The 71,842-nt window shown below is 47.1% G+C and overlaps 2 protein-coding genes across 2 annotated transcripts; both read right to left on the reverse strand.

The window, feature by feature from the left end:
• Positions 1-1,491: 1,491 nt before the first annotated feature.
• LOC136580806 (ankyrin repeat and SOCS box protein 12-like) lies at positions 1,492-27,256 on the reverse strand. Its single transcript, XM_066581663.1, has 4 exons — positions 26,443-27,256; positions 22,613-22,803; positions 8,743-8,816; positions 1,492-1,824 (listed from the first exon to the last, which is right to left on the reverse strand). The coding sequence occupies exons 1-3, from the start codon at positions 26,669-26,671 to the stop codon at positions 8,757-8,759; spliced, it is 480 nt and encodes a 159-aa protein (XP_066437760.1). The 5' UTR covers positions 26,672-27,256; the 3' UTR covers positions 1,492-1,824; positions 8,743-8,756.
• A 17,653-nt stretch (positions 27,257-44,909) lies between these two features.
• LOC136580807 (ankyrin repeat and SOCS box protein 12-like) lies at positions 44,910-54,509 on the reverse strand. The gene is made up of 3 exons (XM_066581664.1): positions 53,675-54,509; positions 48,608-48,801; positions 44,910-46,710 (listed from the first exon to the last, which is right to left on the reverse strand). The coding sequence occupies exons 1-3, from the start codon at positions 54,300-54,302 to the stop codon at positions 46,657-46,659; spliced, it is 876 nt and encodes a 291-aa protein (XP_066437761.1). The 5' UTR covers positions 54,303-54,509; the 3' UTR covers positions 44,910-46,656.
• Between the last annotated feature and the right edge of the window lie 17,333 nt (positions 54,510-71,842).

A 71,842-nucleotide genomic window follows, 5' to 3' on the forward strand; every position in this document is an offset into this window, starting at 1 on the left:
ACGTTTGCTACGAAATGTTACTGGGGTCTCCCTATACTTTTGCTACAGAAATGTTACTGGGGTACACCTATACTCTTGCTATAGAAATGTTACTGGGGTCCGCCGATACTTTTGCTACAGAAATGTTACTGGGGTCCACCTATACTCTTGCTAGAGAAATGTTACTGGGGTCCGCCTATACTCTTCCTACAGAAATGTTGCAGGGGTCTGCCTATAACTTTGCTACAGAAATGTTACTGGGGTCTGCCTATACTTTTGCTACAGAAATGTTACAGGGGTCTCCCTATACTTTTGCTACAGAAATCTTACTGGGGTCCGCCTATATCTTGCTAAAGAAATCTTACCGGGGTCCGCCTATACTCTTGCTACAGAAATGTTACAGGGGTCTGACTACACTTTGCTAGAGAAATGTTACTGGGGTCTGCCTATACTTTTGCTACAGAAATGTTACAGGGGTCTCCCTATACTTTTGCTACAGAAATGTTACAGGGGTCTGCCTATACTTTTGCTACAGAAATGTTACAGGGGTCTCCCTATACTTTTGCTACAGAAATCTTACTGGGGTCCGCCTATACTCTTGCTATAGAAATGTTACTGGGGTCCACCTATACTCCTGCTACAGAAATGTTACAGGGGTCTGCCTATACTTTTGCTACAGAAATGTTACTGGGGTCCGCCTATACTCTTGCTACAGAAATGTTTCTGGGGTCCACCTATGCAGTTTCTACTGAGGGTTTGAGGGGTTCGCCTATACTTTTGCTACAGAAATGTCACAGGGGTCCGCCGATACTCTTGCTACGGAAATGTTACAGGGGTTTGCCTATACTTTTGCTACAGAAATGCTACTGGGGTCCGCCTATACTTTTGCTACAGAAATGTTACTGGGGTCCGCCTATACTTTTGCTACAGAAGTGTTTCTGGCTTCCGCCTGTGCAGTTTCTACTGAATGGTTTGAGCAGTTCGCCTATACGTTTGCTACAAAAATGTTACCGGGGTCCGCCTATACTCTTGCTACAGAAATGTTACCGGGGTCCGCCTATACTCTTGCTACAGAAATGTTACAGGGGTCTGGCATGTTAAAACGCCCGTGTGACTGAGCCCTAAGATGTCCTAATTTTATTTCTAAACGTGCAAAAAATAATGCTTTAGATAGAAGAATGACTGCACACAAGAGAGCGACCAAAACACCAAAAATTTCCAGTGATTCCAACACTGTGCAATGTTTTTACTAGACCCATTGATAACAATGGGCAAGGCATTCCGTGGGAATGCCCAAAGATAGGACCTGCCGCAATTTTTTCCCGTGTCGCGATGCAGATACGACATCAGAAACAATTCTCACGAAGATGAACTGTCAGGTATCTGTTGCCCAGCAGATTGTCCCATGTAAATGCACCCTTAGATGTCCTAATTTAATTTCTAACCGTGCAAAAAATAATGCTTTAGATAGAAGAATGACTGCACACAAGAGAGCGACCAACACACCAGAAATTTCCAGTGATTCCAACCTTTATTGAGAGAGTAACATATTCTGCGTGTGTATATATGTACAGCAGTGAATATCATTGAAAAGCCCCATTATTCCTGTTGTGAGGTTATTGATGTGGTGGAACCAATTCCTTTATTGTATATATTTCCAGGATGTATGTTCTCCAGTCCTCCTGCACTCAGACTCCCTTCCATCTTTTCCCAACTTTATGCTAGTCATACATTTATTCAGTTAGAAGGATGTAGAGGGTCGGATTGCTGAGAGTATGATGGCAGAATCAGACAATAAAGGGTTTGTTGTCTGTTACCATGGAGACACACCGTTCTGCACTGGAGCTGTTCAAGTTAGACAATAGGAAATTTGTGATACATTTTGCAAAGCTGTTTCATTTTTCATTTTATATATATTGGGGCAATAAAAATAATCTCTTTGTGAAGGTAAACATAGACATCATTCCATTAGCTACATATGACAGAAATGTGTAACATAGGCCATACAGTAAGTATGGAGGAGACTCGGCAGTGAAACCGACTCCATACCCAGTTGACACTCACTCTCAACATAAATACAGTGGCTTTGACAACTGTGACATCCATGACATAATCAAGTGAGCTCTCGATTGCCCCATTGTCGTTCCCCTAACAAGCAATGGCAAGGTGCGGATGGGTTACCGTAGCAGTCCAGGGCCTAGTTCAGACAGACATACATGTTTTTCTTGTTTTCTTATGATTGTCATTGCTAACATAATTTCCATAGTCACCTAGCTCTGTCAGTCACTACCACCATAGGACATGAGAATTGACCTCCATGTGTCAACTTTATGTTCCAGTACTCTTCCTCCAACCAGCTCAAATATCTGCTATATGTTTAACTACTAGACATTAATTTTGATTTTTAGCTTTCCAAGTTCTCTATTGTAGGACATATACCCCATTCTGGCCAGGTCACTTGCTTTATGGACCTGATGGCCTGATGACCAGGCAAGAATGTTCCTAGAGATATTAGTGTCTCCGAGCTGTGGGAAGGACTTGGGAGGAGGGGGAAGAGTTCTGGTTCTTAGTAAGTAGACCCAGTTGTGTGTGCAGTTTTATTGGCAATGCTCCATAGGAAAAAAATGAAAATTAACTCCCTTTCAACAGGAAGGAATCTGTCTGGCTGCTGCCATCTCTTTGAAGTATTTTTTTGCCTGTTATTCAATGTCTGACCCTTTGTAGGGGTATTCCCTTCTGGGACTTTCATTGCATATTCTGTGGCTATATGCAAATCTGATAGATGTAGGTCCCAGGTGGTCAGGACTTAGAAGTACAGCCAAGCAGGCTTCACTATGCTGTTTCCTATAGAAGTCAACAGGAGTTATGCAAACTGCGCAATACAGAAAGATCAGCTGTTTCAGTAACTCTGTTTGTGCAACTTTGTAGCCATCAGACTTTCATGACATGTCCTGTGAATATGCCATGAAAGTGTTAACAAATAGAGATGAGCGAACGTACTCGTCCGAGCTTGATACTCGTTCGAGTATTAGCGTGTTCGAGATGCTCATTACTCGAGACGAGCACCACGCGATGTTCGAGTTACTTTCACTTTTATCTCTGAGATGTTAGCACGCTTTTCTGGCCAATAGAAAGACAGGGAAGGCATTACAACTTCCCCCTGCGACGTTCAAGCCCTATACCACCCCCCTGCAGTGAGTGGCTGGCGAGATCAGGTGTCACCCGAGTATATAAATTGGCCCCTCCCGCGGCTCGCCACAGATGCATTCTGACATAGTTCAGGGAAAGTGCTGTCTTGCTGGAGTTGCTATAGGGAGAGTGTTAGGAGTTATTTTAAGCTTCAAGAACCCCAACGGTCCTTCTTAGGGCCACATCTAACCGTGTGCAGTAGTGTGGAGGCTGCTTTTTGCAGTGTTGCACTTTTTTTTTTTTTGTATATCAACCGTGCAGAGCATTGCGCCCTGCAGTAATTATACATAGTCCAGGGCCAGTAGTGGTGAGGCAGGGACAGAAGACATATTTATTGAGTATAGGCAGTGGGCCTTTCCAAAAACATTTGGGGAAAAAAATCTATTTGGGCTGCCTGTGACTGTCCTCAGTGTACTGGGTCTATGCTGGGGGTAGTTGTCCTAATTCATACGCAGCCAGCTAAGTGTTACAGAAGGCTTGTGCAAAATTATTTCCTGGCTCTGTGTTGGCTGTTACATCACCGCTGTATTCCAGTCCACAGTGCAACAGTTTGCAGTTATTTTACATACTCCAGGGCCAGTAGTGGTGACGCAGAGAGAGAAGACATATAGAGTGTATATAGGCAGTGGGCCTTTCCAAAAACATTTGGGAAAAAAAATCTGTTTGGACTGCCTGTGACTGTCCTCAGTGTTCTGGGTCTGTGCTGGGGGTAGTTGTCCTAATTCATACGCAGCCAGCTAAGTGTTACAGCAGGCTTGCGCAAAATTATTTCCTGGCTCTGCTGTGCGTTCCGTAAGCGAAGTCAGCCTCCAACCACAGGCCAATAAGTGGCACATTTAATTACAGCGTTCTGTTTCTGCACTACTGGTAATACACCATGCTGAGGGGTAGGGGTAGGCCTAGAGGACGTGGACGCGGGCGAGGACGCGGAGGCCCAAGTCAGGGTGTGGGCACAGGCCGAGCCAGTGCGGTGGCCAGGGGTAGAGGCAGGGCCAGACCAAATAATCCTCCAACTGTTTCCCAAAGCGCCCCCTCGTGCCATGCCACCCTGCAGAGGTCATGGTGCTCTACGGTGTGGCAGTTTTTCACAGAGACGCCTGACGACCGACGAACAGTGGTGTGCAACCTTTGTCGCGCCAAGATCAGCTGGGGAGCCACCACCACCAGCATGCGCAGGCATATGATGGCCAAGCACCCCACAAGGTGGGACGAAGGCCATTCACCGCCTCCGGTTTGCACCACTGCCTCTCCCCCTGTGCCCCAACCTGCCACTGAGATCCAACCCCCCTCTGAGGACACAGACACTACCGTCTCCTGGCCTGCACCCACACCCTCACCTCCGCTGTCCTCGGCCCCATCCAGCAATGTCTCTCAGCGCAGCGTCCAGACGTCGCTAGCGCCACTGTTTGAGTGCAAGCGCAAGTATGCCGCCACGCACCCGCACGCTCAAGCGTTAAACGTGCACATTGCCAAATTGATCAGTCTGGAGATGCTGCCGTATTGGCTTGTGGAAACGGAGGCTTTCAAAAGCATGATGGCGGCGGCGGCCCCGCGCTACTCGGTTCCCAGTCGCCACTACTTTTCCCGATGTGCCGTCCCAGCCCTGCACGACCACGTCTCCCGCAACATTGTACGCGCCCTCACCAACGCGGTTACTGCCAAGGTCCACTTAACAACGGACACATGGACAAGCACAGGCAGGCAGGGCCACTATATCTCCCTGACGGCACATTGGGTGAATTTAGTGGAGGCTGGGACCGAGTCAGAGCCTGGGACCACTCACGTCCTACCCACCCCCAGAATTGCAGGCCCCAGCTTGGTGCTGGTATCTGCGGCGGTGTATGCTTCCTCCACTAAACCACCCTCCTCCTCCTCCAACGCAACCTCTGTCTCGCAATCAAGATGTGTCAGCAGCAGCAGCACGTCGCCAGCAGTCGCTGTCGCGCGGCGTGGCAGCACAGCAGTGGGCAAGCGTCAGCAGGCCGTGCTGAAACTACTCAGCTTAGGAGAGAAGAGGCACACGGCCCACGAACTGCTGCAGGGTCTGACAGAGCAGACCGACCGCAGACTTGCGCCGCTGAGCCTCCAATCGGGCATGGTCGTGTGTGACAACGGCCGTAACCTGGTGGCGGCTCTGCAGCTCGGCAGCCTCACGCACGTGCCATGCCTGGCCCATGTCTTTAATTTGGTGGTTCAGCGCTTTCTGAAAAGCTACCCACACTTGTCAGACCTGCTCGGAAAGGTGCGCCGGGTCAGCGCACATTTCTGCAACTCCAAGACGGACGCTGCTACCCTGCAGACCCTGCAACATCGGTTTAATCTGCCAGTGCACTGACTGCTGTGCGACATGCCCACACGGTGGAACTCTACGCTCCACATGTTGGCCAGACTCTATGAGCAGCGTAGAGCTATAGTGGAATACCAACTCCAACATGGGCGGCGTAGTGAGAGTCAGCCTCCTCAATTCTTTTCAGAAGAGTGGGCCTGGTTGGCAGCCATCTGCCAGGTCCTTGGAAACTTTGAGGAGTCTACCCAGATGGTGAGCGGGGATGCTGCAATCATTAGCGTCACCATTCCTCTGCTATGTCTCTTGAGAAGTTCCCTGCAAAGCATAAAGGCAGACGCTTTGCACTCGGAAACTGAGGCGGGGGAAGACAGTATGTCGCTGGATAGTCAGAGCACCCTCATGTCTATATCTCAGCACGTTGAGGAGGAGGGGGAGGAGCATGAGGAGGAGGGGGAAGAGACAGCTTGGCCCACTGCTGAGGGTACCCATGCTGCTTGCCTGTCATCCTTTCAGCGTGTATGGCCGGAGGAGGAGGAGAATCCTGAAAGTGATCTTCCTAGTGAGGACAGCCATGTGTTGCGTACAGGTACCCTGGCACACATGGCTGACTTCATGTTAGGATGCCTTTCTCGTGACCCTCGCCTTACACGCATTCTGGCCACTACAGATTACTGGGTGTACACACTGCTCGACCCACGGTATAAGGAGAACCTTTCCACTCTCATACCCGAAGAGGAAAGGGGTTCGAGAGTGATGCTATACCACAGGACCCTGGCGGACAAACTGATGGTAAAATTCCCATCCGACAGCGCTAGTGGCAGAAGGCGCAGTTCCGAGGGCCAGGTAGCAGGGGAGGCACAGAGATCAGGCAGCATGTACAGCGCAGGCAGGGGAACATTCTCCAAGGCCTTTGCCAGCTTTATGGCTCCCCAGTCAAGACTGTGTCACCGCTCCCCAGTCAAGGCTGAGTTGGCGGGAGCACTGTAAAAGGATGGTGAGGGAGTACGTAGCCGATCGCACGACCGTCCTCGGTGACACCTCTGCCCCCTATAACTACTGGGTGTCGAAGCTGGACACGTGGCCTGAACTCGCGATGTATGCCCTGGAGGTGCTTGCTTGTCCTGCGGCTAGCGTCTTGTCAGAGAGGGTGTTTAGTGCGGCTGGGGGAATCATCACGGATAAGCGTACCCGCCTGTCAACCGACAGTGCCGACAGGCTTACACTCATCAAGATGAACAAAGCCTGGATTTCCCCAGACTTCTCTTCTTCACCAGTGGACAGCAGCGATACCTAAGCAATACGTAGGCTGCACCCGCGGATGGAAGCATCGTTCTCTATCACCATCAAAAACGGGGACATTTTTGCTTTATCAATCTGTGTATAATATTCCTCCTCCTCCTGCTCCTCCTCCTGAAACCTCACGTAATCACGCCGAACGGGCAATTCTTCTTAGGCCCACAAGGCTCAGTCATATAATTTTTCTAAACAATTTTTATACGTTTCAATGCTCATTAAAGCGTTGAAACTTGCACCTGAACCAATTTTTATTTTAACTGGGCTGCCTCCAGGCCTAGTTACCAATTAAGCCACATTAACCAAAGCGATTAATGGGTTTCACCTGCCCTCTTGGTTGGGCATGGGCAATTTTTCTGAGGTACATTAGTACTGTTGGTACACCAATTTTTTTGGGCCCTCGCCTACAGTGTAATCAAATTAATTTTTAGCCCACCTGCATTACAGCTGACATTACCTCAGCTGTGATGGGCACTGCAATGGGATATATTTATGTACCGCCGGTGGGTTCCAGGGAGCCACCCATGCTGTCGGTCCACACGGAGTTGTAACTACATGTGTCCACTTCTAAAGAATCCCAGTTTGACTGGGGCATGCAGTGTGGGCCGATGCCCACCTGCATTAAACATGACATTACCTTAGCTGTGATGGGCAATGCTATGGGATATATTTATGTGCCGCCGGTGGCTTCCTGGCACCCACCCATGCTGTCGGTCCACAGGGACTTCACAATAGGGAGTTGTACCTGCCTGTGTCTATGAATTAAAAAGCCCGGTCAGGTTGGGGTATGCAGTGTGGGCCGAAGCCCACCTGCATTTAATCTGACGTTAGCTCTGCTGTCCAGGGCACTGCAATGGGATACATTTATGTACAGCCGGTGGGTTCCAGGGAGCCACCCATGCTGTGGGTGCAAACGGAATTCCCATTGCGGAGTTGTACCTACCTGTGACTATTTATAAAAAACCGCGGTCTGACTAGGGCATGCAGACACCTTGACAGAATGAATAGTGTGTGGCACATAGCTTCCCCATTGCTATGCCCACGTGTGCAGCTCCTGATGGCGGTGGCACAGGATTATATTTCTCATGGCTTCTGTACAGCATTGTGGGCTATCACCCTGCCCCTTTTAAAGAGGGTCGTTGCCTAGCCGTGCCAACCCTCTTCAGTGTGTGCCTGCAGTTCCTCCTCATGGCAGACGCACTTATAAATAGACATGAGTGTGGTGTGGCATGAGGGCAGCTGAAGGCTGCGCAGGGACAATTTGGTGTGCGCTGTGGACACTGGGTCGTGCGGGAAGGGGGGGGGGGTTGGGCAGCATGTAACTCAGGAGAAGTGGCAGCGGAGTGTCATGCAGGCAGTGATTGTGCTTTGTTGGAGGTAGTGTGGTGCTTAGCTAAGGTATGCATTGCTAATGAGGGCTTTTCAGAAGTAAAAGTTGTTGGGAGGGGGGGTCACTCTTGCCGCTATTGTGGCTTAATAGTGGGACCTGGGAACTTGAGCTGCAGCCCAACATGTAGCCCCTCGCCTGCCCTATCCGTTGCTGTGTCATTCCCATCACTTTCTTGAATTGCCCAGATTTTCACAAATGGAAACCTTAGCGAGCATCGGCGATATACAAAAATGCTTGAGTCGCCCATTGACTTCAATGGGATTCATTACTCGAAACGAACCCTCGAGCATCGCGATAATTTCGTCCCGAGTAACGAGCACCCGAGCATTTTGGTGCTCGCTCATCTCTATTAACAAACCTTGCAACATGTCTAGGCTGTCAACGACTCTAAATAATACACTTGTTCATGTTCCCTAGCTAGGAGTCTTGGTGCGCGCCTTTATTTAGGTGGTGATTGCTGACAAGCATTGTAGCTTTGTGTGATCTTATTGTCATCAGTCCACAATAAATGCAGGATTAGATAAGAAGGTAAAGGCAGTATTATAGGATGTGCACAGTAAGTTAGGGATTCTTTGGCTTGTCATCATCATCATCTTCCTCTTACCATGAGCAGTCACTCTAGGTCCACTCAGCTGCTCTTTGTAGTAGGGTTCTCCAACGTTCTCCTAGTAAACAAATCTAAGGAACAAAGCAGACATTTATTAAGTTGATACCAGCTGGTAGGGTGAATGCAGATGGGCGGAATTTTCTCCCATGCACGCTTCCATAGAATTGCATGTGTGCACGCAATCCTATGCAGGCAGCCGCTGTTTGATCGCGTAATAACTCGTACGGTAAACAAACCGCGGAGGCCCGCACAGAAATGTCACTGGTGATGCTCTGACACATAGCAGAGCAGAGACAAGATGCCAGGAGGAGGTGAGCTGCCCGTCAGTGCAGGGGCACAGGGAGAATCTCTCTGCGAGAATTCTCGCAGCGGGATCCAATCCGTCCCTCTGCATTGACCCGTAAGAGGGAAATGGTACAACTACCCCGTTTCCCTGAAAATAAGGCCTGCCCCAAAAAAGAAAACCCTAGCATGATTTTTAAATAGTGTCCAGGTAGCTATACATGTAAAAAAGAAATATTTTGGAGCAAAAATTAATATAAGATCCTGTCTTATTTTGGGGGAAATGGGGTAGTACTACTAGATATATTGACAGACAAAGATGTGAAGTGAGAAGAAACATGACATCTTATGTTAATGATAATCTCTTATTGTATCTCAGACTAGATTTACACCATGTTTGCATCATGCATGCAGACATTCTGGTATAAATATCTAACATACCTAGTAGCTATCCATAGCCAAACACATGTCATAAGAGTGACTTTTAGTGTACATTTGGCTGGTATTCTTCGGTGTCGCTTTCTCTAAACTGTATTTAAAATCTATGCTATGGAGTATAAGAGTATACGAAAAAAAATGTGTTCTATGTTTTTTTCAATGGGAATCAATGGCAAATGTATAGAACTATACAGCCGTAACATTGTATGCCTTAGGCTTCATTCACACAGGTGCGATGATTTTTGGCTGGCTGTGCCACAGAGCGCGGCCGAAAATCACGTGAACGAGAGGTAGCCGTGACCGAGTAATAGGTGCATCTCCCGTTTATGCATCTGTTCAGACGGTGCAGAAGGAGACGGGAAACGTACAGAGGCAGAAATACATGGACATCGGCTACATCTGATTCAGCAGATGATTCAGGTGCCTCATTGGCCTCTGATGTACGTCGTAATAACTCCTCTTTTTTAGGCTTTTGTCCTCCAGTGACAGGGAGGATTGTGTCACTACTAGGGATGAGCGAGCATACTCGGAAAAGCACTAATTGCTTGAGTAATGTGCTTTATCCGAGTATCGCAGTGCTCGTCCCTGAAGATTCGGGTGCCGGCACGGAGCGGGGAGCTGCAGGGGAGAGCGGGGAGGAACGGAGGGAAGATCTTTCTCTCCCTCTCTCCCGCCCGCTCTCCCCTGCTCCCCGCTGCGACTCACCTGTCAGCCGCAGCGGCACCCGAATCTTCAGGGACGAGCACTGCGATACTCGGATAAAGCACATTACTCGAGCGAGTAGTGCTTTTCTGAGTATGCTCACTCATCCCTAGTCACTACCCAAAGATACCAGAGGAGGCGGGGAGGCCTCAGGCATAACCGGAGCAAGAAGAAAGGAAGATCAGTGTCCCGAGGGAGAGGGAGGATGACTTATCAGTAATTAATATCTCCTCCAAGGAGTTATTGACACACGAGATTGAGGTACTGTCTAAGGGACTCTCGTACTGTTTGGTTCCCTCCATGGATTGGTTTCGTGTTGATTTGGACTGTAGAAAAGTATTTCTTTTTTTTTTTTTTTTTTTTTTAAATCAAATTTTATTTCCATTTTTTAAAGAGTTAACAATACAAACAGCATCAACATATCATATACCAAATATGTACAGGTCTGAATATCAATTGTGTCTAGAAGCGTTCAGCTTAGCTTTGGCCCGGAGGGGAAGGGGGGAAGTGCCCCACCAACTTCAAAAAATACGAAACAGGGTAGATGAATCAGTGCGAGTCCATCCGGGTCCCCACAGGCGAACGATAGGACAGACCGTGTACATATGCAAATATAACCTAAAAGAAGAACGGGTAACGGACAAAATAATAAAGACAATACGAGAAGAAACATGAAAAAGAAAGCAGACTAAGAAGGGAAGAAAGAGGGAAAAGAGGGAAGGGGGGGGGGGTATAGGGAGGAAGGGAAGGAAGGTGGGGCGGAAGTCCCGGCCATCCTCAAATAATGTCTAGCAACAGGGAAACTAATGCCCGTCGTCCGAGTCCATCCCTACCATCTGATTCCACTACGTAGGAGTCTCGCCCAGCTAGTACATCTGAGGCTTTCATGGTTATGATTATGACTATCCAACTGGTAGTTAAGCCTACAAGATAACCGCTCGCCACGGAGCCCACAATTCAACATATTTATCGTGGGTTCCCTTAGACCAAGCAGAGAGCTCCTCAAAGTTTGCTAGAGTATCCACTCTGTCCTTCCACTGGGTGACTGTCGGAGGCTCCTTCTGCTTCCACCTTAGTGGAATGAGGGCTTTTGCTGCATCTATTATTAGGGCAACCAGTTTGTTCCGCAATGGGTGGAATGTCCCGGACGGTTTCCACAGGAGGACCAACTCAGGGGAGAGGATCAATTCTGGGGAGATCTTCCTCAGCACCTCCCCCACTTTTTCCCAGAATATCGCTAGGACCGGACATTCCCACCAGATATGTAAAAAGGAGCCAGTTGCCCCCTCGCATCTCCAACACACACCCTGTTCTATTAATTTGTGGTCAAAAAGCCACTGGGGAGTCCTGTACCACCTCGCTAGAAGCTTGTAATGAGTCTCCTGCGAGGTGACACAAGGGGAGAGTCCGAAGGCGGTTTTCAGGATAAGTTTGGTCTCACTTGGAGACAGAGAGACGCGGAGCTCTCTCTCCCATGAGACCAGGAAGGCAGGGCGCGTATCCGCTGGTGGGGAGATGAAGTGCCGACGAATATAAGACACTTTTCTAGCAAGGGGGTTACCCCCCAATATTGCTGTCTCAAATGGAGTCAGTGGTCTTTCCAGTTTGTAAGTTTTAAGAAAGGTGTTGAGGACTTTAAGCAGATGAGCCGAGATAAGAAAAGTGGAGGTATGATCAGGAAGTAGGTCTTCCAGCGAGGTGAGAGGGTATTTATGTGAGATGTCGAAAACATCTTGCAATTTATTGTTAGCTAATGTCTGCCACACTCTGGCAGTACAAGGATCTAACTTGAGATCCATGAGCTTATGTAATGAGGAGAGGGGAGTTATAGGGGAGGGGTTCGGGGCCAGGGTCGGCCCGATAGCCCTCCAAGTCTCCAAAGCGCCCCTCGTCAGCGGGTTAGAACTCTGTTTCTTGTTATATCTCACCTCTGGGAACCAAAGTTCCTTGATGAGGTGTGGGCCGTGGGCTCCTTTAGCTAGAATCTGTAAAAGCGGGTCCTTAATGGGATGTGTCAGTTCCATCCAGTGATTCAGTTGTGCGGCTCTATAGAATTCTTTGGGGCATGGCAGGTCCACTCCTCCCTCCGAGCGCCTCCTGACTAGTAAACAATGGGCTAATCTCGGCCTCCTTCCCATCCAAAGGTATCTGAGGAAGATTGTGCGTAAACTCTTGAAAAAGTTGAGAGGTATAAAGACTGGGAGGAGCCTGATTTTGTATAATATGATAGGAATGATATAAGATTTTAGCACATTCTTCCTTCCCAACCAGGAAATAAAAGGTAGGTCATAGGATCGTAATAGTTTTTTAACTTTCGCTAGTAGGGGAAGGAAATTAATAGCATATAAATCCTCGACTTTTTTAGTAATTTTGACGCCTAGGAAATCAATAGCCGTGTCCGACCAGGTGAAAGGGGAGCTGTTTTTAATTTTTTGAAATCTGTTGGATGGTATGGAGATATTTAGGGCTATTGATTTAGATAGGTTAGTTTTAAAGTTTGAGAGAGTTCCGAACTCTTCCAACAGGGAGACAAGATGGGGGAGACCTCCCTCCGGATTTGTAATGAGAAATGTTATATCGTCAGCATACGCTGAAATCGAGAGGGTCTCTCTTCCCACCCTGAGGCCCTGTATCAGAGGGTCGAGTCTCACCTTTTGAAGAAATGGCTCCAGGGCGAGGATAAAAAGGGAGGGGGAGAGGGGGCAGCCCTGTCTAGTACCGTTGTTTATATTAAACGGTGGGGAGAGGGAGTTATTAATTTTCAGTCTCGCATGGGGCGTTGCGTATAAGGAGAAGATCGCCTTGACGAATTTGTTTGGGATATTGAAGTGCAGAAGAACCTGTTCCATATAGACCCAGTTGATGCGGTCAAACGCTTTTTCCGCGTCAGTGCTCACAAGAGCAAGTGGGATATTATGCGTCTGAACGTATCTTGTTGCGTGTAGCAACCTAAGACAACCGTCTCTACCTTCTCTCCCCCTGACAAACCCCGATTGTTCGAAGTTGATCAGTTTTGTTATATGGATTTCTAAACGTTTCGTGAGAATTTTAGCCCAGAGCTTCATGTCGAAGCTTATCAAGGAGATTGGGCGGTAGCTACCGCAAGATTCAGGGTCTTTATTCTCCTTTCGGACCAGAGTGATGTGCGCCTCTTGTGCCTGCCTTGGGAGGGGAACTCCCTGCAGCAAAGCGTTAAAGAGTTCTGTTAATTGAGGGATTAGGGTATCTTTGAAAGTTTTATAATAAATCAGGGGGAGACCATCTGGGCCGGGACTCTTCCCGGGAGGGGAAGAGTCTATGAGTTCTTCTATTTCCTGATCAGTAATAGTTTCTAGAAAATTATCAGTGTCTTCCCGGCTGAGTTTTGGCAAGTTTAAGTCGTTAAGAAAGTGATTTATCTGTTCTTTCATATTAGTAGAGGCTTCTGGAGTTAGGGGGTCCCTAAGATTGTAGAGAGAGGAGTAAAAGCTTAGGAATTCGGTGGTAATCTCCTGTGTGGTAGAGACTTTTTGACCTTTCGGGGTTTTAATCGACTGTATATGATTTCTAGTCCTGGCTTTCTTTATAAGGGCGGACATGTATTTGCTCCCTCTATTTCCTTGGGCGTAGGTGATGTGTTTTAAGTACAGGTGTTTTTTGTTATATTTATTCTCAAGTAGGAGTTTGAGTTCCCTCCTGAGAGAGGCTAATTCCTCTAGCGAGGCCTCGCACATCGACTGCTTCGATGCCCGCTCTAGCTTAGCAATTTGGCGGAGTTTGTTGTCTATTTCTTTTTGTTGTTTTTTTTTGGCTCTGGAGCCTGCTGCAATCAGGAGGCCTCTGACGAAGGCCTTATGGGCCTCCCAGGTTGTAGGGATCGAGACCTCTTCGGATTTGTTTAACTGGAAATATTCCTCTATCGCCTTCTTCAGTTTTAGTTTCTCCTCCTCAGGGTCCAACAAAGAGGGATTGAGTCTCCAACGCCATTCCCTAGGGGACGGGCTAGGAAGACGGAGATCTAAGTGGACTGGGGCGTGATCAGTGATTGCAATAGGGTCAATAGACGCTTTGGACACGTACTGCAACAGGGAGGGGGATACGAAGATATAATCAAGGCGCTGGAAAGAGGAGTGGACCCGCGAAAAAAATGTATAATCTCTGGAGTTTGTATTTAAACATCTCCAGCTGTCTACAACATTGGTTTCTGATAGTACCCGTATAAGATTTTTAAGTTTTCTTTGGGATATTTGAGATTTTCCTACAGAGGAGTCTAGGAGTGGGCAGATAGTGAGGTTCAAATCGCCCCCTAATATTATCTGGCCAGTGGCAAAATGTTTTAATTAGAGATGAGCGAACACCAAAATGTTCGGGTGTTCGTTATTCGGAACGAACTTTCCGTGATGCTCGAGGGTTCGTTTCGAACAACGAACCCCATTGAAGTCAATGGGCGACCAGAACATTTTTGTATTTCGCCGATGCTCGCTAAGGTTTTCATGTGTGAAAATCTGGGCAATTCAGGAAAGTGATGGGAATGACACAGTGACGGATAGGGCAGGCGAGGGGCTACATGGTGGGCTGCATCTCAAGTTCACAGGTCCCACTATTAAGCCACAATAGCGGCAAGAGTGCCCCCCCCCCCCCACTGTCAGCATAAAGATCGTTCTCCTCTGCCACAGCTGTAACAGCTGTAGCAGAGAAGAACGATGTTTGCCCATTGAATTCAATGGAGCGGCAATACAGCAGGTTCCACTGAATGCAATGGGCTGCCCGCAATCGCAGGATGAATGGTCGGAAAGGGGTTAAATATATAACCCCTTTCCTGCAATTCATCCAGAAATGTGTTACACTAAAAATATATACCGGCGTATAAGGCGACGGGGCGTATAAGACGACCCCCCAACTGTCACCTTATACGCCGGTAATACAGTGGAGCAAAGAATAAAAAGCATTACTTACGTTTTTAGATGATCTGCGGCGCTCCTGCAGGCTGTCACTCCCTCCTAATCCACGGCAGAGTATTGCTTTCTGGAGGCAGGGCTTGAAATCCCTGCCTCCAGAAAGACACGTGCCTTCAGCCAATCACAGCCAATGACAATGATGTCATTGAATGGCTGTGATTGGCTGTGTTTCTGGAGGCGGGGATTTCAAGCCTTGAAATCCCCGCCTCCAGAAACACAGCCAATCACAGCCATTCAATGACATCATTGTCATTGGCTGTGATTGGCTGAAGGCACGTGTGCTTCTGGAGGCAGGGATTTAAAGCCTTTCGTGGAGAAAGGAATACTTTGCCGTGGATTAGGAGGGAGTGACAGCCTGCAGGAGCGCCGCAGATCATCTAAAAACGTAAGTAATGCTTTTTATTCTTTGCTCCACTGTATTACCGGCGTATAAGGTGACAGTTGGGGGGTCGTCTTATACGCCCCGTCGCCTTATACGCCGGTATATATTTTTAGTGTAACACATTTCTGGATGAATTGCAGGAAAGGGGTTATATATTTAACCCCTTTCCGACCATTCATCCTGCGATCGCCGGCAGCCCATTGCATTCAGTGGAACATGCTGTATTGCCGCTCCATTGAATTCAATGGGCAAACATCGTTCTTCTCTGCTACAGCTGTTACAGCTGTGCCAGAGAAGAAGGATTTGTCTTCTATATGTTCTCAATGGGGTCAGCGCTGCTGCCGCTGGCCCCATTGAGCGCATATAGAATGCATCCATAGCGAACCGCGGGAGGGGCAGACTTTTATATCAGGCGGACACCTTATCTCCCCAGCCACTCACAGCAGGGGGGTGGTATAGGGCTTAAACGTTGCAGGGGGAAGTTGTAATGCCTTCCCTGTCTTTATATTGGCCAAAAAAAAGCGCTAACGTCTCAGGGAAGAAAGTTAAATTAACCAGAACACCGCATGGTGTTCGTTACGAATAACGAACATCCCGAACACCCTAATATTCGCACGAATATCAAGCTCGGACGAACGCGTTCGCTCATCTCTAGTTTTAATGCTTCTATCTGTTTGACCAGCCAGGGTATTTGGTTGGTATTAGGAGCATACAAGTTTGCCAGAGTAATTTTGTTATCGTTAAGAACCCCCTTAACAAATAGGGCCCTGCCCTCCTCGTCTGAGTACTGTCCCTCACAGGAAAAGGTAAGGGATTTATGTAAAAGGACAGAAACTCCCTTTGCGGCCGACGAGGGGTGTGTGTTATGAAATGCGAGAGGGAACTGCTTTCCCGGTAGGGACAGACACCGATCTCCCCTGTAGTGGGTCTCCTGTAGAAAAACAATTTTTGAGCCATACCTTTTAAGCAGTAATGCGATATGATGCCTCTTGACTGGGGAGTTCAGACCGTTTACATTCAGCGTAGTGACTCGAATCTGCTCATCCATGTTGTCGCAGAGGTAATTTTATACTGGTCTCTCTCTCTATACAATAGCGGGCGAATAGAATGGAAGAGAAAATCGTTAGTCACACGTGATAAACTTTGCTCCGCTGCTCAAGGACACAAGGGTCAGCCGGGACTAAGAGGGCCCCAAGGGGAGGGGGAGGCGGGGTAGAGGGGTTAAGGATAAAGTGGTAGGGTAAGAATAAGAAGGGTAAGCAAAAAGATGAACAATAAACTGCACGTATGAGTGCAAGACAGACAGTTAAGACAAAGAACACACTATAGATGTGTTGCGAATACAACCTTCGTGCCCCCGAGGCCGGCACACTCCAAGGAGCCCGCCGGGCCCAGGACAAGAAGGGGGGGGGGGCGAGTTGTCTACTCCTCCAGTTGTGAGGGGCAGACAACAGGATTCAGCCTGCTCATCCAGGCGCCCCCGGGTCACTGAAACAGATATGAATGCATACAAATTACATCGACCACAGCCTATGAAAAGATAGGGTTTTAACAGATATTCTATATAGCACGAGGATTACTTCACATAGACAAATTAAAACCACCCCAGAGATCATATCGCCATCCCGAATATCTCCACGTCCACGACTGTAGGAGGCAGTAGGGATCTCAATAAAAAGCAAAAAGTTCAAAAAAGGTAAAGAATGAACATTTGACAGTATAGGAAAAAGATAACCTTAAGAAATGTCCTTCCGAACTTCGGCGAAGGGCTCCCTGGAGACTCGCCGGCAGGCAAAATATGAACCACAAACAACGTCCGGAGGGCCCGTCAAGTGTTAAAGTTGTCCACTAGCTCTCTTGCTTTTTTCTTTTTGGGTTTTGGGGATTTGGGGTTGCTGGCTAGTTGCCACGGCTCGGGTGGTGTTAGCTTGGGGAGTTTAGGAAACTCCGGAAATGGCATCCAACAGGGCAGTTCAATGGGATCCATCCCCAGGTGTTCCCAGCAGGCGTGAAGATCTGCTGGAGAGCGGACAATCATCCTTCGGCTCTTGTAGGATATGCTGATTCCGAAGGGGAATAGCCAGGTGTAGCGAATTTCCCTTTCTCTAAGCGCCTCCAGCAGAGGGCGAAGTAAACGACGCTTCGCCAGGGTAGCAGGGGAAAGGTCCTGAAAGATCTGGATCAGAGCATCCTCATATTTAATTTCTTTGCGGGGTCTTGCTGTTTTTAGGATGATAGCAGTGTCCTGAAAGGATAACAGCCTACAGATAATGTCCCGAGGGGGTTCAGCAGGTCCAGGAGGGGGTCTAAGAGCTCTATGGATACGCTCTATGACTATCGAGGAAGCCCTCTCTGCACCCACCAGCTGCTGAAAAATCTCCATGGTTACCTTATGGAGGGACTCCGCTGCCCAGGATTCTGGAATACCTTTAAGCCTTAAGTTATTCCTCCTGCTGCGGTTTTCAAGATCCTCTTGAAGAATAAGGGCTCGGTTAAGATTTTCGTGCTGGTCCTTTAAAATTTTTTCAATTGCTATGGCATGAGAGGAAACAGCGGCTGAGGTAGCCTCCAGGTCCTCAACCCTGCGCCCCAGCTGTTTAATGTCCTCCTTTATCTCAGTAAGATTGGCGATGATGGGGGACAGTGCATTACTTATAAGTTCTCTCATAAATCCTCTAGAGACTCCTCCAGAGTCCTCCTCGTCTGAAGAGGACTCTCCCTCCCCAGCTTTACTGTGTAAAGCGCCGGCCTCGTGCGCCGGCGCCATTTTGGAAGGGGGGTGCGGGGAGCGGGAGCTGCGCTCCTTTAGGTAGCGCTGCATACCCGCTTGACTTTTAGCCGGTTTGGGAGTGCAGGGGAGTTCTCCAACCTTTTCCCTTGAAGCTTTCTTCATTTTGAAGGCTGCGGTCAGCGTAGCGGGACCTCCGTGGGCGCCGTTCAGAGGGAGCTCCGGGCTTAAGCGGCCATCTTGTTCCGCGGCAGGCTCCGCCCCGGTAGAAAAGTATTTCGCAATGTTCGTCTTAAGGCCTATTTTTCTGATAGTTCCCCCACAGGTGGTCAGGTTGCGCAGTCCAAGCCCCGTGAGGGTTTTACCTCGAGGGGAGTTGGACTGCGCAACAAGAGCACGTTTGTCCCTCCAGTGGTTGATCACTCGATTGATGTTTTTGAAAACATGATATGACAAGATATTGAGAGGCTAAGAAATTCTGAGAGATACAGAGTTCAGAGATACAATCTGAGTAAACAGGAGCGTAAGACATTGAAGTTGCTCAGTACCGACACCTCTATAACTGTAAGACCGGCGGATAAAGGGGGAGCGGTGGTTGTGCAGGATACGATCAAATATGTGGCTGAGCTGGAGAGACAGCTCTCGGATTCAGATACATATGAGTTACTTCCACGGGATCCAACAGATACGTATCGTAGGGATCTGTTGCTCCTCCTTGATGATGCTCAACTGAATGATACCATTGATAAGGGACGGTATGATTTTTTGGCGATTAGGTTTACAATCACTCCGGTCCTTTATTCTCTTCCTAAGGTCCATAAGAGCTTGGTCGATCCTCCTGGACGACCAATAGTTTCGGGAAGGGGGTCACTATTTAGTAACCCCTCACGTTTCTTGGATGTTGTCCTTAGGGATTTTGTGGTTAATTCGAGATCTTATTTAAGAGACACCTCTGATTTTCTGATGAAGATTAAGAAGTTGAAGGTGGCCCCATCCTCCATTCTTGGGTCCTTCAACGTGGTGTCTCTTTACACAAACATTGAGCAACAACTTGGTTTAGAGGCGGTCATGAAGAAGCTATTGAGCTCTGATATGCCCACTGATTGTATTAACTTCATTATAACGCTGTTGGATGATGTTTTATCAAAAAACTATTTCATCTTTGATAACAAATATTATCGTCAAAAGAGGGGTACCGCCATGGGGTCCCATGTGGCCCCCACATATGCGAACTTGTATATGGCGGATGTGGAAAAGTCGTCTATTTATACCTCCCCGGCCTGGACCTTTGTCTAGGTCTGGTGGAGGTATATAGACGACATTTTCTTTATTTGGACGGGCACAGAGCGTGAGCTAAAAACCTTTCAGGTTGAGTTGAATGGTATTCACCCATTGTTGAAATTTACCCTTACGTCCTCTATTCACCAACTTCAATTTTTGGATGTGCTAGTTCTAAAACAAGGGGAGGAACTCTGCACTGATCTTTTTATCAAGTCTACGGATCGCAATACGTTGTAACGATTTGACAGTTTTCATCCCTCAGGAATGCTCAGATCACTCCCCTGGAGTCAAGTCCTGAGGATTCGTCGTATTGTGGATGACAGGTACCTGGATGAGCGTTTAACACAAATGTGTTGTAAGTTTAGAGCTAGAGGCTATCCAGAGGATCTGGTCACAGATTTGAGTGTCAAAGCAAAACAGAAAGATCGTGCCTCTCTGTTCGAGAGGAGTACCAATACTGATCAAGCATGTAGGCTCCCATTTGTGAGTACGTATTATCCTGCCAGCGGTAAAATTGCACATATTATTCGAAAGCACTGGCCACTACTGAAATGTTGTCACCCTGGAGTAGCAGAATTTGATTCCCCCCCCCCCCCCCCTTATGGCCTATAGAAGGGGTTTGAATTTTAGAGATAAATTGGTTCATTCGAATATTAACTCCTCCGGTAAGGCCAAGATAGAGGGTAAGGCTGGTAATTTCCCGTGCCTCCCATGTGCGAGCTGCAACAACCTGCAGAAGGGCTCCTTTTTTGCACATCCATATACAGGTAAACGTTATTACATCAGACATCACTATACCTGTCTTCTATCATTTGTCGTGTATCTAATTACGTTCCCCTGTGGGTATTTATATGTTGGTGAGACCATTAATTCGTTAAGGATAGAATCAGCAAACACAAGAGCACGATTAGAACACGCAAATTGGATGCTCCTGTAGCTAAACACTTCTGCGACACTAACCATTCAATCAGTCAGTTGAGATATCGCATCATCGACCATTTACCACGAAACAACAGGGGTGGCGATAGAGAGGAACGGCTTAGATGGCTGGAGTTGAGGTGGATGTTCGAGTTAAATACGCTTTAACCCAATGGCCTCAATATAGAGTATAATGCGCTGCCTTTTGTATAATTGGTTTTCTGCGGGTAGTACATACAGTTTATTGTTGCTTTTCCCATTTCCTTGTCATGATTTATGTCTTGTTATATATATTTTTACATTGATTGTGTTTTTGTTTCTTTCCATGTGTCGTTTGGAGGTACACTTAGCCATGGTCCGGAGACTATTCGTTTTTTTGCGTTTTTGGCATGTCTCTTTTTTTATGTGTTTACATTTATTTTTGGTTTAAATAAAGTTTATTTGATTTGGTATATTTGATTATTGTTTTCTTTGGGGGTGTTCTCCTTTATTATGTTTCGGGTGGGACTGGTGATGCAATCCGGTTAATAATGGTTTTATCAGGCACCATCTCCACCATGGATTATGGACAAACTTTATTATGCTGTGTTGCCCATTCATTGTGGGACGAATATACACAGCAATGTGGGTCTGGATATATGCACAGCAATGCTTTCTGTGCGGTTTCACTATAATAAGGTATGCCCATATCTCATCATAGTATTATATGCAGCCCGTTCTGGTTGCTAGGTAGCGCTAGACGCTGGGGGCGGAATCTGGACGCGCTATATGACTGGGTTACACGTCTTTGGCACGCATGATGATGCCGGACGCACACCCATGACGCGCAAGATGACGCCGATCCGTGCCTCTCTCTGATTGGCCACGAGATAGCTGCGCATGCGCAGTACAGCTTGGAGATGGTTTGCCCACAGTTACTGTGTGGGCATTTTGCTTTGTGGACATGCGCGGTATATCGGGTAGGACGCTGATGTTACAGGCGGGAAGCATGGCTGAAGGTACCTCTGGATAGACACAGGTGAGTGCTGTTGTTTTTAATTTTTGAGTATATATATATGTATGTTCAGCTCCTGGTGTAATAGCTTGACATACTGACCTTGGCCGAAACGTCGCTGTTAAAAGATGCCAGTTTTTTATTTAATAAAATTGGGGAGGTTATTTTAACCCAACTTTCTCGTGCTTTGTGGATGAAGGATCCCATTTACTTGCTGCCTCTCCCTGTGGATGACTTTGCCTTGGATAAGTGGATCCCTGGTGTCCGGGTCCGGATTGGGGCTTGCAAGGCGAGTACTCATATAGAAGTGCACTATCAATTGCGTGGTGATGCTGTGATTTGTGTGTTATATCACACGGCGCAGGGGTGACGTGTATACGCTGCACCCGGAATGCTGTCAGGCAGAGGGAGAGAGTTTAGCTCTGCTAAACTCCCTCGCTTTCTACGCCCCTTACTCACTCCTAGCAATGGTGGGGGTGGGACTGGGCGGGAGATGCCCCATCTCTGCCCTTTGCCACCTGCCAGCAATGGGAGGGGGCAGGGTACTACTCACCTGCCCCGTCCCACCCCTCCCTTTGCCCACAGCTGGCAAGGGGCAAAGAGGAGGAGGGAGTTTAACAGAGCCACTGCTAAACTCCCTCTCACCTCCCTTTTTCCAGGCAGCTCCCATAGGCTCCCACAGGAGTCTATTGGACCGGTGTATTCCCGCCAGGAAAGATAGGTCCAGAACTATGCGCTATGTTGGCTGTTTTTATGCACCAGCAAAATGGCAATCTGAACTGAGGCAATGGAAGCCAATGCCTCAGATGGGTGACATATATCAGCCAGGCTGTGAAAACACAGCCAATATACGCCTGTGTGAATTTAGCCTTACTGTTATTAAATGTGCAGGGATCATTAGTGAATATATCAAAGCATACACTATACAACTGTATCAAAAGACACCAAAGATGTGCCATAAACGTCGGATAGGTGGGATTTCCACTTATGGGACCCTCACCTCATGAGAGTACAGAGCCCCCTGAAACCCATTCTGCGGGGTCAGACAGCCTCCATATTCAGACAGAGATAAAACTGGAGAGGGCTGCCTAATCCTGAACATACGGCATAAATGTATTTGCTGGTAAAACCCCCTCGATCCAGCGGTAACTGAGAGAACCTCTAGGAATATCCAGTGACTAAATTGCCTACAATTAATGCTTTACCTTGGTATCTATACAAGGTAGATCATAATATCTTGGCAGCTTCTTTATGTCATCAAACTCATTGTGGTACTGTAAGTATTCCATCAGCTCATTAGGGATTTCCAGCTGATGGATGAGACGAAGCTTCCCCACTTGTTTTAGCCATCTTCTTATAGCAATACGACACTGAGACTTCAGGGATCTCGGATGAGCTGTACAGAAGATAAGACCAGAGTACAGGATGAGAATGTAGTCTGACACTACTGTACAGTACAGCGATCTATACAGGAAGAAAGTATATTAGAATTAGTCCAAAGAAGGAAAGATGTGCTCAAAGTAAGTTAATTACAGCAGGGGCGTAAGCTAAAGACTCTGGGGCCCTGGTGCAAGAGCTCAGCTCACCAGCCAACTTCCCCCACCCCCCTCTGCCTTACACACACACCTGTACCCCTACTTGTACCCAGATCTAAATTGTGATGCATGCAGCTGCAAAACAAATTTACCTACATGATCTAACCCCTTGGCATTGGCTTTCCAAACACGACGCATTTCCTGGACTACTTGAAAATCAGTTTGCAGTCCCTTAGACTGCATTCATAATTTTTGTTGCATTTTCAAATCACAGTTAAAAAACACATCCAAAAACTGCATATCGGATTCAAAAACCCCATGTGCCTTTAATACACTGCATACACTATTAGAAACTGCATGTGGATTTAAACAACACATTTGACTTTTTAAAACCGCATGCAGGTTTCTGATGCATTTTTGAATTGTGTGTAAAGTATTCAGTCATATACAGTAAATAACCAGCTTATACCATCATGCTCCATATCACTATATACAGGACTAGCTGATATATCCGGCTTTGCCCCAATTAATTTGATACAGGTGTTTACGTAGTGTGCACATGGAAAATTTTATGAAGTAAAGGTTACCTTAGAAGAACAGAGGAATAAAGTATGTATACACAGAAAGGGAGCATTAGATTCTTCTCAGTCTGCATGTACTGATGTCCCTCTGCAGAATATGCCAGTCCCCCCCCCCAGTGTCCACTATTATGACCTAAAGAAGGCCCGCGCCAAATTTCACGCTTGTACGACACTGCAAAGTTAAATCATACAGGGGTGCACTTACTTTTGCATTTAGCATTGAATAATCGAGTTGTGACCCCTTTACTTTATCTATTTAGGACCTTACTTTTCCTATTTAGGACCTAAAGAATGCTTGTGCCAAATTTCACACTTGTACAACACCGGGAAGTTACATTACATGGAAGTGCACTCTCTTTTGCAATTAGCATTGAATTTTCAAGCTGTGACCCCTTTACTTTTCCAATTTAGGACCTGAAGAATGCTCGTGCCAAATTTCATGTTTGTATGGCATAGAGAAGTTAGAGACTTAGATTAGATACATTACACAGGGGTGCCAATACGTTTGCACTTAGCACTGAATAATTGAGTTGTGCCTCTTTAACTTTACCTATTTAGGATGTAAAGAATGCTTGTGCTAATTTCAAGCTTATACAACACCGGGAAGTTACATTACATAGGAGTGCCAATACTTTTGCACTTAGCATTAAATGATCAAGTTGTGACCCCTTTACTTTTCCTATTTAGGACATAAAGAATGTTCGTGCCAAAGTTCATGCTTGTACGACACGAGAAGTTAGAGAATTAACCCCGTCACCACCAATGATGTACTGGTACGTCATGGTGTGTCGGGGTATGTATGAAGAGAGGCTGCGTAGCAACCTCTCTTCATTCAGTGTGGGCGTCAGCTGTTTATAACAGCTGACACCTGCGGGCAATAGCCGCGAGCGGCCGATTGCGGCTATTAAGCATTTAAATGCCGCTGTCAATTGACAGCGGCATTTAAATCCTGCACAGCCCCCCCCCCCCCCCCCCCCGCGGTGAGATCAGGGAAGCCATGCAGGTGTCGTGGCAGCCGGGGGCCTAATGAAAGGCCCCAGGGCTGCCTTAACAGGCTGCCTATCAAGCCATCCCCGTGGGGTGGCTCGATAGACTGCCTGTCAAAAAGCAGTATGAAGTAATAATAATGCTATAGCATTACGTCATACTGCAGGAGTGATCAAAGTAATGTAAAAAAAAAATCAATAAAGTTTTTTTAAATTGAAAAAAAAAAAAGTTGCAAAAGTTTAAATCACCCCCCTTTTGCCATATCTATTATTAAAAAATCTAAATCATAAATTAAAAATATGTATTTTGTATCACCGCGTCCGTAAAAGTCCAAACTATCAAAGCAGCACATTATTTTTCCCGCAAGGTGAACAACGTCCGAAAAAAAAAAATAAAGAACGCCAGAAATACACTTTTTTAGTTACTCTGTCTCCCAGAAAAAACGCAATAAAAAGTGATCAAAAAGTCATATGTACTCCACATTCAGAACTATCAGAAACTACAGAACATCCCGCAAAAAATGAGCCCTTGCTAAACTATGTAGACGGAAAAATAAAAAAGTTATTGTGCGCACAAAATGACGGCAGAAAATAATTGAAAAAAATTAAATGTCTTTGAAAAAAAAAGAGGAGTATAGTAAAAACAAAACTATACATGTTTGGTATCGTAGTAATCGTACCGACCCATAGAATAAAGTTATCATGTTGTTTTTTTTTGCTGTTTGTGCGCCCTAGAAACAAGATGCACTAAAAGATGGCAAAATGTGTTTTTTTATTTATTTTACTCCACTAAGAATTTTTTAAAAGTTTTTCAGTACATTATATGGTACTTTAAATAGAACCATTGAAAAATACAACTCATCCCGCAAAAAACAAGCCCTCATACAGCGACGTTGATCGATAAATAAAGGAGTTACAATTTTTTGAAAGGGGGGAGGAAAAAACAAAAATGGAAAAAGAAAAAGGGCCGCGTCATTAAGGGATTAAATTAGGTACATTACATAGGGGTTCCAATACTTTTGCTATTACCATTGAATTTTTGAGCTGTCACTCTTATTTTTCCTATTTAGGATGTAAAGGATGCTTGTGCCTAATTTCACGCTTGTATGACACTGGGAAGTTTAGAATTAGATTAGGTACATTTTATAGGGGTGCCAATACTTTTGCAAGTAGCATTGCATTTTCGAGATGTGACCTGTTTACTTTTCCTATCTAAGACCTAAAGAATGCTTGTGCCAAATTTCATGTCTGTAGGACACCAGGAAGTTAGAGAATTAGATTGGGTACATTACATAGGGGTGCAAATAGTTTTGCACTTAGCATCGAATAATATAGTTGTGAGCCATTTACTTTTCCTATTTACGAGCCAAAGAATGCTCCTTTCAAATTTTATGTTTGTACGACATTGGGAAGTTAGATAATTAGTGCTAAGTCAGTCTATCAGTCAGTCAGAGAGGGCTTTCACCTTTATTTCTAAAGATGTATAACTTATACCAGCTGCACATGTATAGTTATATACAGAAGATGCCCAGGTTGTAAATAGATGTGAACTCTCTCCCCATGACAAAATTCTTACCCATTTGTGTTATTTAGTCTTCTTGTGGATTAAAAATAACCAAAGCAGTTGTCAGGGCAAGAACTCCAGACCCCACACAGAAGAGCAATTTGGGCAGCTCTCCATAGTATATTAAAGAATGCCCCGGCATTATCTATTACCTGAAGCTTATAGAATCATATTTGACTGCAGTCACTGAACTCATTGTGCATTTATCAACCTGGTAGATTGCTGTTAGCTATATAGTGCCATTAAGGGACCAAGTGTGCCTGTCTTCTCAGTGAAGAGAGAGGAATAAGCAGTCAGACAACTCTGGCAACGGTCTATCTCAGATTTCCTCTACAATATCCTCTATTGAGAAGAAACAGATGCCATTACCCTTTTCTCTGTCCAGAAGTCTTGTGGCATCATTATCAACTTCGAGAAGATCTTTCTGTATATTAGGTAAATACATATTAGCACCAAACTGGATGAGAAGTTCCACAAATGGGGCTTCATAGTTCTTTTCAAGACATATCCCTAGTACTGATGTATCATCTGGAGTACCGGCTACTAAATCATAGTGGAAACACTTATAATCAGGGTCAGCCCCATAAAGAAGTAACATTCTAAAGAATTCAAAATCTCCATGGTTTGCTGCAATGTACAAGGGTTTAGATGATTTCAGACCGTCCTAAGAATCTGCGTTTGCTCCATACTGCAACAGCAGCTGGAGGAGTCTGGCATTCCCTCGATCATAAATTATGTCTATCACACGGTACCTATCAAGCAAAATCCTTGGGTTGGCTCCAGCTTTTAACAATTCTTCAATACATCCAATATATTTGTTATCCATAGCAACTTGAAGACAACGCCTTAGCACGTTCCCACTGGTTTTCCGGATAAGTTTCTTGGCTTCATTCTTGGACAGTAACGCACTTAGTTCTTCTACCCTATAAGCCCGTATAGCTGTGCAGGCTTTACGATGCAGCGTTAACTCCTTTATAGGGCTAAGAAAGCCTGCCATGATGACACTTTGTATCGAGGCAGAATGTCCGTGACCGTATATGTACAATACAAAGTAACGGGTTACATATCTCTGCGCTCCTCAGATGAAAGCAAAGTCTCCTTCATTTCAGAGTCTGAACAGGTTAATACAGTCTCTTCCCAGCAATCCGCCGAGTCATTTCCCGAAGGTTGATCCTGCGCCGACTGATTCTTCATGCTGAAGGGACCTTGGATGACATCACAGCCACGTGATAGACAGGAGGCAATGGGTTGGGCAGAAGCGAGAGCGCAGCTGCTGTTTATGTAGATGACGCTTGTTTGTAATGAAATTCATAAAATATCTGGAATATTTCTTTTTGGTCTTGGTAGGTCAGACGTGCTAAGGAGGTAAAGTCATGTGAAGGGAACTGCAGCCATCCTACATCTCATTCAATAAAACACTTCATTGTTATCTTACAAGGTCATATTATATTTATCACATACATCAGTTCTGCTAATTTCATACACCATTATTAGAGATGAGCGAGCACCAAAATGCTCGAGTGCTCGTTACTCGAGTCGAACTTTTCACGATGCTCGAGAGTTCGTTTCGAGTAACGAACCCCATTGAAGTCAATGGGCGACCCGAGCATTTTTGTATATCGCCGATGCTCGCTAAGGTTTTCATTTGTGAAAATCTGGGAAATTCAAGAAAGTGATGGGAACGACACAGAAACGGAAAGGGCAGGCGAGGGGCTACATGTTGGGCTGCATCTCAAGTTCCCAGGTCCCACTATTAAGCCACAACAGCGGCAAGAGTGCCCCCCCCTCCCAACAATTTTTACTTCTGAAAAACCCTCATTAGCAAGGCATACCTTAGCTAAGCACCACACTACCTCCAACAAAGCACAATCACTGCCTGCATGACACTCCGCTGCCACTTCTCCTGGGTTACATGCTGCCCAACACCCCCCCCCGCGCGCGCGTACGACCCAGTGTCCACGTGTCCACAGCGCACACCAAAGTGTCCCTGCGCAGCCTTCAGCTGCCCTCATGCCACACGCTGGCCTCATAGCCACACCACCCTCATGTCTATTTGTAAGTGCGTCTGCCATGAGGAGGAACAGGAGGCGCACACTGCAGAGGTTGGCAGGGCCAGGCAGTGACCCTCTTTAAAAGGGGTGGGGCGATAGCCCACAATGCTGTACAGAAGCAATGAGAAATCCAATCCTGTGCCACCTCCATCAGGAGCTGCACACGTGGGCATAGCAATGGAGAACCCATGTGCCACACACTATTCATTCTGTCAAGGTGTCTGCATGCCCCAGTCAGACCGGGGTTTTTTATAAATAGTCACAGGCAGGTACAACTCCGCAATGGCAATTCCGTGTGCACCCACAGCATGGGTGGCTCCCTGGAACCCACCGGCTGTACATAAATGTATCCCATTGCAGTGCCCTGGACAGCAGAGCTAACGTCAGATGAAATGCAGGTGGGCTTCGGCCCACACTGCATGCCCCAGTCAGACTGGGGTTTTTTATAAGTAGACACAGGCAGGTACAACTCCCTATTGTGAAGTCCGTATGGACCAACAGCATGGGTGGCTCCCTGGAACCCACCGGCGGTACATAAACAAATCCCATTGCAGTGCCCAGCACAGCTGAGGTAATGTCAGGTTTAATGCAGGTGGGCTTCGGCCCACACTGCATGCCCCAGTCAGACTGGGGTTCCTTATAAGTAGACACATGCAGTTACAACTTCGTGTGGACCGACAGCATGGGTGGGTCCCAGGAAGCCACCGGCGGTACATAAATATATCCCATTGCAGTGCCCTGGACAGCAAAGCTAACGTCAGATTAAATGCAGGTGGGCTTCGGCCCACACTGCATGCCCCAACCTGACTGGGGTTTTTAATTCATAGACACAGGCAGGTACAAATCCCCAATATGAAGTCCCTGTAGACCCACAGCATGGGTGGCTCCCTGGAACCCACTGGCGGTACATAAATAAATCCTATTGCAGTGCCCAGCACAGCTGAGGTAACGTCAGGTTTAATACAGGTGGGCTTCGGCCCACACTGCATGCCCCAGTCAGACTGGGGTTCTTTATAAGTAGACACATGCAGTTACAACTCCGTGTGGACCGACAGCATAGGTGGGTCCCAGGAAGCCACAGGCGGTACATAAATATATCCTATTGCATTGCCCAGCACAGCTCAGGTAACGTCCAATTAAATGCAGGTGGTCTTCGGCCCACACTGCATGCCCCAGTCTGACCAGTGTTTTTAATACATAGACACTGGCAGGTACAAATCCCTAATGTGAAGTCCCTGTGGACCCACAGCATGGGTGGCTCCCTGGAACCCATCGGCGGTACATAAATGTATCCCATTGCAGTGCCCTGCTCAGCAGAGCTAACGTCACATACAATACAGGTGTGCTTCGGCCCACAGTGCATGCCCCAGTCAGAGTGGTAATATGTACGTTAACAGTAACCGCGTTGGTGGGAATGTGGTGGTGACTGCGGACCTAGTAGCGCGGTTTTATTTAGTTGGTTTTCCGAATGTGGCCAGGATTAAGTGGGCCGTGGCAGTGGGATGGTGGGGGGGGGCTCTCTTGTTGTGTCGGTAAAGGTGAAATTCTTGGACTGCGACCAGACGGACCAATGCAAAGGTATTTGCCAAGAATGTTTTCATTGTTGGAGGAGGAGGGGGATGTTTTTGAGGCACTACGTGTCCGTGGTTATATGCACCTTAACAGTAACCGCGTTGGTGGGAAATGGCCTCGCCACCATCATGTCTTTAGGAAGCCTCCATTTCCACACCCCAGTGACATAGCATTAGCAGCGGTATAGGCAGAGCCCAGAATTAGTAACATTTCAGCGGTAGCATTAGGGACAGGCCCCAGTAACATATCACTAGCAGCAGTATAGGGGGAGCACAGTCTTAGTTCTATTTCAGTAATAGTAGCACTGAAGACAGGCCCAGTAACAATTCCGAAGCAGCAGTATAGGGGGAGCACAGTATTAGTTCCATTTCAGTAGTAGTAGCAGTCAAGACAGGCCCCAGTAACAATTCCGAAGCAGCAGTATAGGGGGAGCACAGTATTAGTTCCATTTCAGTAGTAGTAGCAGTCAAGACAGGCCACAGTAACATTCCCGTTGCAGCAGTTTAGGGAGATAACAGTCTCTTTCACATTTCAGTAGTTGCAGTATAGACAAGGCCCCAGTTACATTTATGTAGCAAAAGTGTAGGCCAACCCCACACACCTTGCTGTAGCATGAGTGCAGGCGAAGCCCATAAAAATTACTAGGATTACACTGTAGGCGAGGGCCCAAAAAAATTGGTGTACCAACAGTACTAATGTACCTCAGAAAAATTGCCCATGCCCAACCAAGAGGGCAGGTGAAACCCATTAATCGCTTTTGTTAATGTGGCTTAATTTGTAACTAGGCCTGGAGGCAGCCCAGTTAAAATAAAAATTGGTTCAGGTGCAAGTTTCAACGCTTTAATGAGAATTGAAACGTATAAACATTGTTTACAAAAGTAATATGACTGAGCCTTGTGGGCCTAAGAAAAATTGCCCGTTCGGCGTGATTACGTGAGGTTTCAGGAGGAGGAGCAGGAGGAGGAGGATGAATATAATATACAGATTGATGAAGCTAAAAGGTCCCCGTTTTTGATGGTGATAGAGAACGATGCTTCCATCCGCGGGTGCAGCCTACATATTGCTTAGGTACCGCTGCTGTCCGCTGGTGGAGAAGAGAAGTCTGGGGAAATCCAGGCTTTGTTCATCTTTATGAGTGTAAGACTGTCGGCACTGTCAGTTGACAGGCGGGTACGCTTATCCGTGATGATTCCCCCAGCCGCACTAAACACCCTCTCTGACAAGACGCTAGCTGCAGGACAAGCAAGCACCTCCAGGGCATACAGCGCGAGTTCAGGCCACGTGTCCAGCTTCGACACCCAGTAGTTGTAGGGAGCAGAGGCGTCAAGGAGGATGGTCGTGCGATCGGCTACATACTCCCTCACCATCCTTTTACAGTTCTCCCGCCGACTCAGCCTTGACTGGGGAGCGGTGACACAGTCTTGCTGGGGAGCCATAAAGCGGGCAAAGGCCTTGGTGAGTGTTCCCCTGCCTGTGCTGTACATGCTGCCTGATCTCCGCGCCTCCCCTGCTACCTGGCCCTCGGAACTGCGCCTTCTGCCACTAGCGCTGTCGGATGGGAATTTTACCATCAGTTTGTCCGCCAGGGTCCTGTGGTATAGCATCACTCTCGAACCCCTTTCCTCTTCGGGTATGAGAGTGGAAAGGTTCTCCTTATACCGTGGGTCGAGCAGTGTGTACACCCAGCAATCCGTAGTGGCCAGAATGCGTGTAACGCGAGGGTCACGAAAAAAAGGCATCCTAACATGAAGTCAGCCATGTGTGCCAGGGTACCTGTACGCAACACATGGCTGTCCTCACTAGGAAGATCACTTTCAGGATCCTCCTCCTCCAGGCAAGCAGCATGGGTACCCTCAGCAGTGGGCCAAGCTGTCTCTTCCCCCTCCTCCTCATGCTCCTCCCCCTCCTCCTTCTCCTCTTCAACGCGCTGAGATATAGACATGAGGGTGCTCTGACTATCCAGTGACATACTGTCTTCCCCCGCCTCCGTTTCCGAGCGCAAAGCGTCTGCCTTTATGCTTTGCAGGGAACTTCTCAAGAGGCATAGCAGAGGAATGGTGACGCTAATGATTGCAGCATCCCCGCTCACCATCTGGGTAGACTCCTCAAAGTTTCCAAGGACCTGGCAGATATCTGCCAACCAGGCCCACTCTTCTGTAAAGAATTGAGGAGGCTGACTCCCACTACACCGCCCATGTTGGAGTTGGTATTCCACTATAGCTCTACGCTGCTCATAGAGCCTGGCCAACATGTGGAGCGTAGAGTTCCACCGTGTGGGCACGTCGCACAGCAGTCGGTGCACTGGCAGATTAAACCGATATTGCAGGGTCTACAGGGTGGCAGCGTCCGTGTTGGACTTGCGGAAATGTGCGCTGAGCCGGCGCACCTTTCCGAGCAGGTCTGACAAGCGTGGGTAGCTTTTCAGAAACCGCTGAACCACCAAATTAAAGACGTGGGCCAGGCATGGCACGTGCGTTAGGCTGCCGAGCTGCAGAGCCGCCACCAGGTTACGGCCGTTGTCACACACGACCATGCCCGGTTGGAGGCTAAGCGGCGAAAGCCAGCGGTCGGTCTGCTCTGTCAGACCCTGCAGCAGTTCGTGGGCCGTGTGCCTCTTCTCACCTAAGCTGAGTAGTTTCAGCACGGCCTGCTGACGCTTGCCCACCGCTGTGCTGCCACGCCGCGCGACACCGACTGCTGGCGACGTGCTGCTGCTGACACATCTTGATTGCGAGACAGAGGTTGCGTAGGAGGAGGGTGGTTTAGTGGAGGAAGCATACACCTCCGCAGATACCAGCACTGAGCTGGGGCCCGCAATTCTGGGGGTGGAAGGACGTGAGCGGTCCCAGGCTCTGACTCGGTCCCAGCCTCCACTAAATTCACCCAATGTGCTGTCAGGGAGATATAGTGGCCCTGCCCGCCTGTGCTTGTCCACGTGTCCGTGGTTAAGTGGACCTTGGCAGTAACCGCGTTGGTGAGGGCGCATACAATGTTGCGGGAGACGTGGTCGTGCAGGGCCGGGACGGCACATCGGGAAAAGTAGTGGCGACTGGAAACCGAGTAGCGCGGGGCCGCCGCCGCCATCATGTTTTTTAAAGCCTCCGTTTCCACAAGCCTATACGGCAGCATCTCCAGGCTGATCAATTTGGCTATGTGCATGTTTAACGCCTGAGCGTGCGGGTGCATGGCGGCGTACTTGCACTTGCGCTCAAACAGTTGCACTAGCAACGGTTGGACGCTGCGCTGAGAGACATTGCTGGATGGGGCCAAGGACAGCGGAGGTGAGGGTGTGGGTGCAGGCCGGGAGACGGTAGTGCCTGTGTCCTGAGAGGGGGGTTGAATCTCAGTGGCAGGTTGGGGCACAGGGGGAGAGGCAGTGGTGCAAACCGGAGGCGGTGAACGGCCTTCGTCCCACCTTGTGGGGTGCTTGGCCATCATATGTCTGCGCATGCTGGTGGTGGTGAGGCTGGTGGTGGTGGCTCCACAAACCCTGCACACCACAGTTCGTCGGTCGTCTGCACTCTCAGTGAAAAACTGCCACACCTTTGAGCACCTCGGCCTCTGCAGGGTGGCATGGCGCGAGGGGGTGCTTCGGGAAACAGTTGGTGGATTATTCCGTCTGGCCCTGCCTCTACCCCTGGCCACCGCACTGCCTCTTCCAACCTGCCCTGCTGCTGCACTTGCCTCCCCCTCTGAAGACCTGTCCTCAGTAGGCTTAGCAAACCAGGTGGGGTCAGTCACCTCATCATCCAGCTGCTCTTCCTCCGAATCCTCTGTGCGCTCCTCCCTCGGACTTACTGCCCTTACTACTACCTCACATCGTCATCGTCCTCCTCACCCACTGAAAGCTCTTGAGACAGTTGCCGGAAGTCCCCAGCCTCATCCCCCGGACCCCAGGAACTTTCCAAAGGTTGGGCATCGGTCACGACAAACTCCTCCGGTCGGAGAGGAACCATTGCTGCCCATTCTTGGCAGGGGCCCGAGAACAGTTCCTGGGAGTCTACCTGCTCCTCAGAATGTGTCATTGTAATGGAGTGAGGAGGCTGGGAGGAAGGAGGAGCAGCAGCCAGAGGATTCAGAGTTGCAGCAGTGGACGGCGTAGAACTCTGGGTGGTCGATAGATTGCTGGATGCACTTTCTGCCATCCACGACAGGACCTGCTCACACTACTCATTTTCTAATAAAGGTCTACCGCGTGGACCCATTAATTGTGAGATGAATCTGGGGACCCCAGAAACTTGCCTCTCTCCTAATCCCGCAGCAGTCGACTGCGATACACCTGGACCAGGAGCTCGGCCTGTGCCCACACCCTGACTTGGGCCTCCGCGTCCTCGGCCGCGTCCACATCCTCTAGGCCTACCCCTACCCCCCAGCATGGTGTATTACGAGTAGAGCAGAAACAGAACGCTGTAATTAAATGTGCCGCTTATTGGCCTGTGGTTGGAGGCTGACTTCGCTTACGGAACGCACAGAAGAGCCAGGAAACAATTATGCACAAGCCTGTAGTGTGACGTAGGTGCGTATGACTCAGCTACTGGAATTCACAGCGCAGAAGCAGTCAAGTGGCCAAAGGCCAGTGGTACGCCTTAAGTATTTTGCTTCTATCTTTTTAAATGGTGAGCTGAAACACCAGACAGACCCTGTATGCAGCGTATATTATGTATACTGTTTCCCTCTGGCGGTATGATGGCGGTGATGTAACGGGCACAGCAGAGCCAGGAAACAATTATGCGCAAGCCTGTAGTGAGACGTAGGTGCGTATGACTCAGCTACTGGAATTCACAGCGCAGAAGCAGTCAAGTGGCCAAAGGCCAGTGGTAGGGCTTAAGTATTTTGCTTCTATTTTTTTAAATGGTGAGCTGAAACACCAGACAGACCCTGTATGCAGCGTATATTATGTATACTGTTTCCCTCTGGCGGTATGACGATGTAACGGGCACAGCAGAGCCAGGAAACAATTATGCGCAAGCCTGCTGTAGCGCTTAGCTGGGTATTAATTATGACTACTACCCCCAGCAGACACGCAGTACACTGAAGACGGTCACAGGCAGCCCAAATATAGTATTTTTGCCCATTTTTTTTAAAAAGCCCACTGCCTATATAGACAGTATATCTCTTTCACCTTTCCCACTGTCCCTGCCTCACCAGTACTGCCCCTATACTCTGTAAAATGACTGCAGACTGAGGACGCAATGCTCCGCACGCCCAATATACAAAAAAAAAAAATTGTGCAACACTGCTAAAAGCACCCTCAACAGTACTGCACACGGTCAGATGTGGCCCTAAGAAGGACCGTTGGGGTTCTTGAAGACTAAAATAACACCTAGCACTCTCCCTATAGCAGCTCCAGCAAGACAGCACTTTCCCTGATCTCTGTTAGCATGCATCTGTGGCGAGCCGCGGGCTGGGCAAATTTTAATACTCGGGTGTCACCTGATCTCCCCAGCCACTCACTGCAGGGGGGAGGTATAGGGCTGGAATGTCACAGGAGGAAGTTGTAATGCCTTCCCTGTCTTTCTACTGGCCAGAAAAGCGCGCACATTTCTCAGGGAAGAAAATGAAAGTAACTCGAACATCGCGTGGTGCTCGCCTCGAGTAACGAGCATCTCGAACACCCTAATACTCGAACGAGCATCAAGCTCGGACGAGTACGCTCGCTCATCTCTAACCAATATTAACTGATCTGTGATAAAAATAAAATGTCAGTCTAACAATTCCCACACTTTAACCCCTTACGCACCACACAGATTTAGATAATCTCTTTTCATATGCCCTACTGGGGGTTTCAGATTTGGGTGTCTCTTTTTTTTTTACTGGATGACCTAGCCCCTATCATAGCAGAAGGAGACCACTTCCAGTACACGTTCCTTACTTCAGTAATAGTAGCTGTCCCACGACACTAAGAGAGACACAGAAAGCATTTTTTTTTTACTTCTCACAAGCTTCTTCTGAACTTTGCAATCGGGTTTTACTGTCTATCTCTTACAGGGGCCATAGCAAAAAAATTGAAATTCATGTTCTGGGGTTCCCTAGGACCCGCGTGCAATACCATTGTGTAGGCATCCATGCCTTCTTGGTCAAGTACGTTCTTGTTATTTCAGTATAGGACAGCAGTATTGTGCTGGATCCACACCCTGTATAGCCGCATAGCTTTTAATGGGGCTGAATGCTGCCCATGGAAGCACACAGACAGCCCACAGCCCAAAAATATGGTCATGTCCAACTAGCCTAAGGCTAATTTCACCTGGGCAGACATGATATTGAGCCGTAAAACTCAGCGCAATATCGCACTCGGAAACATGCGGTGTCCCTGTAGATGTGAGGCATTTGTGTGTCAAGTAGCAATCTTTATTATTTTCAATGGGAAACCTTGCATCACGTTCCATTCGGGTGCACCTCGCATACCGTGTAATGTTTTTACTAGACCCATTGAAAACAATGGGCAAGGCATTCTGTGGGAATGCCCAAAGATAGGACATGCCGTGATTTTTTTCCAGTATCGCGATCAGGAACAGAGATGAGCGAGCACACTCATCCGAGCTTGATACTCGTTCCAGTATTAGGGTACTCGAGATGCTCGTTACTCGAGTCGAACACCATGCGGTACTCGAGTCAATTGCATTTCCTTTCCCGCATGTTTAGCACCCTTTTCTAGCCAATAGACATGCAGGGAAGGCATTACCACTTGCTGCTGGGACGTGCCAGCCCTATCCCACCACCCTGCAGTGAGTGGCTGGCGAGATCAAGTGACCTCCGAGTATTTAAACTGGCCCCTCCCGTGGCTCGCCTCAGACACATGCTGGCAGAGGTTAGGGCTAGTGCTGCTGCTGATATAGGGACAGTGTTAGAGTAGAATCCTGTCGTCAAGAACCCCAACGGTCCTTCTTAGGGCTACTCCTCATAGTGTGCATTACTGTTGTGGCTGGCTGGGAGCACTAGTGCACCAATTTTGTTTTTTAAGCATCTAGGGCTGTGCAGGCTATTTCAGCTATACTGTTCTGTGATTGCAGTGCATAAGGCAGAGTGTAGGGACACAGCTACTTATATAGGGAAAGTTTTACAGTCCTCCAGATCCTCTGTACAAGAACCCCAACGGTCCTTCTTAGGGCTACTTCTCACCGTGTGCATTAGAGTTGTGGCTGGCTGGGAGCAGTAGTGCATCAATTTTTGTATTACGCATCTAGGCCTGTTCCCAGCCTTTCAGTAATAGCGTTCTCAGCCTGCAGTGCCCTACAACCAGCTCTCACCGTGAAACTGCTCTCTAACATCTCCTAGCCTACTGCAAACTACTTAAGTTATACCGTTCTGTGTCTGCGGTGCATAACGCAGAGTTTAGGGATGCAGCCACTTCTATAGGAAAAGTTATACAGTCCTGATCCTCCGTGCAAGAACCCCAACGCTCCTTCTTAGGGCTACATCTGACTGCGTGCTTTAGAGTTGTGGCTGGCTTGGAGCAGTAGTGCACCAACTTTTGTATTACGCATCTAGGCCTGTTCCCCGCATTTCCGTAATAGTGTTCTCAGCCTGCAGTGCCATACAACCAGCTCTCAACCGTGAAACTGCACTTTAACATTTCCTAGCCTACTGCAAACTATTTCAGTTATACAGAGGTCTCACTGCACTGCTAAACAGTACTGTAATATTTCCTGGGCCACTGCAAAGTATTTCAGCTCTGTCGCTGTGCAGAGCATTTCCCAATACCCTTTCCATGGTGGGTTTGAGATAGCCGCAGTTACCAGCAGTATCCACTGGCTTTAGAGTCTTCTCCCACTCCATACAGCCTTTCTTATCTACAAGTCTCTGCGAGCTGTAAATTACCCCTAGGTATTAGTGCAAAACAGCGGGTTACTTTTTTCCAATTCACAGCATTGAGCCTCCACTATCTACAAGTCTCTGTGTGCGGTGAATTAAGCCACAGTTGTCAGTGCTGTACAGTGGGGTAATTTATTTGGGCCCTGCTCTATTCGTAATCCGCCATGATGAGGAGTAGGGGTAGGGGTCGAGGACGCGGAAGTCCAAGTGAGGGTGTGGGCACAGGCCGAGTTCCTGGGCATGGTGAATGACAGCCGACTGCTGCGGGATTAGAAGAGAGACAAGTTTCTGGGCTCCCCAGCTTCATATCCCAATTTACGGGTCCGCGTGGTAGACCTTTATTACAAACAGAGCACTGTGAGCAGGTCCTGTCGTGGATGGCAAAAACGCGTCCAGCAATGTATCGACCACCCAGTCTTCTGTGCAGTCCACTACTCCCGACCTAGGGACTGCAACTCTTAATCCTCTGGCTGCTGCTCCTCCTTCCTCCCAGCCTCCTCACTCCATGAAAATGACATATTCTGAGCAGGCAGACTCCCAGGAACTGTTCTTGGGTCCCTGCCATGAGTGGGAAAAACTGGTTCCTCTCTCACCTGAGGAGTTTGTCGTGACCGATGCCCAACCTTTGTAAAGTTCCCAGAGTCCGGGTGATGAGGCTGGGGACTTCCGGCAACTGTCTGAAGAGCTTTTTGTGGGTGTGGATGATGATGAGACACAGTTATCTGTCAGTGAGGTAGTAGTAAGGGCAGTAAGTCTGAGGGAGGAGCACACAGAGGATTTGGAGGAAGAGCAGCTGGATGATGAGGTGGCTGACCCCACCTGGTTTGCTAAGCCTACTGAGGACAGGGCTTCAGAGGGGGAGGCAAGTGCAGCAGCAGGACAGGTTGGAAGAGGCAGTGGAGTAGCCAGGGGAAAAGACAGGGCCAGAGTGAAGAATCCCCCAACTGTTTCCCAAAGCACCCCCTCGTGGCAAGCCTCCATGCAGAGGGCTAGGTGTTCAAAAATGTGGATGCTTTTTAGTGAGAGTGCGGACGACCGACGAACAGTGGTGTGCAACGTGTGTCGCATCAAGATCAGCCGGAAAGCCACCACTACCAGCCTCACCAACACCAGCATGCGCAGGCATATGATGGCCAAGCACCCCACAAGGTGGGACGAAGGCCATTCACCGCCTCTATGTCACACCACTGCCTCTTCCCCTGTGCCCCAACCTGCCACACAGATCCAATCCCCCTCCCAGGATACAGGCACGAGCGCCTCCCGGCCTGCACCCACACCCTCACCTCCACCGTCCTCCACTCCATCCAGCAATGTCTCTCAGCGCAGCATTCAGCTGTCGCTAACACAAGCGTTGGAGCGAAAGCGCAAATACGCCGTCACCCATCCACATACACAAGCTTTAAACGTGCACATTGCCTAATTAATTGCCTGTAGATGCTGCCGTACAGACTTGTGAAAACGGAGGCTTTCAAAAACATGATAGCGATGGTCCTGCGCTACTCAGTCCCCAGTCACCACTATTTTTCTCAGTGTGCCATCCCAGCACGTCTCCCCCAAAATAAATCGTGCCCTCGCCAACGTGGTTACTGGGAAGGTGCACTTAACCACGGACAGGTGGAGTAGTACTGGCGGGCAGGGCCACTTTTTCACCCTGACAGCACATTGGGTGAACATGGTGGAGGCTGGGACCGAGTCAGAGCCTGGGACCGCTCACGTCCTACGCACACCCAGAATACCGGGTCCTACCTCGGTGCTGGTATATGCAGAGTTTTATGCCACCTCATCCAAACCCTCCCCCTCCTCTGCCAGCTCTACTTCTCAATTAAGAAGTGTGAGCACGTCGCCAGCAGGCGGTAGCGTGCGGCGCGGCAGCACAGCGGTGGGCAAGCGTCAGCAACCCATGCTGAAACTAATCAGGTTAGGTGAAAAGAGGCACACAGCCCCCGAGCTGCTGCAGGGTCTGACAGAGCAGACCGACCCCTGGCTTTCGCCGCTGAGCCTCCAACCGGGCATGGTCGTGTCTGACAACAGTCGTAACCTGGTGGCGGCTCTGCAGCGCGGCAGCCTCACACACGTGCCATGCCTGGCCCACATCTTCAATCTGGTGGCTCAGCGGTTTCTGAAAAACTACCCCCACTTGTCTGACCTGCTCGGCAAGGTGCGCCGCATCTGCGCACATTTCCGCAAGTCCACCACGGACGCTGCCACTCTGAGAATCCTGCAACATCTGTTTCAGCTGCCAGAGCACCGACTGCTGTGCGACGTGCCCACACGCTGGAATTCTACGCTGCACATATTGGCCAGGCTGTACATGCAGCATACAGCAATAGTGGAATACCAGCTGCAACATGGGCGGTGGAGTGGTAGTCAGCCTCCGCCATTCTTTACTGAGGAGTGGGCATGGATGGCAGATATCTGCCAGGTCTTCAGAAACTTTGCGGAGTCTACCCAGATGGTGAGCGGCGATGCGGCAGTCATTAGCGTTACCATCCCGCTGCTTTGCCTGCTGAGAAGTTCGCTGCTAAGCATAAAGGCCGACGTTTTGCGGTTGGAACAGGAGACGGGGGATGACAGTAAGTCGCTTGAGGAGAAGCACGGGGAAGGGACAGCTGGTCACACTGCAGAGGGTACCCATGCTGCTTGCCTCTTATCTGTTCAGCGTGTATGGGCTGAAGAGGAGGAGGATGATCCTGAAAGTCATCCTCCTAGTGAGAGGACAGCGATGTGTTGCGTACTGGGACCCTGGCACACATGTCTGACTTCATGTTAGGCTGCCTTTCCTGTGACCCTCACGTTAGACGCATTCTGGCCAACACGGATTACTGGGTGTACACACTGCTCGACCCACGGTAAAAGGAGAACCTTTCCACTCTCATTCCCGAAGAGGAAAGGGGTACGAGAGTGATGCAATACCACAGGGCCCTCTTGGAAAAAGTGATGCTAAAGATCCCATCTGACAGCGCTAGTGGCAGGAGACGCAGTTCAGAGGGTCATGTAGCAGGGAAGGAGCGGAGATCAGGCAGCATGTCCAGTGCAGGCAGGGGAACACTCTCCAAGGCCTTTACCAGCTTTATGGCTCCCCAGCAAGACTGCGTCACCACTCCCCAGTCAAGGCTGAGTCGGAGGGAGCACTGTAAAAAGATGGTGAGGGAGTACGTAGCCGATCATACCGCTTTCCTCTGTGATGCCTCTGCTCCATACAACTATTGGGTGTCAAAGCTGGACACGTGGCTCGAACTTGCGCTGTACGCCCTGGAGGTACTGGCCTGCCCTGCCACTAGCGTCTTGTCAGAGAGAGTGTTTAGTGCAGCTGGGGGAATCATCACGGATAAGCGTACCCGCCTGTCAACTGCCAGTGCCGACACTCATAAAGATGAATAAAGGCTGGATTTCCCCAGACGTCTCTTCTCCACCGGCGGAAAGAAGCGGAACCTAATGATTCTTTTCGCTGCAACAGGAGAAAAATGCATCCTCTATCACCACAAAAAAGGGGGAATTAGCTTTGTCAATCACTCTCGGATATTATTACTCCTCCTCCTCCTAAAACAGCATGTCAGCAGGCTGAACTGCCAATTTTTCTGCGGCCCAAAACGCTCTGTTTAAAAGTGTTTTACAATTTTTCAAAGTTTCAAAAGTATTGATACTTTAAAAGAAACCAATTTGTTTCACAGGGCTGCCTCCAGGCTCTGTTACAAATTAAACAACAGCGAGCTGTATCTTTAAAAAATGTTTATGGGTTTCACCTGCCCTCGCAGTTGAGCAATTTTTCAGGGCTGCACTTGTACTCTTGGAACACCAATTTTTCTGGCCCTCGCCTATACTGTTATCTAACTAATTTTTCCGGCCTTTGCCTACACTCTTGGTAACCAAATTTTTTCTGGTGTTCGCCTATATCAGTGGTGGCGAACCTATAGCACGCGTGCCAGAGGAGGCACGCAACGCACTCCCTGCTGCCACGCGTCACCATCGGCTGCTCACCACATTAGTGAATGCCTGCAGGGGCCGCGGCTCCCCTGCGGACATTCACTCAGCACTGCTATCTTTGCTGATCCCGGCGCACACTGTGAGTCAGTGTGGAGCCAGGATCCTCTCCCCCCCCCCATCCCCTGACCTCTCCTACTTGGTTCCGCAAGAGCAGGGGGAGGAGACATCCAACAGCACACTGCCGTCAGTGTGCACCTGGGATCAGACAGGAGGGAAACGGCGCTCCCACGAGGAGGAGGGATAAGTATGTGAGGCTAGGGACAGGCATTATGACTGCTGGGAGAATCGCTGGGGTGAAGGGGAGGTATTATGACTGCTGGGAGAACCACTGGGGGGAAAGGGAGGCATTATGACTGCTGGGAGAATCGCTGGGGGGAGGGGAGGCATTATGGCTGCTGGGAGAATTGCTGGGGGGGAGGCATTATGACTGCTGGGAGAATCACTGGGGGGGAGGGGAGGCATTATGACTGCTAGGAGAATCGCTGGGGGGGGAGCCCAGGCATTATGACTGCTGGGAGAATCACTGGGGGGGAGGGGAGGCATTATGACTGCTGGGAGAAATGCTGTGGGATGTCACTATTATCGCTGGGGGGGGGGGGGGGGTGCGCTATTACCGCTGGGGTATGTTTACATTTGGTGGCAATGGGCAGGGCTGTTTGAAAATAGACAGCGTGCAGATTTTGACTGCTTTTTGGATGCAGAAATGCTTCAGAATTTGCGACAGAAATTTCCACTGAGAACATTCTGCAGTATTTCGGTATCCAAAAAGCAGTCAAAATCTGCACGTTGTCTATTTTGAAACAGCCCTGTCCTTTTTAGAATGACGGGGTTAAAATCATACGTCATTATAAGCCCCGCCCCCTGACGTGTTGGCACTTTGCAATAAATAAGTGGGTTTTGGGTTGCAGTTTGGGCACTCGGGCTCTAAAAGGTTCACCATCACTGGCCTAAACTCTTGGTACACCAATGTGTCAGGGGTTCGCATATACTCTTCTTAAAGAAATGTTACAGGGGTCTGCCTATACTTTTGCTACAGAAATGTTACTGGGGTCCGCCTATACTGTTGCTACAGAAATGTTACAGGGGTCTGCCTATAGTTTTGCTGCAGAAATGTTACTGGGGTCTCCCTATACTCTTGCTACAGAAATGTTACAGGGGTCTGCCTATACCTTTGCTACAGAAATGTTACTGGGGTCTGCCTATACTTTTGCTACAGAAATGTTACAGGGGTCTGCCTATACTTTTGCTACAGAAATGTTACAGGGGTCTCCCTAAGCATTTGCTACAGAAATGTTACTGAGGTCTGCCTATGCAGTTTCTACTGAATGGTTTGAGGGGTTCGCCTATACTTTTACTACAGAAATGTTACTGGGGTCCGCCTATACTCTTGCTACAGAAATGTTACTGGGGTCTCCCTATACTCTTACTACAGAAATGTTACAGGGGTCTACCTATACCTTTGCTACAGAAATGTTACTGGGGTCTGCCTATACTTTTGCTACAGAAATGTTACAGGGGTCTCCCTATACTTTTACTACAGAAATGTTACTGGGGTCCGCTTATACTCTTGCTACAGAAATGTTTCTGGGGTCCGCCTATACAGTTTCTACTGAATGGTTTGAGGGGTTCGCCTATACTTTTGCTACAGAAATGTTACAGGGGTCTGCCTATACTTTTGCTACACAAATGTTACTGGGGTCTGCCTATACTTTTGCTACACAAATGTTACTGGGGTCCGCCTATACTCTTGTTACAGAAATGTTACTGGGGTCTGCCTATACCTGGTTTGAGGGGTTCGCCTATACTTTTTCTAAGGAAATGTTACAGGGGTTCATCTATACTCTTGCTATAGAAATGTTACTGGGGTCCGCCTATACTCTTGCTACAGAAATGTTACAGGGGTCTGGCTATACTTTTGCTACAGAAATGTTACTGGGGTCCACCTATACTTATGCTACAGAAATGTTACTGGGGTCTCCCTATACACTTGCTAAAGAAATGTTACTGAGGTCCGCCTATACTCTTGCTACGGAAATGTTACAGGGGTCTGCCTATATTTTTTTTTCTACAGAAATGTTACTGGGGTCCGCCTATGCTGTGGGTGCACAAAGACTTCCCATTGCAGTGTTTTACCTGTCTGGCACAAATACACTGACTGACTAGGGTAGAAATGTGGGCCGAGGTCCTTGGTGGGGTGAAACTCTGCCATGTTTGGGTACTCTGATTTCTTCATGTGTAATACCATCTTTGTGCACCCACAGCATAGGCGAGCCCAAGGAACTCAAAGACTTCCCATTGCGGTGTTTAGGTATCTGACACCTATGCAGAATGAATTGTGTGGGCACACATGGATTTCCCATTGCTGTGTAACTCGCGGCACCTTGGGTCACACAAAGTGAAGGCTGGGACCAAGCCTGACCCTGGGCCCGTTCACGTGCTTCCCACACAGTGTATTGCTGCGTCGTGGAGATGTGTAGAAGTGCTGGCACCTGAGTCCCCTTTATGCCCACGTTTGCGGCTGCTGACAATTTTGTGACGGAGGTGGCACGGGATTGGAATGATGATCGTACATCAATTTATCATCAATTCTCAACGGCATTGTGTGCTATCGTCCACACTTTCAAGGAGGGTCGCTGCCTGGCCCTGCCAGCCCTCTGCAGTGTGTGCCTCCGGTTCCTCCTCATCTGGTACGTGCTTATAAATAGACATGAGGGTGGTGTGGCTATGAAGCGAGCATGTGGCATGGGGCAACTGAACGATGAACAGGGAAACTTTTGTGTGCACTGTGGACGCAGGGTCATGCAGGGGGGGTTGGACTGCAATGCCAGCATGTAACCCAGGAGAAGAGGCAGCGGTGTCACCCGCAGGCAGTGATTGTCCTTGGTTACAGGTAGTGTGGTGCTTGCCTAAGATGTGCCAGCGCGTGTGCCTTGCTAATGAGGGTTTGTCCCAAGTAAATTTTTAGGGGGGTGACCACCAGACTCTTGCCCCCATTTTGGCTTAATAGTGGGACCTAGGAGCCTCAGATGCAGCCATGCATGCTGCCCCTGCCCTTCCCTATCCTTTTCTGTGGTGTTTCCATGACTTTCTGATGTTTTCTGGTGTTTCACAAGTCATGACCTATGCGGAGCATCGGTCCCATACAAAAATGCTCGAGTCCCCCATTGACTTCAAATGGGGTTCGTTACTCGAAACGAGCTCTCTAGCATTACGAAAAGTTTGATTCGAACAACGAGCACCTGAGCATTTTGGTGCTCGCTCATCCCTAATCAGGAACAATTATCACTAGATGGACTGTCAGGTATCTGTTGCCCAGCAGATTGTCCCATGTAAATGCACCCTTAGATGTCCTAATATAATTTCTAAACATGCAAAAAATAATGCTTTAGGTAGAAGAATGACTGCACACAAGAGAGCGACCAACACACCAGAAATTTCCAGTGATTCCAACCTTTATTGAGAGAGTAACATATTCTGCGTGTGTATATATGTGCAGCAGTGAATATCATTGAAAAGCCCCATTATTCCTGTTGTGAGGTTATTGATGTGGTGGAACCAATTTCTTTATTGTATATATTTCCAGGATGTATGTTCTCCAGTCCTCCTGCACTCAGACTCCCTTCCATCTGTTCCCAACTTTATGCTAGTCATACATTTATTCAGTTAGAAGGATGTAGAGGGTCGGATTGCTGAGAGTATGATGGCAGAATCAGACAATAAAGGGTTTGTTGTCTGTTACCATGGAGACACACCGTTCTGCACAGGAGCTGTACAAGTTAGACAATAGGAAATTTGTGATACTTTTTGCAAAGTTGTTTCATTTTTCATTTTATATATATTGGGGCAATAAAAATAATCTCATTGTGAAGGTGAACATAGACATTATTCCATTAGCTACATATGACAGAAATGTGTAACATAGGCCATACAGTAAGTATGGAAGAGACTCGGCAGCGAAACTCACTCCATACCCAGTTGACACTCACTCTCAGTATAAATACAGTGGCTTTGACAACTGTGACATCCATGACATTATCCAGTGAGCTCTCGATTGCCCCATTGTCGTTCCCCTAACAAGCAATGGCAAGGTGCGGATGGGTTACTGTAGCAGTCCAGGGCCTAGTTCAGACAGACATACATGTTTTTCTTGTTTTCTTATGGTTGTCATATTGCTAACATAATTTCCATAGTCACCTAGCTCTGTCAGTCACTACCACCATAGGACATGAGAATTGACCTTCATGTGTCAACTTTATGTTCCAGTACTCTTCCTCCAACCAGCTCAAATATCTGCTATATGTTTAACTACTAGACATTAATTTTGATTTTTATCTTTCCAAGTTCTCTATTGTAGGACATATACCCCATTCTGGCCAGGTCACTTTCTTTATGGGCTTTTACACAGCCTGATGACCAGGCAAGAATGTTCCTAGAGATATTAGTGTCTCCGAGCTGTGGGAAGGACTTGGGAGGAGGGGGAACAGTTCTGGTTCCTAGTAAGTAGACCCAGTTGTGTGTGCAGTTTTATTGGCAATGCTCCATAGGAAAAAAATGAAAATTAACTCCCTTTCAACAGCCATCTCTTGGAAGTATTTTTTTTGCCTGTGATTCAATGTCTGACCCTTTGTTGGGGTATTCCCTTCTGGGACTTTCATTGCATATTCTGTGGCTATATGCAAATCTGATAGATGTAGGTCCCAGGTGGTCAGGACTTAGAAGTACAGCCAAGCAGGCTTCACTATGCTGTTTCCTATAGAAGTCAACAGGAGTTATGCAAACTGTGCAATACAGAAAGATCAGCTGTTTCAGTAACTCTGTTTGTGCAACTTTGTAGCCATCAGACTTTCATGACATGTCCTGTGAATATGCCATGAAAGTGTTAAGAAACCTCGCAACATGTCTAGGCTGTCAACGACTCTAAATAATACACTTGTTCATGTTCTCTAGCTAGGAGTCTTGGTGCGCCCCTTTATTTAGGTGGTGATTGCTGACAAGCATTGTAGCTTTGTGTGATCTTATTGTCATCAGTCCACAATAAATGCAGGATTAGATAAGAAGGTAAAGGCAGTATTATAGGATGTGCACAGTAAGTTAGGGATTCTTTGGCTTGTCTTCATCATCATCTTCCTCTTCTGCAGTGGTTACCATGAGCAGTCACTCTGGGTCACAACAAACATACTTCAAATTCGTATTTAAAGCCGGCTCCAAAGAACCAATTCTGAGGAACAAAACAGACATTTATTAAGTTGATACCAGCTGGTAGGGTGAATGCAGATGGGCGGAAGTTCCGCGGCGGGATGTGCTGCAGAATTTTTGCCTGTGCACACTGCCATAGGATTGCATGTGTGCACGCAATCCTATGCAGGCAGCCACTATTTGACCGCGTAATAACTTGTGCGGTAAACAAATCGCGGAGGCCCGCACAGAAATGTCACTGGTGATGCTCCGGCACATAGCAGAGCAGAGACAAGATGCCAGGAGGAGGTGAGCTGCCCGTCAGTGCAGGGGCACAGGGAGCATCTCTCTGCGAGAATCTTGCGGCGGGATCCAACCCGGCCGTCTGCATTGACCCATAGACAAACAGAAAGAAAAACAGGTGGAAATGGTACAACAACCCCGTTTCCCTGAAAATAAGACCTGCCCCGAAAAAAACCCTAGCATGATTTTTAAATAGTGTCCAGGTAGCTAAACAAGTAAAAAAGAAATATTTTGGAGCAAAAATTAGTATAAGATCCTGTCTTATTTTGGGGGAAATGGGGTAGTACTACTAGATATATTGACAGACAAAGATGTGAAGTGAGAAGAAACATGACATCTTATGTTAAAGATAATCTCAGACTAGATTCACTCCACGTTTGCATCATGCATGCAGACATTCTGGTATAAATATCTAACATACCTGCAGGCTATCAGTAGCCAAACACATGTCATAAGAGTGACTTTTAGTGTACATTTGGCTGGTATTCTTTGGTGTCGCTTTCTCTAAACTGTATTTAAAAGCTGTGCTATAGAGTATAAGAGTATACGGAAAGAAAAGTGTTGTATGTTCTTTCAATGGGAATCAATGGCAAAAGTACAGAACTATACAGCCGTAACATTGTATGCCTTAGGCTTCATTCACACAGGTGCGATGATATTTGGCTGGCTGTGCCACAGCCACAGTGCGGCCGAAAATCACGTGAACGAGAGGTAGCCGTGACTGAGTAATAGGTGCATCTCCCGTTTATGCATCTGTTCAGACGGCGCAGGGGTGACATGTATACGCTGCACCCGGAATGCTGTCGGGTAGAGGGAGAGAGTTTAGCTCTGCTAAACTGCCTCCCTTTCTCCGCCCCTTACTCGCTCCTAGCAATGGTGGGGGTGGGACTGGGCGGGAGCTAGTTTTCTAAACTCCTGCCCCATCTCTGCCCCTTGCCATGTGCCAGCAATAGGAGCGGGCAGGATGCTACTCACCCACCCTGTCCCACCCCTCCCTTTGCCCACAGCTGGCAAGGGGCAAAGAGGAGGAGGGAAGGGGAGGGAGTTTAACAGAGCCACTGCTAAACTCCCTCTCACCTCCCTTTTTCCTGGCAGCTCCCATAGGCTCCCACAGGAGTCTATTGGACCGGTGTATTCCCGCCGGGAAAGATAGGTCCAGAACTATGCGCTATGTCGGCTGTTTTTATGCACCAGCAAAATGGCCATCTGAACTGAGGCAATGTAAGCCAATGCCTCAGATGGGTGACATATATCAGCCAGGCTGTGAAAACAGGGCCAATATACACCTGTGTGAATTTAGCCTTACTGTTATTAAATGTGCAGGGTTTATTAGTGAATATATCAAAGCATACACTATACAACTGTATCAAAAGACACCAAAGATGTGCCATAAACGTTGGATAGGTGGGATTTCCACTTATGGGACCCTCACCTACTGGGAGTACAGAGACCCCTGACACCTGTTCTGTGGGGTCAGAGAGCCTCCATATTCAGGCAGGGATAGAACTGGAGAGGACTGCCTAATCCTGAAGATACGTCATAAATGTATTTAGTGGTAAAACCCCCTCTATCCAGTGGTAACTGAGAGAACCTCTAGGAATATCCAGTGACTAAATTGCCTAAAATTAAAGCTTTACATCGGCACGTGGATAAGAAGATCGCTGATAACATCTTGGCAGCTTCTTTATGTCATCAAACTCATTGTGGTACTGTAAGTATTCCATCAGCTCATTAGGGATTTCTAGCTGATGGATGAGACGAAGCTTCCCCACTTGTTTCAGCCGCCTTCTTATAGCAATACGACACTGAGACTTCAGGGATCTCGGATGAGCTGTACAGAAGATAAGACCAGAGTACAGGATGAGATTGTAGTCTGACACTACTGTACAGTACAGCGATCTATACAGGAAGAAAGTATATTAGAATTAGTCCATAGAAGGAAAAATGTGCTGAAAGTAAGTTAATTACAGCAGGGGCGTAAGCTAAAGACTCTGGGGCCCTGGTGCAAGAGCTCAGCTCACCACCCAACTTCCCCCACCCCCCTCTGCCTTACACACACACCTGTACCTCTACCTGTACCCAGATCTAAATTGTGATGCATGCAGCTGCAAAACAAATTTACCTACATGATCTAGCCCCTTGGCATTGGCTTTCCAAACACGACGCATTTCCTGGACTACTTGAAAATCAGTTTGCAGTCCCTTAGACTGCATTCATAATTTTTTTTGCATTTTCGAATCACAATTAAAAAACACATCCAAAAACTGCATATCGGATTCAAAAACCACATGTGCCTTTAATACACTGCATACACTATTAGAAACTGCATGTGGATTTAAACAATACATTCGACTTTTTAAAACCGCATGCAGGTTTCTGATGCATTTTTGAATTGTGTGTAAAGTATTCAGTCATATACAGTAAATAATCAGCTTATACCATCATGCTCCATATCACTATATACAGGACTAGCTGATGTATCTGGCTTTGCCCAAATTAATTTGATACAGGTGTTTACGTGTTGTGAACACGGAAAATTTTATGAAGTAAATGTTACCTTAGAAGAACAGAGGAATAAAGTATGTATACACAGAAAGGGAGCATTAGATTCTCCTCAGGCTGCATGTACTGATGTCCCTCTGCAGAATATGCCAGTCCCCCCCCCCCACACTGTCTTCTATTATGACCTAAAGAAGGCTCGCGCCAAATTTCACGCTTGTACAACACTGCAAGGTTAAATCATACAGGGGTGCACTTACTTTTGCATTTAGCATTAAATAATCGAGTTGTGACCCCTTTACTTTATCTATTTAGGACCTTACTTTTCCTATTTAGGACCTAAAGAATGCTTGTGCCAAATGTCACACTTGTACAACACCGGGAAGTTACATTACATGGGAGTGCACTCTCTTTTGCAATTAGCATTGAATTTTCAAGCTGTGACCCCTTTACTTTTCCAATTTAGGACCTGAAGAATGCTCGTGCCAAATTTCATGTTTGTATGACATAGAGAAGTTAGAGACTTAGATTAGGTACATTACACAGGGGTGCCAATACGTTTGCACTTAGCACTGAATAATTGAGTTGTGCCTCTTTAACTTTACCTATTTATGGCCTCGGTCACATGGGCGTTTTTTGCCGCGATTTGTGGATCGCATGACGTATGCGCATCCGCAAATCGCGTGACGGGGGCTGAAAAATCGCCCGAAAAATCTGCTCCTAGCTGCGTTTCCTTTGGAACGGGCCGCAGCAGTGGAGAACTGTCCAGCCCATTGAATTCAATGGAGCCGGCAATACAGCCGGCTTCATAGAAAGCAATGGGCTGCAGGCGATCTCAGGATGAATTTCCCTGAAAATCATCCAAAAATGTGTAAAAAGTAAAAAAAAAAAAAATACTCACCTTGTCCCGGCAGACGGAGTTCAGCCGCGGCCGGCCGGCAGTTCTCCTGAACTGCTGTGAGTAGTATTCAGCAGGCAGGGATTTAAAATCCCCGCCTGCTGAATGAGCTGCCTCTGATTGGTCACAGCCCTCACCAATCAGAGGCAGCTCTCACTCACCCATTCATGAATTCATGAATGGGTGAGTGAGTGCTGCCTCTGATTGGCTCAGCAAAGGGACCAATCAGGGGCAGCTCTCAGCTATTGAATGACAGCTGAGAGCTGCCCCTGATTGATCCCTGCGCTGAGCCAATCAGAGGCAGCACTCACTCGCCATTCATGAATGGGTGAGTGAGAGCTGCCTCTGATTGGTGAGGGCTGTGACCAATCAGAGGCAGCTCATTCAGCAGGCGGGGATTTTAAATCCCCGGCTGCTGAATACTACTCACAGCAGTTCAGGAGAACTGCCGGCCGGCTGCGGCTGAACTCCGTCTGCCGGAAGAAGGTGAGTATATTTTTGTTTTTACTTTTTACACATTTTTGGATGATTTTCAGGGAAGGGCTTATATTTTTAAGCCCTTCCCGAAAATTCATCCTGCGATCGCCGGCAGCCCATTGCTTTCAATGGAGCCGGCTGTATTGCTGGCTCCATTGAATCAATGGGCAACTATCATTTTTCTCTGCTACAGCTGTGGCAGAGGAGAATGATTTGTCTAGTATATGTTGTCAATGGGGTCGGCGCTGCTGCCGCCGGCCCTATTGAGCGCATATAGAGAAGAACAGGAATCGCAGATCGCAGATAGGCGCGATCTGCGATTTCTGTTCTATAATTAATCGGACGAGCGCATAAAAAGCGCTCATGTGTCCGATACCATTGCAAAGCAATGGTTCTATAAAATCGGCGATCGCATGCGCATATCGCACGAAAAATCGCCCGTGTGACCGAGGCCTTTAGGATGTAAAGAATGCTTGTGCTAATTTCAAGCTTATACAACATCGGGAAGTTACATTACATAGGAGTGCCAATACTTTTGCACTTAGCATTAAATAATCAAGTTGTGACCCCTTTACTTTTCCTATTTAGGACATAAAGAATGTTCGTGCCAAAGTTTATGCTTGTACGACATGGGAAGTTAGAGAATTAACCCCTTCATGACCAATGACGTACCGGTACGTCATGGTGTGTCGGGGTATGTATGAAGAGAGGTTGCGTAGCAACATCTCTTCATACAGTGCGGGCGTCAGCTGTTTATAACAGCTGACACCCGCGGCCGATCGCGGCTATTAACCATTTAAATGCCGCTGTCAATTCTGACAGCGGCATTTAAATCCTCCGAACGATGTTCGGGGGTCCTGCACAGCCCCCCCCCCCCGCGCGGTGAGATCGGGGGAGCCGTGCAGGTGTCATGGCAGCCAGGGGCCTATTGAAAGGCCCCAGGGCTGCCTTAGCAGACTGCCTATCAAGCCATCCCCGTGGGGTGGCTCGATAGACTGCCTGTCAAAAAGCAGTATGATATAGTTATAGCATTGCATCATACATCAGGAGCGATCAATGCATCGCATATTAAAGTCCCCCAGGGGGACTTCAAAGTAATGTAAAAAAAAAAAAAAAATCAATAAAGTTTTTTTAATTGAAAAAAAAAAGTTGCAAAAGTTTAAATCACCCCCTTTTGCCATATCTATTATTAAAAAATGTAAATAATAAATTAAAAATATGTATTTGGTATCGCCGCGTCTGTAAAAGTCCGAACTATCAAAGCAGTGCATTATTTTTCCCGCACGGTGAACGACGTCCGGAAAAAAATTAAAGAACGCCAGAAATACACTTTTTTGGTTACCCTGTCTCCCAGAAAAAACGCAATAAAAAGTCGTATGCACTCCAAATTGGTACTATCAGAAACTACAGAACATCCCGCAAAAAATGAGCCCTTGCTAAACTATGTCGATGGAAAAAAAAAAAGTTATTGCGCACACAAAATGACGGCAGAAAGTAATTGAAAAAAATTAAATGCCTTTAGAAAAAAAAAGAGGAGTATAGTAAAAAAAAAACTATACATGTTTGGTATCGTAGTAATCATACCGACCCATAGAATAAAGTTATCATGTCATTTTTTTTGCTGTTTGTGCGCCGTACAAAACAAGATGCACTAAAAGATGACGAAATGTTGTTTTTCTTTTTCATTTTACTCCACTTAGAATTTTTTAAAAGTTTTTCAGTACATTATATGGTACTTTAAATAGCACCGTTGAAAAATACAACTCGTCCCGCAAAAAACAAGCCCTCATACAGTGAAGTCGATGGATAAATAAAGGAGTTACAATTTTTTAAAGGGGGGAGGAAAAAATGAAAATGGAAAAAGAAAAAGGGCCGCGTCATTAAGGGGTTAAATTAGGTACATTACATAGAGGTTCCAATACTTTTGCTATTACCATTGAATTTTTGAGTTGTGATTCTTTTATTTTTCCTATTTAGGATGTAAAGGATCCTTGTGCCTAATTTCACGCTTGTATGACACTGGGAAGTTTGAGAATTAGATTAGGTACATTTTGTAGGGGTGTCAATACTTTTGCAATTAGCATTGCATTTTCGAGATTTGACGTCTTTACTTTTCCTATCTAGGACCTAAAGAATGCTTGTGCCAAATTGCAAGGCTGTAGGACACCAGGAAGTTAGAGAATTAGATTAGGTACATTACATAGGGGTGCAAATAGTTTTGCACTTAGCATCGAATAATCTAGTTGTGACCCATTTACTTTTCCTATTTACGACCCAAAGAATGCTCCTTTCAAATTTTATGTTTGTACGACATTGGGAAGTTAGAGAATTAGTGGTAAGTCAGTCTATCAGTCAGTCAGAGAGGGCTTTCACCTTTATTTCTAACTTATACCAGCTGCACATGTATAGTTATATACAGAAGATGCTCAGGTTGTAAATAGATGTGAACTCTCTCCCCTTGACAAAATTCTTACCCATTTGCGTTATTAGTCTTCTTGTGGATTACAAATAACCAAAGCAGTTGTCAGGGCAAGAACTCCAGACCCCACACAGAAGAGCAATTTGGGCAGCTCTCTATAGTATATTAAAGAATGCCCCGGCATTATCTATTACCTGAAGCTTATAGAATCATATTTGACTGCAGTCACTGACCTCATTGTGCATTTATCAACCTGGTAGGTTGCTGTTAGCTATATAGTGCCATTAAGGGACCAAGTGTGCCTGTCTTCTCAGTGAGGAGAGAGGAATAAGCAGTCAGACAACTCTGGCAACGGTCTATCTCAGATTTCACATACAATATCCTCTATTGAGAAGAAACAGATGTCATTACCCTTTTCTCTATCCAGAAGTCTTGTGGCATCATTATCAACTTCGAGAAGGGCTTTCTGTATATCCGGTAAGTACATATTAGCACCAAACTGGATGAGAAGTTCCACAAATGGGGCTTCAAAGTTCTTTTTAAGACACATTCCTAGTACTGATGTATCATCTGGAGTATCGCCTTCTGAATCATAGTGGAAACACTTATGATCAGGGTCAGCCCCATAAAGAAGTAACATTCTAAAGCATTCAAAATCTCCATGGTTTGCTGCAATGTACAAGGGGTTAGCTGATTCTGGACTCTTATCAGAATCTGCGCTTGCTCCATACTCCAACAGCAGCTGGAGGAGTCTGACATTCCCTCGACGATTAAGTATGTATGGCACAGAGCAACTATCAAGCAGAATCCTTGGGTTGGCTCCAGCTTTTAACAATTCTTCAATACATTCAATATATTTGTTAACCATAGCAACTTTAAGACATCGCCTTAGCACGTTCCCACTGGTTTTCCTGATATGTTTCTTGGCTTCATTCTTGGACAGTAACGCACGTAGTTCTTCTTCCTTACAAGCCCGTATTAATGTGCAGGCTTTACGATGCAGCGCCAACTCCTTTATAGGGCTAAGAAAGCCTGCCATGATGACACTTTGTATCGAGGCAGAATGTCCGTGACCGTATATGTACAATACAAAGTAACGGCTTACATATCTCTGCGCTCCTCAGATGAAAGCAAAGTCTCCTTCATTTCAGAGTCTGAACAGGTTAATAAAGTCTCTTCCCAGCATTCCGCAGAGTCATTTCCCGAAGGTTGATCCTGCGCCGACTGATTCTTCATGCTGAAGGGACCTTGGATGACATCACAGCCACGTGATAGACAGGAGGCAATGGGTTGGGCAGAAGCAGAGTGCAGTTGTAGAAGCAGCTGCTGTTTATGTAGATGACGCTTGTTTGTAATGAAATTCATAAAACATCTGGAATATTTCTTTTTGGTTTGGTAGGTCGGACGTGCTAAGGAGGGAAAGTCATGTGAAGGGAACTGCAGCCATCCTACATCTCATTCAATGTAACACTTCATTCTTATCTTACAGGGTCATATTATATTTATCACATACATCAGTATTGCTAATTTCATACACCTTTATTAACTGATCTGTGATAAGAAAAAATTGTCAGTCTAACAATTCCCACACTTTAACCCCTTACTCACCACACAGATTTAGATTATCTATTTTCATATGCCCTACTGGGGGTTTCAGATTTGCGTGTCTCTTTTTTTTTTACTGGATGACCTAGCCCCTATCATAGCAGAAGGGGACCACTTCCGGTACACGTTCCTTACTTCAGTAATAGTAGCTGTCCCACGACACTAAGAGAGACACAGAAAGCATTTTTTTTTTTACTTCTCACAAGCTTCTTTTGAACTTTGCAATCGGGTTTTACTGTCTATCTCTTACAGGGGCCATAACAAATAATTGAAATTCATGTTCTGGGGTTCCCTAGGGCCCGCGTGCCATACCATTGTGTAGGCATCCATGCCTTCTTGGTCAAGTACGTTCTTGTTATTTCAGTATAGGACAGCAGTATTGTGCTGGATCCACACCCTGTATAGCCGCATAGCTTTTAATGGGGCTGAATGCTGCCCATGGAAGCACACAGACAGCCCACAGCCCAAAAATATGGTCATGTCCAACTAGCTTAAGGCTAATTTCACCTGGGCAAGCATGATATTGAGCCGTGAAACTCAGCGCAATATCGCACTCGGAAACATGAGATGTCCCTGTAGATGTGAGGCATTTTTGTGTCAAGTAGCGATCTTTATTGTTTTCAATGGGAAACCTTGCATCACGTTCTATTCGGGTTCACCTCGCACACCATGCAATGTTTTTACTAGACCCATTGAAAACAATGGGAAAGGCATTCTGTGGGAATGCCCAAAGATAGGACATGCCGCGATTTTTTTCCAGTATCGCGATGCATGAAACAACATCAGGAACAGAGATGAGCGAGCACACTCGTCCGAGCTTGATGCTCGTTCGAGTATTAGAGTACTCGAGATGCTTGTTACGCAAGTCGAACACCACGCAGTACTCGAGTCAATTGCATTTCCTTCCCTGCATGTTTAGCGCCATTTTCTAGCCAATAGACATGCAGGGACGGCATTACCACTTCCTGCTGGGACGTGCCAGCCGTCACCCCCCCACACAGCAGTGAGTGACTGGGCCGATCAGGTGACCGCCGAGTACTTAAACTGGTCCCACCCGCAGCTCGCCTCAGACGCATGCTGGCAGAGATTAGGGAAAGTGCTGCTGCTAATATAGGGACAGTGTTAGGGCTCCCACCCACTAGCGTTTTTTTTCATTGCGAAATTCGCACGTTTTTTTTTTCTACAGGGGGTCTATGGGACTTATAAAGCTAAAATCGCGATCGCGCAAAATCGCGATTTACCGCGAAGTCGCGATTTTGCGCAATCGCGATTTTAGCTTTACAACTCCCATAGCCCAAAGACCCCTGCAGAAAAAAAAAAACGCAGCGAATTTCGCAGTAAAAAAACGCTAGTGGGTGGGAGCCCTTAGAGTAGGATCCTGTCTTCAAGAACCCCAACGGTCCTTCTTAGGGCTACTCCTCATAGTGTGCATTACTGTTGTGGCTGGCTGGGAGCACTAGTGCACCAATTTTTTTGTTTAAGCATCTAGGGCTGTGCAGGCTATTTTAGCTATACTGTTTTGTGGGTGCAGTGCATAAGGCAGAGTGTATAAGGCAGCTACTTATATAGGGAAAGTTTTACAGTCCTCCTGATCCTCTGTACAAGAACCTCAACGGTCCTTCTTAGGGCTACATCTCACTGTGTGCATTATAGTTGTGGCTGGCTGGGAGCAGTAGTGCATCAATTTTTGTATTACGCATCTAGGCCTGTTCTCAGCCTTTCAGTAATAGCGTTCTCAGCCTGCAGTGCTGTACAACCAGCTCTCACCGTGAAACTGCACTTTAACATTTCCTAGCCTACTGCAAACTACTTCAGTTATACCGTTCTGTGTCTGCAGTGCATAACGCAGAGTTTAGGGACGCAGCCACTTCTATAGGAAAAGTTATACAGTCCTGATTCTCCGTGCAAGTACCCCAACGCTTCTTCTTAATGCTACATCTGACTGTGTGCTTTAGAGTTGTGGCTGGCTGGGAGCAGTAGTGCACCAACTTTTGTATTACGCATCTAGGCCTGTTCCCCGCATTTCCGTAATAGTGTTCTCAGCCTGCAGTGCCCTACAACCAGTTCTCACCGTGAAACTGCACTCTAACGTTTCCTAGCCTACTGCAAACTATTTCAGTTATACAGAGGTCTCACTGCACTGCTAAACAGTACTGTAATATTTCCTGGGCCACTGCAAAGTATTTCAGCTCTGCCGCTGTGCAGAGCGTCTCACAATACCCTTTCCATGGTGGGTTTGAGATAGCCGCAGTTACCAGCACTATCCGCTGGCTTTAGAGTCTTCTCCCACACTATACATCCTCTCTTATCTACAAGTCTCTGCGAGTAGTAAATTACCCCAAGGTATCAGCGCAAGACAGAGGGTTAATTTTTTCAAGTCACAGCATAGAGCCTCCACTATCTACAAGTCTTTGTGTGCGGTGAATTAAGCCACAGTTGTCAGTGCTGTACAGTGGAGTAATTTATTTGGGCCCTGTTTTATTCTTAATCCGCCATGATGAGGAGTAGGGGTAAGGGTCGAGGATGCGGACGCGGGCGTCCAAGTAAAGGTATGGGCACAGGCTGAGTTCCTGGGCGTGGTGAATCACAGCCGGCTGCTGCGGGGTTAGGAAAGAGACAAGTTTCTGGGCTCCCAAGCTTCATATCCCAATTTACAGGTCCGCGTGGTAGACCTTTATTACAAACAGAGCAGTGCGAGCAGGTCCTGTTGTGGATGGCAAAAAACGCGTCCAGCAATGTATTGACCGCCCAGTCTTCTACGCAGTCCACTACCTCCGCCCTAGGGACTGCAACTCTGAATCCTCTGGCTTCTCCTCCTTCCTCCCAGCCTCCTCACTCCATGAAAATGACATATTCTGAGCAGGCAGACTCCCAGGAACTGTTCCCGGGTCACTGCCATGAGTGGGAAAAAATGGTTCCTCTCTCACCTGAGGAGTTTGTCGTGACCAATGCCCAACCTTTGGAAAGTGATGAGGCTGGGGACTTCCGGCAACTGTCTCAAGAGCTTTTTGTGGATGAGGATTCAGAGGAAGAGCAGCCTGACTATGAGGTGACTGACCTCAGCTGGTTTGCTAAGCCTACTGAGGACAGGTTTTCCTATCATCCCATGTGCCATCCCAGCGCTACACCAGCACGTCTCCCGCAACGTAAATCATGCCCTCACCAACGTGGTTACTGGAAAGGTCCACTTAACCACAGACAAGTACTGGCGGGCAGGGCCACTCTATCTCCCTGACGGCACATTGGGTGAATGGTGGAGGCTGGGACCGAGTCAGAGCTTGGGACCTCTCACGTCCTACCCTCACCCAGAATAGCAGGTCCTACCTCGGTGCTGGTAATTGCAGCGTTTTATGCCACCTCCTCCAAACTCTCCCCCTCCTCCTCCTCTGCCACCTCTACCTCTCAATTAAGAAGTGTGAGCACGTCGCCAGCAGGCGGTAGCGTGCGGCGCGGCAGCACAGCAGTGGGCAAGCGTCAACAAGCCATGCTGAAATTAATCAGCTTAGGTGACAAGAGGCACATGGCCCCCGAGCTGCTGCCGGGTCTTACAGAACAGACTGACCTCTGGCTGAGCCTCCAACCGGGCATGGTCGTGTGTGACAACAGCCGTAACCTGGTGGTGGCTCTGCAGCTCGGCAGCCTCACACACATGCCATGCCTGGCCCACATCTTCACTCTGGTGATTCAGCGGTTTCTGAAAAACTACCCCCACTTGTCTGACCTGTTCGGCAAGGTGCGCCACGTCTGCGCACATTTCCGCAAGTCCACCACGGACACTGCCACCCTGAGGACCCTGCAACTTCTATTTCAGCTGCCAGAGCACCGACTGCTGTGCGACATGTCCACACACTGGAATTCTATGCTGCACATGTTGGCCAGGCTGTACATGCAGCGTAGAGCAATAGTGGAATACCAGCTGCAACATGGGCGGCGGAGTGGTAGTCAGCCTCTGCCATTCATGACTGAGAAGTAGGCATGAATGGCAGATATCTGCCAGGTCTTTGGAAACTTTGAGGAGTCTACCCAGATGGTGAGCGGCGATGCAGCAATCATTAGCGTTACCATCCCGCTGCTTTGCCTGCTGAGAAGTTCGCTGCTAAGCATAAAGGCCGACGCTTTGCGGTTGGAACAGGAGATGGGGGATGACAGTATGTCGCTTGATAGTCAGACCACCCTCATGTCTATATCTCAGCGCGTTTTGGAGAAGGAGGAGGAGGGGGAAGAGACAGCTGGCCTCACTGCAGAAGGTACCCATGCTTCTTGCCTCTCATCTCTTCAGCTTGTATGGGCTGAAGAGGAGGAGGATCCTGAAAGTAATCCTCCTAGTGAGAGGACAGCAATGTGTTGCGTACTTGGACCCTGGCACACATGGCTGACTTCATGTTAGGCTACCTTTCCCGTGACCCTCGCGTTAGACGCATTCTGGCCAACACGGATTACTGGGTGTACACCCTTCTTGACCCACGGTATAAGGAGAACCTTTCCACTCTCATTCCCGAAGAGGAAAGGGGTTTGAGAGTGATGCAATACCACAGGACCCTGGTGGAAAAGGTGATGCTAAAGTTCCAATCTGACAGTGCTAGTGTCAGAAGAGGCAGTTCAAAGTACCAAGTAGCAGGGAAGGAGCGGGTTTCAGGCAGCATGTCCAGCGTAGGCAGGGGAACACTCTCCAAGGCCTTTACCAGCTTTATGGCTCCCCAGCTAGACTGTGTCACCACTCCCCAGTCAAGGCTGAGTCAGAGGGAGCACTGTAAAAAGATGGTGAGGGAGTACGTAGCCGATCATACCACCGTCCTCTGTGATGCCTCTGCTCCATACAACTATTGGGTGTCAAAGCTGGACAAGTAGCACGAACTTGCGCTGTACACCCTGGAGGTGCTGGCCTGCCCTGCCGCTAACGTCTTGTCAGAGAGGGTGTTTAGTGCAGCTGGGGGAATCATCACGTATAAGCGTACCCGCCTGTCAACTGCCAGTGCCGACATGCTTCTACTGATAAAGATGAACAAAGGCTGGATTTCCCCAGACTCCTCTTCTCCACCGGCGGAGAGCAGCGGAACCTAATGATTCGTTTCGCTGCAACAGGAGAAAAATGCCTCCTCTATCACCACAAAAAAAGGGGGAATTAGCTTTGTCAATCACTCTCGGATATTATTACTTCTCCTCCTACTACTCCTCCTCCTAAAACAGCATGTCAGCACGCTGAACTGTCAATTTTTCTGCGGCCCAAAAGGCTCTGTTTAAAAGTGTTTTACAATTTTTCAAAGTTTCAAAAGTATTGATACTTTAAAAGAAACCAATTTTTTTTCACAGGGCTGCCTCCAGGCTCTGTTGCAAATTAAACAACAGCAAGCTATATCTTTAAAAAATGTTTATGGGTTTCACTTGCCCTCGCGTTTGAGCAACTTTTCAGGGGTGCACTTGTACTCTTGGAACACCAATTTTTTTCAGGTGTTCGCCTATACTCTTGGTACACCAATGTTTCAGGGGTTCGCCTACACTCTTGATAAAGAAATGTTACAGGGGTCTGCCTATACTTCTGCTACATAAATGTTACAGGGGTCGGCCTATACTCTTGCTACAGAAATGTTACTGGGGTCCACCTATACTCTTCCTACAGAAATGTTACAGGGGTCAGCCTATAACTTTGCTACAGAAATGTTACTGGGGTCTGCCTATACTTTTGCTACAGAAATGTTACTGGGGTCCGCCTATATTCTTGCTACAGAAATGTTACTGAGGTTCGCCTATGCAGTTTCTGCTGAATGGTTTGAGGGGTTCGCCTATACTCTTGCTACAGAAATGTTACTGGGGTCCGCCTATATTCTTGCTACAGAAATGTTACTGGGCTCTCCCTATACATTTGCTACAGAATGGGGTCCGCCGATACTCTTGCTACGGAAATATTACAAGGGTTTGCCTATATTTTTTTTTCTACAGAAATGTTACTGGGCTCCACCTATACTCTTGCTATAGAAATGTTACTGGGGTCCGCCTATACTTTTGCTACAGAAATGTTACTGGGGTCCACCTTTACTCTTGCTACAGGAATGTTACTGAGGTTCGCCTATGCAGTTTCTGCTGAATGGTTTGAGGGGTTCGCCTATACTCTTGCTACAGAAATGTTACTGGGGTCCGCCTATATTCTTGCTACAGAAATGTTACTGGGCTCTCCCTATACATTTGCTACAGAATGGGGTCCGCCGATACTCTTGCTACGGAAATGTTACAAGGGTTTGCCTATCTTTTTTTGTTCTACAGAAATGTTACTGGGGTCCACCTTTACTCTTGCTATAGAAATGTTACTGGAGTCCGCCTATACTTTTGCTACAGAAATCTTATTGGGGTTCACCTCTTCTCTTGCTACAGGAATGTTTCTGAGGTTCGCCTAAGCAGTTTCTACTGAATGGTTTGAGGGGTTCGCCTATACTCTTGCTACAGAAATGTTACTGGGGTCTCCCTATACATTTGCTACAGAATGTCACTGGGGTCCGCCGATACTCTTGCTATGGAAATTTTACACGGGTTCGCCTATATTTTTTTTTTTTACAGAAATGTTACTGGGGTCCACCTATACTCTTGCTATAGAAATGTTACTGCGGTCCGCCTATACTTTTGCTACAGAAATGTTACTGGGGTCCACCTTTACTCTTGCTACAGGAATGTTACTGAGGTTCGCCTATGGAGTTTCTGCTGAATGGTTTGAGGGGTTCGCCTATACTCTTGCTACAGAAATGTTACTGGGGTCCGCCTATATTCTTGCTACAGAAATGTTACTGGGCTCTCCCTATACATTTGCTACAGAATGGGGTCCGCCGATACTCTTGCTACGGAAATGTTACAAGGGTTTGCCTATCTTTTTTTTTTCTACAGAAATGTTACTGGGGTCCACCTATACTCTTGCTATAGAAATGTTACTGGAGTCCGCCTATACTTTTGCTACAGAAATCTTATTGGGATTCACCTCTTCTCTTGCTACAGGAATGTTTCTGAGGTTCGCCTAAGCAGTTTCTACTGAATGGTTTGAGGGGTTCGCCTATACTCTTGCTACAGAAATGTTACTGGGGTCTCCCTATACATTTGCTACAGAATGTCACTGGGGTCCGCCGATACTCTTGCTACGGAAATTTTACACGGGTTCGCCTATATTTTTTTTTTACAGAAATGTTACTGGGGTCCACCTATACTCTTGCTATAGAAATGTTACTGCGGTCCGCCTATACTTTTGCTACAGAAATGTTACTGGGGTCCACTTTTATTCTTGCTACAGAAATGTTACTGGAGTCTCCTTATACTTTTGCTACAAAATGCCACTGGGGTTCGCCGATAGTCTTGCTACGGAAATGTTACAGGGGTTTGCCTATATTTTTTTTTCTACAGAAATGTTACTGGGGTCCGCCTATACTCTTGCTATAGAAATGTTACTAGGGATTCGCCTATAGTTTTGCTACAAAAATGTTACTGGGGTCCACCTATACTCCTGCTACAAAAATGTTACTGGGGTCTCCCTATACTTTTGCTACAGAATGTCACTGGGGTCCGCCGATACTCTTGCTACGGAAATGTTTCAGGGGTTCGCCTATATTTTTTTTTCTATAGAAATGTTACTGGGGTCCGCCTATACTTTTGCTACAGAAATGTTACTGAGGTCCACCTATACTCTTGCTATAGAAATGTTACAGGGGTCAGCCTATAACTTTGCTACAGAAATGTTACTGGGGTCTGCCTATACTTTTGCTACAGAAATGTTACTGGGGTCCGCCTATATTCTTGCTACAGAAATGTTACTGAGGTTCGCCTATGCAGTTTCTGCTGAATGGTTTGAGGGGTTCGCCTATACTCTTGCTACAGAAATGTTACTGGGGTCCGCCTATATTCTTGCTACAGAAATGTTACTGGGCTCTCCCTATACATTTGCTACAGAATGGGGTCCGCCGATACTCTTGCTACGGAAATATTACAAGGGTTTGCCTATATTTTTTTTTCTACAGAAATGTTACTGGGCTCCACCTATACTCTTGCTATAGAAATGTTACTGGGGTCCGCCTATACTTTTGCTACAGAAATGTTACTGGGGTCCACCTTTACTCTTGCTACAGGAATGTTACTGAGGTTCGCCTATGCAGTTTCTGCTGAATGGTTTGAGGGGTTCGCCTATACTCTTGCTACAGAAATGTTACTGGGGTCCGCCTATATTCTTGCTACAGAAATGTTACTGGGCTCTCCCTATACATTTGCTACAGAATGGGGTCCGCCGATACTCTTGCTACGGAAATGTTACAAGGGTTTGCCTATCTTTTTTTGTTCTACAGAAATGTTACTGGGGTCCACCTTTACTCTTGCTATAGAAATGTTACTGGAGTCCGCCTATACTTTTGCTACAGAAATCTTATTGGGGTTCACCTCTTCTCTTGCTACAGGAATGTTTCTGAGGTTCGCCTAAGCAGTTTCTACTGAATGGTTTGAGGGGTTCGCCTATACTCTTGCTACAGAAATGTTACTGGGGTCTCCCTATACATTTGCTACAGAATGTCACTGGGGTCCGCCGATACTCTTGCTATGGAAATTTTACACGGGTTCGCCTATATTTTTTTTTTTTACAGAAATGTTACTGGGGTCCACCTATACTCTTGCTATAGAAATGTTACTGCGGTCCGCCTATACTTTTGCTACAGAAATGTTACTGGGGTCCACCTTTACTCTTGCTACAGGAATGTTACTGAGGTTCGCCTATGGAGTTTCTGCTGAATGGTTTGAGGGGTTCGCCTATACTCTTGCTACAGAAATGTTACTGGGGTCCGCCTATATTCTTGCTACAGAAATGTTACTGGGCTCTCCCTATACATTTGCTACAGAATGGGGTCCGCCGATACTCTTGCTACGGAAATGTTACAAGGGTTTGCCTATCTTTTTTTTTTCTACAGAAATGTTACTGGGGTCCACCTATACTCTTGCTATAGAAATGTTACTGGAGTCCGCCTATACTTTTGCTACAGAAATCTTATTGGGATTCACCTCTTCTCTTGCTACAGGAATGTTTCTGAGGTTCGCCTAAGCAGTTTCTACTGAATGGTTTGAGGGGTTCGCCTATACTCTTGCTACAGAAATGTTACTGGGGTCTCCCTATACATTTGCTACAGAATGTCACTGGGGTCCGCCGATACTCTTGCTACGGAAATTTTACACGGGTTCGCCTATATTTTTTTTTTACAGAAATGTTACTGGGGTCCACCTATACTCTTGCTATAGAAATGTTACTGCGGTCCGCCTATACTTTTGCTACAGAAATGTTACTGGGGTCCACTTTTATTCTTGCTACAGAAATGTTACTGGAGTCTCCTTATACTTTTGCTACAAAATGCCACTGGGGTTCGCCGATAGTCTTGCTACGGAAATGTTACAGGGGTTTGCCTATATTTTTTTTTCTACAGAAATGTTACTGGGGTCCGCCTATACTCTTGCTATAGAAATGTTACTAGGGATTCGCCTATAGTTTTGCTACAAAAATGTTACTGGGGTCCACCTATACTCCTGCTACAAAAATGTTACTGGGGTCTCCCTATACTTTTGCTACAGAATGTCACTGGGGTCTGCCGATACTCTTGCTACGGAAATGTTTCAGGGGTTCGCCTATATTTTTTTTTCTATAGAAATGTTACTGGGGTCCGCCTATACTTTTGCTACAGAAATGTTACTGAGGTCCACCTATACTCTTGCTATAGAAATGTTACTGGAGTCCGCCTATACTCTTCCTACAGAAATGTTGCAGGGGTCTGCCTATAACTTTGCTACAGAAATGTTACTGGGGTCCGCCTATACTTTTGCTACAGAAATGTTACTGAGGTCCACCTATACTCTTGCTATAGAAATGTTACTGGGGTCCGCCTATACTCTTCCTACAGAAATGTTGCAGGGGTCTGCCTATAACTTTGCTACAGAAATGTTACTGGGGTCTCCCTATACTTTTACTACAGAAATGTGGCAGGGGTCTGCCTATCCTTTTGCTACAGAAATGTTACAGGGGTCTCCCTATACTTTTGCTACAGAAATCTTACTGGGGCCCGCTTATACTCTTGCTACAGAAATGTTACTGAGGTCCGCCTATGCCGTTTCTACTGAATGGTTTGAGGGGTTCGCCTACACTTTTGCTACAGAAATGTTACTGGGGTTCCGCCTATGCTCTTGCTACAGAAATGTTACTGGGGTCTCCCTATAATTTTGCTACAGAATGTCACTGGGGTCCGCCAACACTCTGGCTATGGAAGTGTTACAGGGGTGCGCCTATATTTTTTTTTCTATTGAAATGTTACTGGGGTCCACCTATACTCTTGCTATAGAAATGTTACTGGGGTCCGCCTATACTTTTGCTACAGAAATGTTACTGAGGTCCACCTATACTCTTGCTATAGAGATGTTACTGGGGTCCGCCTATACTCTTCCTACAGAAATGTTGCAGGGGTCTGCCTATAACTTTGCTACAGAAATGTTACTGGGGTCTTCCTATACTTTTTTTTTTATAAATCAAATTTTTTATTGACATTTTAGATATGAATAATAAGAAGGACAAAGACAGTTTGTAAGAAACATCTGCTACAATTTGCATCCCCGGTAGGTCAGAACTGAAGCAATAGGGTCGACAAAGTTCCAAGTCGGATGTAAGGAAAGTTCCATAGGTGTGACGCTGTTGAGGTTTCTTCTTTCGGACCGATGAGGGAACCTGTCTTTTCTTTTTGATGCAAGCGGGTTAGAACAGTCTAATGTCCATAAGAGAGAACGTGGAGTGTGATTTATCATGGCAGACAAATTCGTCTTAACTTCGGGACCACAACGAACTCTAAAATAGGTGTGGGGGGGGGGGGTAGGCAGGAAAGGGGACAGACAGAGGGGGGGAGGGTTAATTAAAAAAAAAAAAAAAGGGAGGGGGGGGGTTATTGTAGGATCAATATATAGCTGTTATTACCAAGCTCCAGTTACGGGTTGGTTATTCCGTGTGTATATTAGGTCTTTTTCATGGGCGAGAGATAAGTTGGCCATTTTGAATGCCACTCATGGTGGAGTGAGGGGGGGGGTCAGTCCCAACCATATACGGAGGGGGTGGCGGAGGTCTGTATTAACTAGAGCGACTTAGCAGGTGTAGGGGACTCCATGCCACCATGTATGTGTTTTGCTCACCATAGTCCCGAGCTTCGAGATGCCCCCCCCCCCCCGGGAGGGGGATTCGATCTGGTATGGTATGATGGAGGTTGGAGAGTGTCGTCCCTCCGTGAGAGGCCCCAGATCCGTAGGACCCATCATGTGGTCCTCAGCTGTCTCCAAGGACCCCAGGTGTTCCAGAACTTTTCATGAGAACCATTGACCCAACTGGAGAGCTCCTCTAGGTTAGCAATGGCGTCCACTTTTTCCATCCACTGATTTAGTGTAGGGGGGATCTTTTGTAACCACAGTAGCGGGATTAATGCTTTGGCAGCGTCCAAAAGGAAGGCAATGAGTGGGTTCCTCTTAGGATGGAATTCTTTAGACGGTTTCCAGAGGAATAACATTTCCGGGGAGATAGATATTCCGGGTACAAATTTTTGTAAAGTCACCTCCACCTCTGTCCAGAAGGGGGCCAGGACCGGGCAGCTCCACCAAATGTGGGAATAAGAACCGACGTCGCTCTCGCATCTCCAGCATTTCCCGTGTGGGGATAAGTTATAGGCGGCCAACCACTGGGGGGTTTTGTACCACCTTACCAGCAGCTTGTAGTGGCTTTCTTGGGCTATTATGCAGGGTGAGATGCCGCATGAGGTGTTCAGAATTATTTTAATATCGGACGGTGACAGGGAGATGCCCAGCTCTTTTTCCCAAGAAAGGAGAAAATTGGGTTTGGTATGGGGGGGTTTTGTAATGATTTGTTTTCGTATATATGAAATTTTCCTAGATTTGGGGTTATTATCTGTCAGGATTTTTTCAAAGCTTGTAAGTGACCTGGTGGAGTTGAATTTTTTAAGGAAGCACGCTATGGTTCTTTTGATGTAGATCTGTTGCAGGAATGAGAAGTTGTGCCCAGGGAGGAGGTCGTTTAAGATTTTGTCTGTGTTTTTATGGGCTAGTGTTTGTAAGGCTCCTATCTTAACTTCCTTAAATTTCTCCCACACTGAGTGGGAGGCAGGGTCGTCTGAGATGTTTAGAAGGTTAGGGATGGCTCTCATGGGGGTGCATGGGGATGGGATTGGAGCCAAGGAATCCCTTAGCTTAGACCAAATCTCACAAGGACCCCTAATGAGAGGGTTAAAACTCTTGGATCTGCATCTAATGTTCGAAGGAAACCACAGGTCTTTCAGGCAAGATCTCCCCTCCGAGGCTTCTACTAGTGTGGATAATATTTTGTCTTTTGTTGGGGATGCCAGATCCATCCAATATCCTAATTGGGAAGCTTCATAGAAATCAGCGACGTTGGGGAGATCTATGCCTCCTTCTGTTCTTCTTTTAGTCATGAGGCTGTAGGCCAATCTAGGCCTTTTATTCCTCCAGACAAATCCAGAGAAGATTGAGCTTAATGTTTTAAAGAAGCTCCTCGGAATATGGATTGGGAGCATTCTAATTTTGTATAGGATTATTGGGAGAGTGTAAGTCTTTAAGATGTTTTTTCTCCCGAACCAAGATATTAGAGGAATATCATAGTTCCTAAGGAGGTTTTTAATGTGGCCAATTAGTGGGGGGAAGTTCGCTTGGTAGAGATCCTCTATTCTTTTAGTCAATTTTATACCCAGGAAATCCATTGAGTTATCAGCCCAGTTGAAAGGTGATTTTTCTTTATTAGCTTTATAACGCGCCTCCAAAATTGAGACATTTAAAACAGTGGACTTAGTAAAATTAATTTTGAAATTAGACAATGTCCCATAATTGATGAGCGCGGTTTCTAGTTTAGCTAGTCCATTCTCCGGGTTAGTAATTAGGAATACTATGTCATCGGCGAAGGCCGCGGAGGACAGGGAATGTTTTCCCCATTCCAAGCCCTGGATTTCCGGGTCCAGTCTGATCGACTGGAGAAAAGGTTCCAGTGCCAACACGAATAGGGAGGGAGATAGGGGGCATCCCTGATGGGTGCCGTTTTTAATATCGAAAGCTGGGGATAGGATCTCATTGATTTTTAGTCTGGCGTTTGGGGAAGCGTATAGGGAAAAGATGGCAGTGACAAAAGTCTGAGGGATGTTAAAGTGGAGTAAGGTTTTCTTCATGTAGCCCCAGTCTACCCGGTCAAAAGCCTTTTCGGCATCAGTTCCGACCAGGAGTAAGGGTATTTTAGATTTATGAGCGTACCGGATTGCATGGAGGATTCTTCTACTGTTGTCTCTGCCTTCCCTCCCACTCACAAACCATGTCTGTTCTTCATTGATCAGGGATGGCAAGAAGCTTTCAAGCCTTTTGGCTAGGAGCTTAGCCCACAGTTTCAAGTCGAAGTTTAGAAGAGAGATTGGGGGGTAGCTGCCGCATGATTCAGGGCTTTTGTTATCTTTGTGTAGTAAGGTAATGTGGGCTTCCAGGGATTGTTTGGGGAGTGGGGCCCCTTGTAAGAGGGCATTGAAGAGATCAGTGAGTCTGGGCACAAGAATTTGCTTGAAAGAGTTATAGTACAGGAGGCTTAGGCCGTCCGGGCCTGACTTTTGCCCTTTGGGCAGGATTTTAGGAGAAGCTCGACTTCTTCCCGGGAGACAGGGACCATCAGGGATTCTGCTTGTTCGTTGTCTAGCTTAGGAAGATGGGCTTGGCGTAGGAAAGTATCGGTCTTTTTTTCTAATTCGTCTTCTTCTTCGGAAGAGGGTTTTTTTTGTTGTCTTATGTTATAAAGGTCAGAGTAGTATTGATGGAAAGCTTTTGCGTTTTCCTCCGAGGACGTGGCCTGCGATCCACTAGAGGTTTTAATAGAATGGATGTGGTTTTTGGCGCGTGCTTTTTTAATCAAGGAAGACATGAACTTACTGCCTCTATTACCTTGTGCGTAAACCACATGTTTCAGATAAAGATGTTTTTTGTTGTAGCGGGAGTCTAATCGTTGTTTAACCCCTTGAGTGGCACGCCCGGAAAATTTCCGGGGACGAGCTCCACTGCCCATAGTGATATACCCCGGAAGATTTCCGGGCTATGTATCACTATAGGAGCTGCAGAGCACAATGCCACAAGCTGTGACAGTGTGCTCTGCCTGCACAGACCCACACAGAGCAGTGCAAGGGCTTTGAAAAACCAGCAGAAGATATTGCCGACATGTCGGCAATGTCCTGCTTTGTTTACAAGTTGCCATAGAGACCATCGGCTTGTCAGAAGCAAGCCGATGGTCTCTGTGGCAGGGAGAGCTGGTTGTTAGCTGTCAGAGGACAGCTAGGTACTAGCTCTTACAGCAGAGATCAGAGAAAACCTCCGATCTCTGCTGTGTTAACCCTTTACATGCTGCAGTCTATGTGACTGCAGAATGTAAAGGGTTGTCACTGCAGCATGTAAAGGGCTGTCACCATCGGACCCCCGGAATGTGATCAGGGGTCGTGATGGGTCCCTTTGGAAGTCCCCTAAAGGGACAAAAAAAAAAAAAAGTAAAAAAAAATTAAAAAAAAAAAAGTAAAAAATTTATTAAAAAAATAAAAAAAACACTTGTCTCCCTTTACTTTGTAAAAAATCAAAAATACAATCACACATGTGGTATCCGTGTGTGTCGTAATGACCCAGAGAAGGAAGTTAATACATTATTTAACCCCTTAATGACATGGCCCCTTTTTTTCTTTCTTCCCCATTTCTTTTTTTCCTCCCCCCTGTTTAAAAAATCACAACTTGTCCCGCAAAAAACAAGCCCTTATATGGCCATGTCAATGGAAAAATGAAAAAGTTATGGCTCTTGAGACGCAACTGCAAAACTAGTTAAAATTCAATGATTAGACCATTTTAAAAAACCTGCCCTGGTGGGCACGACAGGGTGGTAGGAAACCTGCCACTCAAGGGGTTAAGGTCCCTTCTCAGGGCCTCCAATTCCTCCAACGCTAGTTTAGATTGGGATAGTTTTCTTAATTTTTCTAGTTTTGCTATTTTGTTTAATCTAACGTCTATATCTTTTTGGAGGAGTTTCTTAGTCCTAGTCCCCAGTGCTATCAGCAGTCCTCGCATGAAAGCCTTGTGGGCTTCCCAGACCACAGGGACCCCCACATCCTCCCCTGAATTGATGGAGAAATATTCCTCCAGTGAGGCAAAAAGCCGGTTTTTCTCCTCTGGGGAGTCCAGCAAGGAAGCATTAAGTCTCCATCTCCATTCTTTGGGTTTAGGTTGGAGAAGGTGGAGGTCCACATGGACCGGGGCATGGTCCGAGACTGTGGTTACATCAATTTTGGCTCTCACTATGTAAGCAAGAAGGTCAGCACTGAGGAATATGTAGTCCAGTCTTTGGTGGGATTTATGTACCTTTGAGAAAAAGGTATAATCTTTTACCGTGGGGTTCAGAAGGCGCCATGCGTCGGTCAAATTTAATTCTTGCAGGCAGCGAAGGAGCTTCCTGATTTTTATTTGCGAGATATGGGAGCGCCCGGTGGAGGAGTCATTTAGCGGGTGTAAGGTTATATTTAGATCACCTCCCAAGATCAGTTGGCCCTCTGTGAAGTGTTTTAAGATCGTCAGATTTTTAATCAGCCAAGGGACTTGGTCCGAGTTGGGGGCATAGAGGTTAGCTATAGTAGTTTTAGTGTTATTGCAAATCCCCTTCAAGAATAGGACCCTTCCCTCCCCATCCTCAAAAGTAGCCTGACATTTGAAGTTTAAGGCTTTGTGGATGAAAATCGAGAGCCCCTTCGAGGCAGAGGTGGGGTGGGCACAATGAAAGGCCTGATCAAAGTATTTGCCTGCTAGTGATAGGCATTTACCTTTTTTAAAATGGGTTTCCTGTAAGAGAAGAACACTCGTGCCATACCTTTTTGCTAGTAGAGAGACGTTGTGTCTTTTTGAGGGTGAATTGAGGCCTCTCACATTAAAGGACGTGACCCGCACACCTCCCATCCAGAGACTTTAGTCGTAGGGGCTGGCCCTGGCGTCCGAAGCTCCAACTTCTGCTGCGAACGAAGTACACACACGGTGAGTTATTGCAAGTAGTGTTCTCCCACGGGGGAGATGGTAGGGGGTGGGGATGGGGTGTGGGAATAAGACAAGAACACGTAAGGGAAATACGGTGAGGATAAGGTTCTATGGATCTTAATTCACTATCAAATTCAAGTGAAAGTATAATGTTAAAGGATAAAGAACAAAAAAGAAAAACAAGGTAGATCGGTCTCGTTGTTCGGTTGAGACTGACCTATATTTAAGGGCAAGGGGATGGAGTGACTGCTAGATTACCAGCAGTCGGTCTAATGGGTTTTGCTGTCGGCCTAACCTGACCGGCACAAAGGGGGACCAGTTTAAATGGGTAAAGAACTAGAGACCCATGACGGCACGGGGCGCAGTATTAGCTCTGGGGGGGGGGGGGGGTAGCCCACAGTCGTCTTCTACTAAAGAGGGGAAACATTCTCCTCTGAAAAAGGAGGTAAACACGTGCAAAACATAGGTAAAATATAAGCAAAGCATAGGTTATACGCAAGGCATAGGAGCAGCATACTCAACTTATTGTTAAAGAAAGCATTACTACACCCTCAATTTCCATCTCCACGATAATGCCCTGTGGGAAACGTGGCTGTGGAGTTCGGCACAGGAAGGGTGTAATCAAGGCGATTTTCTCATACGTTTGGCAGGAGAGAGGGGTGCCCTCCTGGGCAGTATCTTCCTTCAGGTCTCAGAACCTGTGGCCTCTTCTCGGGGTTTCTTTCTTTTTCCCCTGGGCGATTTTGCGCTTCCCGCCAGCTGCCATCTTTCCGAAGGTTCCAGCCTCGTGAATTTAGGTAGCTCTGGTAACGGCTGCCAGCAGGGAAGCTCAATTGGGTCGAGGTCCAAAGACTGCCAGCATTTTTCCAAGTCGTCAGGGGAGCGAATATT

Source organism: Eleutherodactylus coqui, chromosome 10, assembly GCF_035609145.1.
Source record: "Eleutherodactylus coqui strain aEleCoq1 chromosome 10, aEleCoq1.hap1, whole genome shotgun sequence".
In the NCBI taxonomy this organism is placed as follows: Eukaryota; Metazoa; Chordata; class Amphibia; order Anura; family Eleutherodactylidae; genus Eleutherodactylus; species Eleutherodactylus coqui.

Excerpts from the sequence above, each read along its gene's own strand:
- LOC136580806 (XM_066581663.1), bottom strand. The coding sequence starts at position 26,671 with ATGTTACTTCTTTATGGGGCTGACCCTGATTATAAGTGTTTCCACTAT. Across the intron at positions 22,804-26,442 it reads ACTTCTGGACAGAGAAAAGG|CTCATCCGAGATCCCTGAAG; the intron begins GTAATGGCATCT and ends TCTTCTGTACAG. Across the intron at positions 8,817-22,612 it reads TACCTTGTATAGATACCAAG|ATTTGTTTACTAGGAGAACG; the intron begins GTAAAGCATTAA and ends TTTGTTCCTTAG.
- LOC136580807 (XM_066581664.1), bottom strand. The coding sequence starts at position 54,302 with ATGGCAGGCTTTCTTAGCCCTATAAAGGAGTTGGCGCTGCATCGTAAA. Across the intron at positions 48,802-53,674 it reads ACTTCTGGATAGAGAAAAGG|CTCATCCGAGATCCCTGAAG; the intron begins GTAATGACATCT and ends TCTTCTGTACAG. Across the intron at positions 46,711-48,607 it reads CTTCTTATCCACGTGCCGAT|AATTGGTTCTTTGGAGCCGG; the intron begins GTAAAGCTTTAA and ends TTTGTTCCTCAG.